Source organism: Diuraphis noxia, unplaced genomic scaffold (assembly GCF_037042655.1).
Source record: "Diuraphis noxia isolate RWA-SAM2 unplaced genomic scaffold, SU_Dnox_SAM2 contig0001, whole genome shotgun sequence".
Classification (NCBI taxonomy): Eukaryota; Metazoa; Arthropoda; class Insecta; order Hemiptera; family Aphididae; genus Diuraphis; species Diuraphis noxia.
In genome coordinates, this window is record NW_028301711.1 from 13,710,416 (window position 1) to 13,782,504 (window position 72,089).

At 27.7% G+C, this 72,089-nt stretch overlaps 2 protein-coding genes and 1 pseudogene across 2 annotated transcripts; all 3 read left to right on the forward strand.

Annotated features, from left to right (window-relative positions):
* The first annotated feature begins 9,829 nt into the window (after positions 1-9,829).
* Positions 9,830-23,891, forward strand: LOC149059812 (uncharacterized). Its single transcript, XM_089216061.1, has 14 exons — positions 9,830-10,050; positions 11,356-11,457; positions 11,781-11,889; positions 11,975-12,097; positions 12,850-13,035; positions 13,141-13,236; positions 13,326-13,419; positions 13,678-13,732; positions 14,566-14,759; positions 14,823-14,932; positions 16,679-16,828; positions 23,031-23,215; positions 23,390-23,625; positions 23,704-23,891. The coding sequence occupies exons 2-14, from the start codon at positions 11,442-11,444 to the stop codon at positions 23,719-23,721; spliced, it is 1,572 nt and encodes a 523-aa protein (XP_089072187.1). The 5' UTR covers positions 9,830-10,050; positions 11,356-11,441; the 3' UTR covers positions 23,722-23,891.
* A 3,884-nt stretch (positions 23,892-27,775) lies between these two features.
* Positions 27,776-37,555, forward strand: LOC149059813 (uncharacterized). Its single transcript, XM_089216137.1, has 15 exons — positions 27,776-27,905; positions 27,974-28,107; positions 29,713-29,814; positions 30,140-30,248; positions 30,334-30,456; positions 31,209-31,394; positions 31,468-31,563; positions 31,653-31,746; positions 32,005-32,059; positions 32,886-33,079; positions 33,143-33,252; positions 33,645-33,794; positions 36,695-36,879; positions 37,054-37,289; positions 37,368-37,555. Exons 3-15 carry the CDS (start codon positions 29,799-29,801, stop codon positions 37,383-37,385), a joined length of 1,572 nt encoding a protein of 523 aa, XP_089072263.1. The 5' UTR covers positions 27,776-27,905; positions 27,974-28,107; positions 29,713-29,798; the 3' UTR covers positions 37,386-37,555.
* A 19,448-nt stretch (positions 37,556-57,003) lies between these two features.
* Positions 57,004-62,488, forward strand: LOC149059814 (E3 ubiquitin-protein ligase SHPRH-like; annotated as a pseudogene).
* Positions 62,489-72,089: the final 9,601 nt, after the last annotated feature.

The window sequence follows — 72,089 nt, forward strand, 5'->3', positions numbered from 1 at the left end:
CCTTGACTAAAAAAAGAACTAAGTAATAATATAACAAAAAATAATAAAATAAAATTCGAAAAAAATGCAAAAGATCTCAGGTGGCTATGTTATTTAAATGAGCCACCGCAATAACTTTGCTAGTCCTACAACTAACAATTTTATTATTAATAATAATTAATTAATAATATGATGTACACGTAGATATAATAGATGCGGAGTGATTAACGGTACTAAGCGATATCCAGAGACCACAGTTTTTCAAAAACACTTTAATCAATATCAATAAATAAAATAAATGCCTAACGCCTAACCTACTGGGACATACTACCAAGGTACTGGCTAATGGAAAAACTTCAGCATTTAAACCGTTTTTATGTAGCTGTGATTAAAATACTAATACTAAAAACGTTTAAACGTGTGAATTATGTGTCATTTAACCTTATAATATAGTTGGTATGTTTGTTTTTAATCGATATGTTTATACTATTTGTCCATCTATGATTCTATTCATATTGTACTAAGTTATGTTTCTATTCACTGCTTAGTCATAACATTTAGTAAACCTACCATTATTTTATTGCATATTGTAATTAACAAAATTAATCAAGAAGTCATGTGAATACACAGCAATTTCTTTTTTGTTAGGTATAAAATAAAATAAAAACATATATTGCAATCTTTACAAAATCATTGTGTATATTTTAAAAATATATATACACAGCTAAATAATTAAGTTCTAGGTAAATGTTAAATAATTTACAATTAGTCGTTACTTCTAAATGTAGTGTAGTGTATCAGTATATTATTTTTTATTTATTTTGATAGTCTATGTTTGAATAATTTTATTATCAAACTATTGAAGTTGGCTTAACTAAATTTGCTTATTAATTTATTCTAATTCTAATGATTTTTACACGATTTGTCAAAATAAGGAAGTTTAACATATGCATGTATGTATACTATTTAATAAAAATACCATTTCATGTTGTCAACACTATGTTTTGTGACTATACTATTATATTACATTGATGTACATTTGTGGGCTTGGTTAAATAATTAACCTAACCAATATAGATAACCTACTTACAGAATCTACCTTACCCATCAAAAGCATAATTTAATACTGTATCCGTTTCAATACATATAGACTTTCATAACTAACACCGTCAATGAACTAAAGTGTTATTTAAATCTATCAAATATTTAAAAACAATAGGTTTTTCACAGTAGCTAACTTACCTATAAACAGTAATATTTAATAACACACTGACAATAATAGAACCTAACCAAAGCGTTAATATAATTACCAAAATATGCTTTTTCTGGTAAATTTGGGTAGGTAGTTGATTATCACAAATGTGCAAAAATATAGACTACTCATAGAACCTACATTATTTATCAACAATAATATTTAATATTTTATCCGTACCATGAATGACATACATACAGCCGTTAATAAATAAAACTGTCCATATTATTACCAAAAAATATTCTACTACTGGTGTAATTTAGTAACTATTTAATTACCACAAATGAATAAAAACTACATTACCTATAAGTAATGATATTTAATAATGCATCCGTAGCAGTACATACTCACTTTTATAACACAGTCAATGAACTACATTATTAACATTACCACCAAAATATTCTTTTCATGGTATAACCAAGTAGTTATTTAATCAATTTAAACATAAAAACCCTAAAGAGATTACATATACACAGATACTACCGTTGTCGATTAACCACCGTCGTAGACTACTCATTACACTTATCTCACCTATCGACAGCAATTAATATTAAACACCTTATCCGTAGCATCATATGATTACGTTCTTTGAGCCGTCGACGAACAAAAGTGTAAATAATCACACAATCAATAATACATATTACATATTATTATATCACATGTAGTCGCACCTTTTATGTGCTGTGTTAAATATTTGGCTACTAACCGAGTAGCCGTTTTTGTAATTTTTAAAAGTAGGAACACTCGAACACCGTCGACATGAGCTTAAAATAAGGATTTCGAACAGACAAAAGACAGAATTAAACGTATTTAGAACAATATTTATTGAATCAAACAAAAACAGTATAATATTTATTATTATCAGTACAATACATCAAATCCGAGTCGTTTGTAAACGCGATTTCGAAGCGTACGGACCGAATCGGTGCGAGAACCGCACGTCTACGGGTTCGAAAATAAGTATACTACGCGAAAAAAAGAGCAGTTGGCGCTATTAAAGACGAAAAAGATCGGAAAAAAAACGAAAAAACCGATAAAAACGAACGTCGGCCGCGTCGGAAACGGAACGGAAAGGCGAAGCGTTCGGAGCGATTTCAAGTGAAAACCGATTTTAAAAGAAACGCACTACACTTTTAACAGTTTAAACGTAAAAAAAGGCGACAGAAAAGGGCGTAAAAGTAGAAAAATCGAGTAAAAACGAGGTAAAAACGTTGATTTTTTTTCGAAAAACGGTACGAACGAACGAACGTACGGATTCGATGTTTATTGATAGGTAACGATGAATAGTATATAGAAAAATAAATGATAAACGGCCGCCCGGCGAGGAAGTAACTCAAGTAACGCGATTGGCCGGTCTTAGGGAATCCGTAGAAGAAAAACGGAATTCTTCCATGGGTGGCTTAGAGCGATATATATAGGGATTCACGTTTTATTATATAAGAGAATAAGAGAATAGCCCTCCGTGCGGTCCGTGCTAGCTGGGGGAGACCCCCAGACCCCCTTGGTCGGTGAAAAGTGGGTACCGATGGTGGACGTAGAGTCGTTGGAATTATTAAAATCATTGCTGTACTCGCCAGTCGATAATCAAAAGTCGTAGCAGGTGATAACGATTTATGATGAGGCGTGGAGGTATCGTTTCGAAAGCGGTAAATTTGAAATCCCAGTTTAATAGTCGATACGGTCCAGTCTTGTGCTGTTATGAATGTCGAAACGAAAAGCGTAAAGCCGAAAGCCGTATTTAAATGTCTAGCAAGTCAGTCACGTCAAGTGAATACCGATTTCGGAGAGTATATCGTTAGAATTATGTACATAGCGCCTGTAACGTCGCACTACGTCCTACCATACTGGTAGACGATATGAGTAGGTAATACGATTGACGTCGCGATATGTGGATTAATGATAATGGGTTTTTGATGAGGCCCACCGGTGAGGTGGTAATCCATCGAAAGCGACAATATTTGAAAACCGTGTTCGAGCATCTATCGATTCGTTAGGGAGTTGGTAATCAAAAGTAGACCTTTTAGTGGGCCTCGCATGAAACGTTCAAAACTGTAAGGTTTAATGCTGTATCATATATACAATATCTCAATACCATAATTAGTCAATTAATCAGCCACACCGTCACAATACAAATTAAAGGATAAATGTTAAAAAGTACCAATAAAAACAAAATGACAGACGAATACGAATACATTGCAATGTCTGATGTGTTTTGGCAGAGAATAAATTAAGAATAATTGTTATTGTCATTGCCCACCAAATGAGTACACTATAAAATCCTGTACACATGCCATAGTAACATACCCCCAGACCCCCTTGGTCGGTGAAAAGTGGGTATCGATGGTGGAGACAGAGTCGTTGGAATTATTAAAATCTTTACTGTACTCGCTGGTCAATACTCAAAAGTCGTAGCAGGTGATAACGATTTCTGATAAGGCGTGGAGGTATCGTTTCGAAAGCGGAAAATTTGAAATTCCAGTTTAACAGTCGATACGGTCCAGTCTTGTGCTGTTATGAATGTCGAAACGAAAAGCGTAAAGCCGAATGCCGTATTTAAATGTCTAGCAAGTCAGTCACGTCAAGTGAATACCGATTTCGGAGACTATATGGTTAGAATTATGTACATAGCGCCTGTAATGTTGCACTACCATAATGGTAGACGATATGAGTATAGGTAATACGATTGACGTCGCGATATGTGGATTTATAATAAAGGGTTTTTGTGGTGGTAATCCATCGAAGGCGGCAATATTTGAAAACCGTTCGAGCGTCTATCAATTTGTATTAGAGAGTCGGTAATCAAAAGTCGACCTTTAGTGTGCCCCACATTAAACGTAAAATATAATATCATATACAATATCTCAATATCATAATTAATCAATTAATCGTCCACACTGTCGTTTTTGTCGAGTGCACTAAAACAATACAAATTAAAGGATAAATGTTAAAAATGACCAATAACAATGAAATGAAACCGACGGACTACTTGTGTTGGTAAGGATAAACGTAAAAATGTCCGACGTGTCAATGACATAAAGTGAATTACACACATACCTAAGCAATACCTACATCATCAAGAGTGTATAGTGTAGGTACATGATAAATACCCACGCATGGAAACGCCATCGACACCGTCAACGTTTATACAGATCACACAAAGTCGAACCAAAATTGACATTTTAACATTTTAAAAGCAAACAGAAACAGTTGTTTTTAAATATTATTTGTACATGGTACATTATTATTATTATTGCATTACTATTATTTTAACGTCAAAAGTAACATGACATCTTAATATTATGGTGGTATAAAGAGTGGAAAATAACTTTTAAAAGGCAGTGATTGAAAAATATATGTGAGGGGCTGAAGGCCTCCCAATTTTTTTACTCTAATTGCGCCTATGGGGTGTGTTTGTATGTGCAATACAATTGAAGTACGGTTAGGTTAAAATACAGATATAAGAAGATCAGTTGATGAGTTTGTACATTCATATTTATAAAATATAAGCACTCTATAAAAGTAAGTGTAGATACTATAATTATATGGTAAGTCTGAGCCATCGGAGGTGAATATTTGTATCAGATACTTGTGGTATAATGTGAGTACTATGTAATTGTGTTGTTGTGAAAATGTATAAGTGTACCTTTTATTGAGTGCGTGTGTGAACTATGCAATAGAAACATAGTTCAACACAGTTTTACCAAAACAATATTAATACGGTCAAATTATTCAATTGTATTTTGTTTTGAGCAGTACAACAAAACAGAAGAACTACTTTTTTGACCACTGATAACTTACTTTATCTTACATATAAAATCAGCAATTTTCACGGTGTATATAGTAATAAACATTATATAACAACATTAAAAGATATTCGATTGCAAGTTATAAGTACATTATGTACATTTTTTCAATTCTATATCTTATAAATGGCGTGTTTAAGACAACAAAAAATACATTTATATGTTAATAGCAATTCATGGTGATACATAATAATAAGTTAACTTAAGCATATACGATATACAGTTAGTTCTAAAGTATAGGGAGCATTGATAAGAGTACAGCATGTGGAATGATGAAATCCGTAGTACACATTTTACAATTAATAAAGAATTCAGTAGAATAAGCCATTTAGCAGAACTCAACTGTTTGTAGTTAAAATACCTAGGTACTGATGTGTTATGTATGTAGGTACAGACAAACAACTGTTTAAGAAAACATATAAGTATAAGTTGATAATATGGTTGTGAGTTGTAACACATTTAGTGTAGGTGTAAGTGTGTGTGTCTGTCATAGGCGCTGTAATGGGGGAGAGGCTGTAGGGCTAAGCCCCCTTAAAAAACATTCAAAGTCCCCCTAAAAACCACGCAGCTTTATATTATAATATTGATAAATTAAAAAAACAATAAGTGATTACTATTGAAAAAACGAATAATAGACAACTTGTTAAAATTAAACTTTGAAGGATCATCATTACTTATAAATCAATATTTGATTGAAGTTATACCTTATGAATTGAAATGTGAGATGATTGTTTTGAAAAATATGATGAAATGAGTTACTAACTAATATATCTAAAGATACAGTTCCAAATCTTTTTGAAATGATTCAATTAGCTTTCACTCTTCAGGTCAATTCTGTCTACTTGCAAACGGCCATTTTCTGCAATTTGAAGAAATAACAATTACCTCAAATCTACTATTATGTCAAAAGAACGGTTTTCGAAATAAGCAATACTTCATATTGATAGAGATATTATATTGTTGACAACGAAATTATTTTAAATAGAAAAATAAGAATATAAAATGTAAAAACTGTATTAAATCTGTTACTTATACTTATAAAAGTTCATTATTGTTTTATTTCTTATTTTTAAGTTTTACTTGCCTTACAATTAGCACATTTTTATAGAGGATAAAGGATAACTTCTGATAGTCAATGATTGTAAAATATATGTGAGGGGCTGTGATGTGTGTGTGTTCGTATGTACACAGTTTTACCTAATTAACACTAATAAAATCATAATGTTGGTTAATCTACTTGTGACAGAAAATTTGAGACAAAAATTGTTGAATGTTCTCATGTGTTGTTAACTGTACAGTATAGTCTATACTATATGCATTAAGTGGGTAAGATTTATGTTTTGCAGAATATTTATATCAGATACTTGTAGTATCATGTGAGTACCTACAGTGCACTTATATGAAAGAAAGTCCACTATAATATACTGTGAAATGTATAAGTGTTTTGTTCATTTGTTAAAGGTACATTTAAAATAAAAGTGAGCTATAACTTATAAATAACTGTAACTCTACTTATGGTGTGTGTGTGTAAACTATGCAAAAGAAACATAGTTCCATACAGTTATACCTCAACAACATATTATTAGGTACTTTAACAACATAAAATTTTCAATTGTATTTTATACTGAGCAGTAGAACAAAACAGAAGAATGTTTAATTGGTGTGTTCATATAATCTTTATAATAATTTATTTATAAGTGTTTAATATGCCTATGAGTTTTGCAGAAACAAAATTTGTTGTTGACTCTACAACATTAAGTGTAGGCACCCATATGTAGTGTTATGTAATTTACTTTCAACAGTATGATTGGAGTGAGAAATGTTTATGTCTTGAGTACAGAAGTTGGAATGATGAAATCCCTAGTACACGTCTCACAAATAAAAATTTCAGTAGAAAGCCATTTAGCAGAACACAACAGGTGGTTTTAACTGTTTGTAGTTAAAGTACCTATAGATACCAATGTGTTATGAGTAACATTAAAATTGTAACACTATTTAATGTAGATGTGTATGTGTGTGTTAGTATATACAATACAATTAAGACATAGTTTTACCTAATTAACATTAATACAATCCATAGGCAAAATCAATAACAACAGTAGTCAGTAGAACAAAACTGCTATAAGATGAGTTATGAAATTTTAACATTTGTTAATCTACTTGAATGAGCTTATGTATTAGTAACTGCAGTAAGTGTAGGTACTATACTATATGTATTAACTATTATGTGAATTTATAAATTACATAGGTATATGATTGTATGAATACAGTCCAAGAAAGTCCATAATGTGTTTTGTTCATCTGTTATAACTTATAAATAAATGTAACTCTACTTATTGTCTGTCACACACAGTGTGTGGGTGTGTGTGTGTGTTTGTGTATGACCTATGCAATAGAAATATTCAATTATATTTTGTTTTGAGCAGTAGAATTTTCGCAGTGTATAATAGTAATAAACGTTATATTGTTGTATAACAACATTAAACATTATTTTTTAAATCTATATAACATAGTGAAATTAATTATACTACAATACATTATTAATATGTTAACAGCAATTCATGGTGATATATAATGCTAAGGTTACATAAACAAATTTCAAATATTAAGTTAACTTAAGCATTTACAACGTACAATTAGTTCTATCAACACGGCAAATAAAGTATTGAAATAATCTAACGACATAGGGATCATTGAATTGAGTACAGCATGTGGAATGATGAAGCCATTTAGCAGAACTCAACATGTAATTTAAATACCTAGGTACCAATGGATCACGTAAAGGGCCGTATTTAAGAATTTGACACCAAGAGGCAAAAAAAAATAGTAAAATATGCCTCATTAATCATTATACAAAATACAATTAGCTGCTCTCTCAGCCGCCTGGGGCAACAGTACCCTGTATCTCCCCCCCCAAATACGGCTTTAGTTATGTATAAACAGACAATCAACTGTGTAAGAAAACGTATAAGTATAAATTGATATGGTACCTAATGAGTTATGAGTAGCAAGGTAACTTTAAAATTGTAACACTGCAGCTTATTGTAGGTGTGTGTGTGTGTGTGTGTGTGTGGGTAATATGCAAAAGAAACATACAGTTCCATACAGTTATACCTTAACAACATATTATTCAATTGTAATTTATATTGAGCAGTAGAACAAAACAGAAGAATGTTTAATTGGCGTGTTCATACACACATATTCATAACCTTTATAATAATTTTTATTTATAAGTGTTTAATATGCCTATGAGTTTTGCAGAAACAAAATTTGTTGTTGACTCTACAACATTAAGTGTAGGCACCCATTACAGAATTTGGAACGATGGAATCCCTAGTACATGTCTCACCAATAAAGAATTCAGTAGAAATCCATTTAGCAGAACTCAACAGGTGGTTTTAACTGTTTGTAGTCAAAGTACCTAGATACCAATGTGTTATGAGTAACAGTTAAAGTAAAAGTTGTGTGTGTGTGTGTGAACTATTTACCTAAACAACATTCAAATACCGAATATTCAATTGTATATTGTTTTGAGCAGTAGAACAAAACGGAAGAACATATACATTTTTATAATCTTTATATTAATTCATCTATGTGTTCATTGGTCATATAATAAACGGTCAATTTGGAATTGTAAAGCAGTAAAACAACACAAATAAGAGGATAAATGTTAAAAAGTCCCAGTAAAAATGAAATGAAACTGACAGGTATTGTTGCTGTATACTGAACAATAATTATTGCAAAACGGACAAATCATTACAGTTATTATTAAAACTTGAATAAAATGCAAGAACTTTATGCTGCCGTGGTAATACGTCATATATAATTCTATAGACATATAATAATAATATGTCACCGTTACCGAATGAGGCAAAGTATAAAATTAAAACAAAATTACGTAAAAAAAAATGCAAAATATGAACCGGCCGCACGATCATCGTTGCCGCCGTCAAAACCGGCGCTCACGGATTCGATCTACACATCTACAGCTAACTATGCCTAACGCCTGAGGGGACCTACCTACTATTCGAGTTGCCGATTGATACGAAAACAACTACTGTTAAGCCGTTTTTCGCGGAACGAAAAGCAAATCAAACGTCGCTTAACCGATAGACTCCGTACGAATCGCGTACGCAAAAAAACCTATTCGGCGCGTACGTACAACGCGGCTTTCGTCGATATATATAATTTAATTAATATATATATATATATATATATATATATATATATATATATTATATATAATATGTTAAAATATAGGCTACGGGGACGTCGATCTGTAAACGCAACCGCGCGGGCCGCGGACCGAATCGGGGTACGAATCGGATACCGGCGGCTTCGAAAAGACGTCCGCCGAGCGATCAGCACACGGACGGCGTTTAAAAAGACGAAACCGATCAAAAACGACGGTAAAAAGGGAGAAATAACGGGCGACCAAACGACTCGAGGCGGCACCGTTTGCCGTCGAACCGATCGAGACGCGGACCTCGGACGACGGGACGCGAACGAAAACCGAACGGGGTCGAAGAGGCGCGATAAAAGGGCAAAAGAAGTCGAAAGAGTGAAAAAAAACGCGACGTTTTTGAAAAAACGCGGACGACGCGATAAGGACTGCGGGCCGAGATAACGATGGTAGGCCGAGGACGACGTATAAACGGTACGGTTCCCCAAGGACGTCGTAAGAGCCGGCAAGGGGAGCGCCACCGTCTTAGCCGTGCCAGTGCGTTGCGCATTACAAGTAACCACATTACGCCATTACGACAATCGGTTTGTCTTTCTCAACTGTTCAGTGTTCACTTATGCAATCTCATTTGGTATGTCGTGTTTCGTGTAGACGTGTAGTCTGTACTTTTCTTTCTAACTGACAACAGTTTTGACATAGATTTATAGCTAAGAAGATTTTAGTAAACAGTATTCTCTCATAACGATTGTAAAATCAAATTATAAGTTTTTAAACTGAATAAAATAAAATATATGTAGTGTTCCTATTCCATTCAAATTTCATCTTCGGTTTCGGTGAGTGACAAAAAATATAATCAAATAATATTTAACTTTAATACATATTTTCTTACGATGAGTATCTAGTCATATTTAACTGGAAATTAACAATTCTATATAACTAATGTTTGGTTGTTGTTACACATTGTATACGTAGACTAATATATACTATTTTAGGTAGGTAAATAAATAACGATAAATCCAACTAAACATAGTTTTATAAATTTGGTAGTTAGGTATAATAATTTAGAACAAATTGGTTATTGATAGAAGATGAATAAATTAAAATAATTTTAGATTTTTCTTATTTAATTAATAAACATGGTTTTTGCTATCTATTTTGTTTTGAATCAAGTCTCATATATTATAACATTGTATACTGGTTACACAACTGATACGTAAAATACTATGAATTTGTGTCCCCTTTCATAATGTACCGTTTAATGCAAGCAGATAGCTATCAGTTGTCACTAATTTTTTTCCACGGTTGTTTACCCTCAACCATGGTTATTCCTATTAAATATTAAAACAATTAAAGATAAATTAATGATACGTATATAGATATAACTACCTGAAATGTTTAAAATTTTTCCACCTGGAGCGATTAGTTAAGTTTTAAATGCCTTTTCATGACCAATCGAGGAGGGCCATTTTTTTCGACTAGTTGTTTTATCACATATCAGTATATCTTTATTAATACTTATAACTCATAAACTACTTATGAACAATTTAATTTTAATATATCTAAGTAGGTACTTAGTACAAAGTATATCGAATAAGGAGTGTCATTAAAAATTATTAATATGTATAATCTATTTAGAAAAAATCTTTTTTGTTTTAACTTAAAATTATGTAAAAACAGGGTTTGGAATGAATGCATTTTCAATGAATGCAATTCATGAGTACATTCAATTTTTACATTATGAATTATGATTGTGAATCAGGTTGTGAATGCATTTATTTCTCAAACAAATATGAATGGAAATTGAATGTAATTATGCATTCTTTTTCTAAACACATAGAAAATATATTAATATTATATTTTTAATACCAAAACATAGTTTTTACTAGAGTCTATCTACTATCTACATAATCTGCGGCAAGATTAGAATATTATCGTCTCAGTTTCAACCACAATAACAAATAATTATTATTTTTAATATTTTATTTATTTATATATATATATATATACAATATTATATAATATTGTTAATGCAGTTAATGCTTAAAATGTGTGTTATTTCAATTTGCTATACCTACCTCGTTTATTAATATGGTTCATGCAATATATAAAATATTTATCTCTGTATATATTCTTTTCAGACTGGCCATTAGAATCGTTGTTGGGTTAAGTTACGTAATTTACACTAATCTGCAGTTACTGATCATTGTCAATTGGTTGTACCAGCATGGCGACATTATCAGGTCGGAGGAGTTTATTATTATCATTGTTGTATATTTCAATATATTTTGTATTTTTAGTCAATTGCATTGAGCGTACTATATGTCATTACTGGTTTCGTTATTATTACGTATTTGTATATATAAGTATTGAGCACTATCCCACCAACATATTAAATTGTAATGTTAAAATTTGCAATTTATGAAGATTTCTTGTTTCTAATGCTTTTATGTATGTGTTGGTGTGATATAAGCTACTTTTATATTTTAAACAATATTAGTTAATTTTAACTATGCACTTAATTTTTAAAATATAATACTGGATTCAAATAATTTTTTTTTTTCAGTAAAAGTCTTCAGTTGCTCAATTTGCAATGAACCTTTAGGAGATACTCCATTCTCTACACTATGTGGACACATGTTCCACTATAATTGTATTTCTCAATGGCTGTTTCGGTAAAACATATATTTTAATACTGTTTAATATAAAATTATTGTTAGATTAAATAATTAAATTTTTTATGTTATTTTATTTCCAAAGGTCAGGATCAGAAACATGTCCAAATTGTAGAACCCATGTACCAAGATTCAGTTTACTCCAACTTTTTCCATCTGAAGATGATAAGTTTTGGGTAAAAACCAAAGAAGAACTGGAATTGTTACAGTAAATATTTGTTTACGTACAAAGAATATCATACAAAAAATGAATTTAATTAATTTAAAAATGATTAAAAAATAAGTTATTTAATACTTGTTTGTGGTTCCAAAACCTTCTCATATAATTACTGATTTTGGTTGCCAAGCATATATCTGTTAACAAACATATTTATATAGAACTATTGGATTTTTAGTGGTCTAAGTCAATATATGTTTTCGTTAGCCAATTTGAACAAAACATACATTTCTTTCATTATTTCAACTTGGATATTAATGAACAATACTTATCTAGATCACAATAATTTTGATTAAAAACAAAACTTTTATAAAATAGATGTGTTTCAATTTTTAATAAAAACACTGTCAATATATCTAATTTAAAAGCTTTTAATTAAATTAATAACAAATTTGTTCATCTATGTATATTAACTGAAGTCTGACATCTTGATAGACTTACAACATTTAAATTAAATGTATATATGAAGTATATTACTTTGTAAGAAATTAAACTTTATAGAAAAGTGATTAAAATGTCATTCTTAATTTTATCTAATAAACGCAATAATTAAGGATTATTAAAAATGAAAAGTATTAAATACATAATTAAACAAAAATGTATTACAGGCATTGCAGCAATAAATTATAAGGAATTAATAACATGTGTTTAATGATTTTGATTCATAGAACAGAAATTCTAAAATAATACTTTTCAAATGTCAATAATTAATTTGTATAATTCTATAATAAATTTTCTTTTAGGAAGAAATTAAAAAGTGTCGGGATGTGTAATGCAGATTATAAAAACAAAATGAATAATCTCACATTAAAACTAAATGCTGCTGAAGAGAACTTAGATAAAAGCAATAAAGAATTTAATGATATTAATACCAAATATTCAAATCACTGTAATAATTGTGTTAATCTCATTGCAAAAGTAGATAAAGAGTAAGTAATCTTGTTAGTTATCAAACAATGACATTTTTAAATATCCATAATTTATTACTCACTGTTATTTATTATTATTATTATTATTATTTGTATACATAACAGGACATTAGATTGCAAATATAATCAAGAGAAATCAACAAGAATATTATTACAGAAAGAATGTTATGAATACCATTCTATCGTTTCAGCAGAGCTTAAGTAATTATATATGTTTTTGTTGATTCTGTGTATTTTAGTGTAAATTGAGTATTGAAATATTTATTAATTTCTTATTTTTTACTAATTAGGGAGTTACAATCTGAAATAGAAAATTTAAAATCGGAAAAGAATTATTTTCAAAAAAAATGTCATGATCTTGAACTATCAAGTACATCATCAAAGGTATATATTTTTATATTTCTTGTTTGTATTATGTTCTCATATGATGAACAATTATTATAGTGTTATGTGATATATAATATATTAATATATATGTTTTGACTTAAATTTGAATTTTGAGAGTTTTTATAAGGCAAACAAAAACACAATTTATTTATATTTAAGTACTTCGACATACGTACTTAAGTAGTTCAAATTAAAGGTCATTCAGTAAAATGATTTAATATTATTTGCTCATCTTGTTCATTTGAATTATTTTAGATACTTACTAGAAGCATAAGCACACTTCCACGTCAAATACAGTCTTCGGCTCAATGTAAGATAATATTATTAAAAAAATATTCTACAGTAAAAACAATAACATTATAAGCTTAATAAGTAAACTTAAATAATATTACATTTATTATTAAAATATTAAGCAAATAGATAGTAGCTTTGTTCTATTCTATATTTTTTTAGCATATGTTATGAACTAGAATCTAAATGACGGAATGATAATCCAAATAAAATGATTCCCAGCATCTCATGTGCAATATGTTTTATCACCTGGATATAACAATTTGATTCTTTGGGTCCTTTGGAAATCGTTTTAAGCTGATTCTACTTTAATTAAAATCAATAAAACTTAAATTATTTTTATTTTTATATTAAAATATATAATTGATGTAAAGTAAACAAATTTTGTATAAAATACGTTTTTTCTGTGCGTTAAATTTATAATGGCTTATAATATATTCAATTTCTAGACATTGACAGAATTCACAATTTACGAATTATTTCAAGTAATCGTAAAACTTTGAAATTCAAGTGATATATAAAATTAATATATTATAGTATATTATACCAGCAAATTAATTTTTTCTGATTAAGTAGGAAAATTTGTGGGGAATCTTTATTAAAATGTCTAATGTTTGATATCAGAAGAAATACTTTTATGAACTTCCAAATGAAGAATAGTTTGCATATTTTTACGATTTATAGTTTACCTTTATGCTGGCTTTTCACATTCACTACCTTTAATTTTTAAGTTCTATTACTGCTTGTAAAATATATGTCCCCTTAATAGTTAACAAAATACAATATTATTAATAATATGTATTATTGTAATATTACTATGAAGTATAAAGTATTAATTTTTTCAATTTTCAGCATCTCCTGATGGCTTTCTATCGAACTGTCATTTTTGGATTGTCAATGAACTTGAAAAAGTATCAGGAGCGACCAATCACATACACTTCAATGAACAACGTGTTTTAGAGCACGGTGGAACTGTTGCATATCATTATACAAATATGGTTACACATGTCATTGGCGTTTCTCGGAAAAATTCAGATGTTCTTAGAGTAAAAATAATATTTTTATATCTTATTTAAATGTAATAACTGATTGACATATTAATTTTTCAGGGTTTAAAAGAACGTAAAAAATGTGCAACTGATTACTGGCTCAGTGATGTTATAAGTGAAAGAAAAATGATAAAACCATGGTTACCTCATCATTTTCCAATGCCATACTGGTAAAATATTTTTTGTTTATTTACTCGTATATATTTATAAATGTGTAATCAAACCTTTATTTAACAAAACTTTCCAAGAAAAAAAAGATTTTATGGAACTATGAAATTTTCATTCAAAAACGTTTTTATTTAAACAATTCATTTTGTTTTACATTTTTCAAACAAATGTAAAAACTTTTATTATTTATAGGATTCACCCTCATCAAGAGTATGAATTGTATGCTATCATGCCTTGTCAAATTTTATTACCTTAGATTATTATTATTTATGATAATATATAAGATACGATGTACTTTAAAACAGTTTTCTTCTATTTGTCACTAGTTGTTCATTAATTTGTGTTGCATGTTGTACATGTATAAGTAAGATCTAGAATTTCAAAAAAATAATTTTAAGTATCACAGATAAAACAAGATGATCAAAATTTAGTGTAAAAAAAGTTATTTGGAATTATGTCCAGTACAATAAAAAAACTAGTATTGAAGTAAAAAACATTATAATTTCTATTTTAACAAAATAGAATTTCACAAGTTTTTTTCAATGAACCATTAAATTTGATCAGTAGAGGTTTTACTATGTATTATGTATGTAGTATATAACAGTTAATAGTTGAGCCCAGTTCATCTGTATTATCCTTTAAGACACTGTACTTGTATGTATTGTCTCCTTCTTACAGTGCATAACATGGCAAATTTACACTCAGCAGATCATGTTAAGCTCCATTAGTTTAAAAATTAAAGTGACTTGTCCTCTCATAAAATTTAAAGAACATTATCTGTGTATTTTATGATAGTTCAATTTTTAAGTTGTTATGAGGATTTTTAATTAACACTATAGTATGTAGGAAAAACTTGCTCTAAAATTGTACTATTTTAAATTATCCACATAAAAAAACAAATAATGTGCTTTATACATTTTATGAGAGGTCCCATAAATTTTTAAACTTACCGAGCTAAATATTCGAGATAAATTATCTGTTACGCACTTGTAAGATGGAGACAACACATGCGGGTATAGTGTTCTCTTAATAATTAATCTTAAGTTCACATTAAAATCAATTTTGTTTATTTTTACTACAAATTTTGCTAAAACTACAAATTTAATTTATTATTTCATTGTCATAACTGATTAATTTTTATTAAAAAAAAAAATACAACTTTAAATTGTTATCGTAAACACCATAATAATATATTAACGAATATGGCCGGTCAGTCTAAGATAACTTATCTTAGTTATATCTTATTGATGTTATTATTATTTTTTTTTACTCAGTATTATGGTAGGTTGATTTAATTTTTGCCAAAAGCATTGCATTTCTAAACATTGTTAATATTTGATTTCTGACTATTTTAATACTCAAGTATATTATACAATACTTTGTTCAAGCTATGAAACATAATCGGTGGTTAATTTATGAAAAGGATCTATGTAATATTACACGCAAGTATTTAAAAAGTTTTTATTTCGGGGCGATTAATGGATGTGGCCCAACTGTTAACTAATGAAAACTGGTTACTGCCAACTGCATTTCTTAACTTGAACAGTGTATATGGTAGTTGAAGCAATTAAGAGAATAAAAATGACCTCTTCAAAGTACTATTTAAATTAAATTTTAACAATTGCTCATAATAAAAATTATTGCCAATGATAATAAGAAATATTAAGATTATAAGAACTTAAACATTTTCTTGCATAAGCTGAATTAAAAAAAAAAAATAATAAATATTTTTTATTATTATGTTTCAGTGAAGATAATTTGCCTTTTGCAAATAAAGAAATAGCTATTGTGAATTTTGACAAAAACGAATATATTAAAATTAAAGTGATGGCTGAATGCTTAGGTGCTATGGTTATCAATAAAATTTCCCGTAGTACAGACATGGTAATTACTCTGAAGTAAGGATTTATTATTATTATTATTATTATATTTATATACTTTAAAGGTCATAATATTATATTGTAATATAGGTATAGGTATTAAAAATAGTATCAAATGTATTTCAAAACAAAAATTAATGTCGAGATGTTATATTTATGAGATAAATAAACATTATATGTAGTGATGGGTCAAACTGAATTCATAAAGCATTGCAAATCAGAACTATAATGACTTATAAATTATTTAAACTAACCCAAACCAAACTATAAACAATTTTAATTGAATTCAAATTTAAACTTCATTTCATTTTAATTTATCATACCTAATTGCAATAATATAAAATAAATGTCAATAGTTTAATATTATCATGATATTTACATTTTAATTAGGTACTATAAATAGAGAAAATTAATTTCATGTATTGTTTTACTCAGAATAATTTCAAATTTGATTACTTAACAGTAAAAGATACTTAATAGTTCAGTTCGTAATTTTTTTACACACAGTTTGAATTTCAATACAAACCAAACGTGAAGGGATTGGTTTGGTTTGAGATTTAATCAGTTTGACTGGTAATCATTGATTATAAATACTATAGATTGCTCACTGGCCGGTTTTTCGGTGGCGTACAATAAAATCCTCGGTAGATGGCGATAAGAACCAATAATACTAATAAATTTGTATTTTATAACAGCCGCCGCAACTATGGTGGAGCGCGATGCGGGTATAACTGGTTTTTATCGTCGCCCGTCATAACGTCCGACGTACCTATTTTATATTAATTACTACCACAGAACAATATAGAAGCGACACTCTGCAATCCCCACCTGCTTGGTGGTCGATCTCTGGTGGTTTAGTGTTGAAGTTGTAAATGATTACCTGGTGGTTTAGAAGTGTTGTTATGAACGATTTTTTTTTTGAGATAAACGGTTTGTTGTTTGTTTACGTTTTTGACTAAACGACTTACGGGCTATGGCTTTACTACAACATTTAACTTATAATTTTTCGCTAAACACGTTCAGTAATTTTTTTTGTTTTAATTATTGTTAGTAATTATAATTATAAATAATAATTAAAACAATCATGGTTATGACGTGTGCTGCATCGTTTTGTTCCATTACTATAATATTATATTATTATAAAACATTGCACACAGGCACAAAAATGAAAAAAAACATGTTTGACGATATAATATAATTTATTAAAGCATAATAATAAATAATAAATTATGGAATTAATAAAATTTCTGTGTTATCATAATGGTATCAAGTATCAACTATCAATTATTGAAATATCTGATATGAGCCGTCAGCTGATTCTCATAACTAACAAAATGGCAGTACCCATGAGCTCAAGGCCATGTCCCCACTTTTTTCAATTAACATTGGGATTTGGGAGAGTGTCGTAGGCCTGTTACTACTTTTATTTAGAATGATTTGGTTGAGTGTGGCACTGGGAAAAACGGACACGATAGGTTAGTCGATACGGATTATGGGCTAATTAATCATATTATAATATGATTTTGACCAATTCATATTTTATTGTATATTTTTTTTATTAAAAGCAATTAAACAATATTTTCTCACAGTTAAAACACGAAAATGTAGGGAATATTGGAATGTATATACATATTTTAAATACGTGTAATTTAACTTTTAAAATTTGAAATAATAGGAAGTTGGTACTTGATAGGTACTTGCCAAGGTTAGGTTAACAAATGATTTAATAATTATTTAGTTAAATATAATAATACTCAACAAAACTATTAGGTATGGAAATAAGGGTATTTTTTCTTCGCTAATAACAGTAATAACTACTTTACTAAAATATATAAAGCAGAAGAATGTGATGAATGATATGTAATAAATAGGGAGCGGATGTTTATGCTCCAAAAAATTTAAAAATATGCATGCAATTATGCTCTAAAAAATATAAAAATAAATAAAGGTTTGAACTTTAATTGATCATAAAAAAAATTGTGACTATATATTTTTAATACTTTTCAATCACCTTTGTAACAATATATTAGAAACCTTCTAATATATTTTCAAGTTTTTTGACCCAACAAATAAAATGTTATAAATATTTATAGGAAAAGATTGGACATTAAAAATGTCCGTGAACAGCTCAAAACAAGTCAAAATATTTTCAAAATATTATATAACCATAATACCATATGGTGTATAGAAAATGCTAGTATAAAAAGGGTGGGTAAGTGGATGTCGCTCTGCTGTACAGTAGATTACAAGTAGGTCACCGTTTAATGGTTGATATTAAATTAGAATCCAATGATTTATATCATATTATCATTGTATAGCAAATTTTATTGGTGTAGCATTCGGAATTAGTTTTCGTATTTTTTGATTACCATTCATAAACATATTTTGATCAAAGTGATCACTACAGATATACCTCTTGCGTAGTATTTTCGGGCTTAAATTGTCTAAAGCCATATTTCCTAAATTAAAAATTATGTTTTAAAATTTAGTTTTAGGTACTAACCTAACCTACTTAAAAGTTAAAATGTATAGTTGGTATTTTTAACTAACAAATGTTAATGTAAATGCCAATTGTTATTATGTAGAATATAAAGATAATAAATTAATAACTTACCCGAATGAATAATCCAAGTTTTCATTGAGTGTTCATCACTTGGAAACGTATGAAAACTTAATTCGGGGTTATTTCTTTTTGATTTACCACAGTTAAAATAATTACATTTTTGACCAGACATAATGAATTTAATAGTAAAACAAAAATAAAAATGTACTAACAATATTTCAATGACGAATACGGCAACTAAAGTTCACGTCTTCACGATAAAGGCTCATTGACAAGTGACAACTAGTTACTACTCCAATATTTATATTACTGTTTTGCTTTAATGACAAACAATAATAATAACTAATAATAAAATATGAATGAATGTGAATATAAAAATAAAATTAATACTACCGAACTGTCATTGATTATAAACACTATAAAGTATAAATAATTATAGTATTATAATGACTATTCTTAAAATAATGTGGAAGAGAAATAAAATAATTTTTAATAAATTATACAAATTATGGCATACATTATGAAGAAGTGCACAATGCACATATATAATTAAATTTCTTAAAATAAATATTTCCAATTTAAGATATTTAAATACGTACAATTTGTTAACTACGTATGATAAAAACAACGTTGGTTTTTACTATTTGCGTTATTTGATCTAAAATTGAGTCTTTAGACTCGAAAAAAAGTCCCACTGAAGGTACGATTTTAGCGTTTTACATTTTTACGTGTAATCAAATGTAAATTGTTTAAAACAATTCAAAAACAATATAGGGTACTAGTTTAATGGCGTATGTGGTTAATATCGAAATGCGTTCCGTATAGTAAACTGTAAATAGTATAAAATATACTAGACACTAGTATGTAGTAGTAACAATTTCGTTTACCATTTATTTGCTTGTACGATTTTATTTTTCATTAAAATTATCCTTACAAGTACCTATGTAAAACATCTTAAAAATAAGATGAATGATTATCGAATGATTCAATAATGCGAAGATACAATATATTAATCGGTATTCACCGGACAGTCCTAAACTCCCAATGTCCCAATTGGCTCGTAGACAAAAATCCCAATCCCAATCCCAAAATCCCAATGTCCCGGCATTCGGCATGTTCACAATCATCAAGTCTCGGCGGCGCGGCCGATGTACGACCGCGACAAACTCGACGGTAAACACTAGCGATTACAACGTCGACATCCACTAACTAATATTCGACGAGAGCGCTTCATAACGGCAACATCCATTTTTCGCGCAACGTGTTTACCCGGCCAGTGAGCAATCTATAGTATTTATAATCAATGCTGGTAATATAAATATGATTGTTTTGAAGATTTTCTATGACCTAATTGTATTTTATTTAAACATCAAGTAATATAATATTTGATGGAAAAAAACTTTGTCAATGTTAATAAAAAAAATTAAAGTAATTTAAATTTAAAGCTTAAAGTAGGAGCACAATTTAAATGTGTTTATGTTAAAAATTGTTTTTAAAAATGATGTTTTTCATAAAATGTTTAATATTAAGTCCTTAATACAGTGAAAAACTAAAAAACTCCAAATGAAATTCAGCATCATGTGCTCTCATCATACTTGAACATACTGTTTACCACGAACTAAGATACACAGGACTGGAAACGAATGTTGATACAAGTAGGTACACCTTAATATTTAGATTGTGAGAGGAACGAGGGAATTTCGGTTCTAATCAACACTAGCACTCAACTCTAGGCTGTCGGCCGCTATCCGAGTGAATAATTATTATTTAATATTTATTAATTATTATTGATTTTAATATTTCTCATTTATGCATTTAAACCAAAAAGTTTTGAAAAATAGATTCGTTAAGGTCAAAAAATTATCATAGCAACTGGCAAGTAGCAACCCAAACATAATATAATAAAAAAAATACACAATATAATACGTGTAACGTGTAAAAAAAAATTAAATATTTGAGCTGTTCTTTTTTATATTTTTGAATGTAGGGCTAGGTATCATGATTTCAAAATATTATTATATAATATAGATATTTACTATAATTTGTAATAATGTATTGTATAATTGTATTTAGTTGATAACATAATATCACAGATTATATAAAAATATAATATAATCTGTGATATTATTATGGAAATAAGACATAACATAAAGATCTTAGTCCGCGGTGTCTAATATCTATTATATAGGAAGCATTTAAAAAATAAAAAATTAGTAGAACCTATTACCTATAATTTATAAAGTACCTAGTATCTATGTAGTAACAAGTTTAGATAACTTTTTTTGTAATTTTCTTTTTTAATTGTTTGTTTTGTGACAAAGTAAACTGTTTCGTTCTCATAGTGATGTAGTATTGGAAAATATTAGTCATTATTTCTGTTTCAAACAGACACAATTATTATGAATTATAATTATAATATGTTAAGTAGGTATTAAATGTATGATAATATATTATAGGTAATATTGTATAATTATATATTTTCAAAGTATGAAAAAGGCGGGAAATTAAGCTCCTATTAATATTGATTAGCATGCTGATTTATTAATTTCTTGTTTTGGATACCTAGATGACGCTAGTAATGACAAGAACTCAAATCCCCCGTACTCCGCTCATTGTATACATTTTATTTATTTATTATTTTTATTATTTTTTTGTTTTTGGCCTTTAAGACCATCTTGCCAAAGAACATATCATCCCCCCATTGTATACATAAAGGAGGATTTACCTCTCACAACCCCCCCAACCTGTTTGTTTCCAGTCCTGTATATCTTAGTTCATACTGTTTACACAGGGATTCATATTTTACCAGCAGACAATTTAGATAATAATAAATAATTTACTTCTAATGTATATTTTATCTTAAAATCTTACAAGTTGCATACCTTTTGTATATTTTTTATTTCCAATATTTTTATGATATAAATATAATTTAATTTTTAATTTTTATTAAGTAGTTGTTGGGTGGGACCTTAATGTCAATTATGCAGAAATAAAAACCATCCCGAGAGAATGTACTTCATAATATTATTAAGCTCTTGAGTACTTGTATTAGAAAAATATAATTATATAAACTAACGTGGATGTCAAATGCGTTTGATAGAAAATTAGGTGTTCTTTTAATGTGTAATCTACCAGATTTTTTCTGTCTATAACTAACATTAAAAATGTTAATAGAAGATTCTCCCTCTCCGCGTTTTATAAATTTAACAATAAATTAGTTTATCTAAAAGTTACATTATTTACAGCCTTGAGATATTTTAAATTTTAGATTATTTATTTGATTTATTGTAGATTTATAGAGGAACACAACTCAGGATTGTTTTACCTATGCAATTAATAACTTTCATTTAGTATCATAGAATTTAATTATAACACGTCCAATACAAACTATCGCCTATAAACTTATTTATTTTCATTTCTTCAATAATCATTGATTTTTTTTCAATGCAGCTATTTACCACAAACTTGTTTCATAAAAGAGGGCGATATAAAATATTTTGATTTTCAGGGTAGTGACAGTCTTTAAAAGATTGAGAGACATTGTTGTAAATGGTTTCCACCGTGTCCTATAAATATAAATTGTCTTACAGTATTATTAAATTAAAATTGTATAATTTTCTTCCAAATAATTAAAGTTACTTGCATTTATTATTATAGATTAGAAGGTGGAATGATAAAAAAAGCTTTAGCATTAAAGTTACCAGTGGTTAATGCTCAATGGATAACTGATGTATTTCTTAGTGAAAAAATTGGTTTACAAGATTTTAAACATAAAAAATACCAACAGTTTGATTTGTGCAAGTCATATTTAATGGATTACAATATGGTATCAAGTATAATGGGTATGCTAATCAGTTTTTATGAATTGACAAATTATACATTGAAATTTTAGTTTTACAAATATTGTTCTTCTTAATTGTTCAAAATCAATAATTCATAACTATTTTTATTAAGTGGCTTGATAAAAATGAAAAATTGTGATAAATCGTGATTATGAAATTCCATTTTTTTTTCAGAGGCTTGGGAAAAGCATTTAAATGTTTCTAGGTTACAATTTTCAACTAAAAAAGTTTATAGTAAATCTACTCTTGCAAATAATAAAAGGAAAGCATGTGTTGTACAAGAAGTTTTAGAATCTGTTGATAATGATGATAATGACGGTATCACTTCTGTTGCAACCACATCCACTGAAACTAAACCACATATTAAATTTTCTAAAAAATCAATTAGGCAACCTAAAGACATGAAAAAGGTATTTTGTCATATTATTTTTTATTTTATAATTAAATTTTTTACTATACGTATTAAAAGGTTAAAATCAATTTTGCAGGGGAACAAAAACAAATAACAATTTATAATAAAGAACTCAAATGAATTTTCTATGTAACTTTACAACAGATTACTTGAAAGTAAATATCGAAATACTTTCATCCATTCTTAATATTTTTATGATAAATATATGATTTTAAATAGTTAATGTAGTGAACAAATTGAAAATTCAGTTTTAAAAAACCATCTGTTGCGTCATTATCTTAAATTTGTGTAATTTTTATGACATTTTTGTACTTTTATATATATAATTATAATATTGTATAAGTTTATATTAATTTTAAATCTTGTAATTTAATTTTTTTTTAATTCTTCAATATGATAATGTACTCTTATGAGTTGTTTGTTTGGAGCCCACCCAAAATACTTGAAATTATATAAATGCATTAAAGTCATGAAAATGTGTAAATTATTTTCTAATGGTAATTTTATAAATACCTATCTTATTTTAACTTCTATTAGATTTGAAATATTAATACATGATACATTATGAGTTTTATTTATTAAAAATAAATTAAGACACATAAAGGCAGGTCATATCTCAACTCATAGTTTTAGGCAGCAATATTCTGGCCCTAACACCACTCACCATCTCAATTACTTTATAAACTTACTTATGTAAAAGTTCAGTTTATTTTAGTAAAAATCTATTTAAAACTAAAACCGTCAAGTGTTCACTCTCAAGTTGATATATGATGTATGAATTGACAAATAGAGACGTAACAATATTAGTTTCATTAATAGGTAAAATAAAACAATTAATGATTTATTGTTTAAGATGCAAAATGTTAAGTAATTGTAATAAATATACAAAAAGTAAAACATGATGTTCCTTCATTGAAATAAACATAATAATATAAAATACTTTTATCTTTTAATCATTATACTATACAGTGGCACAAATCCCTGGTTTAAAAGGGTTAGCACTTGAGCTGTCCTACTACGGTAGTATACGAATGAGACCGTTTTACCTTTTTAGCAACACGATTGAGAACGATTGTCGGCAGATCAAAGAAACAGTATTTCGTACTGTACGGGCGGAGGCTTTCAAGCAATATGAAAGGTTCCCCAACACCTAACGCTCTAAAAGGAGTGGACTGTATAACGAGGAACTCTGCTTACACACAACCATACATGTAAACGGAGGGTTCGCCTGCGATAAACAAGGGGTTGAGTGAAGCAATTAACAGTCTTGGGGCACCGAAATTATAAAATAATAAATCACAATATATAGTAACAAAATATATAATATAGTATATTAATATGATTATTAACGGGGTAATTATAAATATGACATAGACTACTCGTGCTATCCAATAATAATTAACTAACAATGGTTAGCATATGATGATGATACCAATAACAATTTAACTCAATATGAGTATGGTTAATTAACTAATTTAACATAATATAATACAATAAGACTCACGGTACTGTGGAGTGCGGAAACTGGATAGCTGCACACTATAATTGCTACTATTTGCCTATATAGCTTACAGTAGTAAGTGCGGCACTTGAGGACACTTATTTTTTTATCAACATTAAAAATCATAAAAAAAAACCATAAAAAACATAAACATTAAAAAAACCGACCTTATATTTTTATGTTAAAAATTACAAAAAATCTAGACTTATCTGTTAAAATTACAAAAAATATAAACTATTTTTAAATGAATCTAAATTTATATTTTACCTATTAAACAATACAAAAAACATCATACATACAGGTATAATAATGATAACAGTAATTCTTCTTCATAAAATGTACCCTCTATATATCATAAATTTTATAATAAGCAACATTTGATATAAAAACTTTTTCAATTGTAAATATTTCCTTAGACCAATTTTTTTTAAATTTATTTCTGTATACATCAATTATTGATGATAATCTAACTCTATCATTTATCTCAAATTTAGGTATAGAATTACTAATATCATAGCTATAAACGCTATTAAGTAAATCATACTCATTATTCTTATTAACTTCAACAGGTTTCATTTTTATTGTTCTATTATATGTCTTAATAATCTTCGGCAATCCATACATTATTTAAATAAAGTAGTTTCTTTAATTTATCACCTAATGTACGGTTAAAACGTTCGATCATAGAAAACTTTTTATCAGTACCAGTACTATACATTGTTATGTTATATTTGTTTAGTAATTGTTTTAAATCTTTATTATAAAATTATTTTCCTTTATCAACATGTAATTCTTTTGGTACAATATATTGTACTCTCGTGTGAGTAGAGTGTACTCGTAAAAAAGAAAGTCCATAATGTGTTTTGTTCGTTTGTTATTGGTATATTTTAAATAAAAGTGAGTTATAACTAGAGCAAGGACTTTCATGCATTTGCATATTTTTTCTGGTTAACTTTATTGTATGCTTGTTAAATAAAAAATACATTTCATAACGTTTATGATGAAATACTCAAAGTTTTTAGTGCATATTTTTGCATATTTGGACATTTTTTGGATTAAGGGGCATATTTTTGATTATAAGAGCATATTTTAAGCTTTTAGTGCATATTTTGATGGTTTGTCAAAAATCAAGCTCTTTGGTGAATATTTTTCATGAACTAAGGTTAACAAATATGCACCGATCACGTCAGTGGACGTCGAACGAAGTTTTTCGCTATATAAGAACCTGCTGACAGATAAAAGACGTTCTCTGCTATTTGAAAATATCAAAGAAATGTTAATAATTCAGTGCAATTCTAATTTAGGTAAGGTAAATATTTGAGAATAATTCATCAATTATTTTAAAATACCTTTTTTGTTTTATTAGGTGCAGAATAATAATTAAAAAGAACATTCATCAATCATTCAAAACAGATTCCAAATCAATTTAATAAATAATAATATAAATCTAGTTAAAACTTATATAGAATAATAATAAAATTAATTTTTTAAGGGCATATTTAACCGCATATTTTTAATTTTTTGATGCATAAGTGCATATTTTTAAATGCATATTTGATGATTTTTTAGTGCATGAAAGTCCTTGCTCTAGTTATAACTTATAAATAAATGTAACTCTACTTATTGAGTGTGTGTGTGTGTGTGTGTGTGTGTGAACTATTTACCTAAACAACATTCAAATACGGAATATTCAATTGTATATTGTTTTGAGCAGTAGAACAAAACGGAAGAACGTTTAATTGGTGTATTCATAAATATACATATTTATAATCTTTATATTAATTCATCTATGTGTTCATTGGTCATATAATAAACGGTCAATTTGGAATTGTAAAGCAGTAAAACAACACAAATAAGAGGATAAATGTTAAAAAGTCCCAGTAAAAATGAAATGAAACTGACAGGTATTGTTGCTGTATACTGAACAATAATTATTGCAAAACGGACAAATCATTACAGTTATTATTAAAGCTTGAATAAAATGCAAGAACTTTATGCTGCCGTGGTAATACGTCATATATAATTCTATAAACATATAATAATATGTCACCGTTACCGAGTGAGGCAAAGTATAAAATTAAAACAAAATTACGTAAAAAAAAATGCAAAATATGAACCGGCCGCACGATTATCGTTGCCGCCGTCAAAACCGGCGCTCACGGATTCGATCTACACACCTACAGCTAACTATGCCTAACGCCTGAGGGGACCGGCGGCTTCAAAAAGACGTCCGCCGAGCGATCAGCACACGGACGGCGTTTAAAAAGTCGAAACCAATCGAAAACGACGGTAAAAAGGGAGAAATAACGGGCGACCAAACGACTCGAGGCGGCACCGTTTGCCGTCGAACCGATCGAGACGCGGACCTCGGACGACGGGACACGAACGAAAACCGAACGGGGTCTAGGAGGCGCGATAAAAGGGCAAAAGAAGTCGAAGGAGTGAAAAAAAACGCGACGTTTTTGAAAAAACGCGGACGACGCGATAAGGACTGCGGGCCGAGATAACGATGGTAGGCCGAGGACGACGTATAAACGGTACGGTTCCCCAAGGACGTCGTAAGAGCCGGCACGGGGAGCGCCACCGTCTTAGCCGTGCCAGTGCGTTGCGCATTAGCCCTCTGATAGGTTACAAACGAAATGATGCACAATAACCACGTTTTTGCTGGCTGGTAACAAGACTACAAAAGCAACTAGAACAAGTAACCACATTACGCCATTACGACAATCGGTTTGTCTTTCTCGACTGTTCAGTGTTCACTTATGCAATCTCATTTGGTATGTCGTGTTTCGTGTAGACGTGTAGTCTGTACTTTTCTTTCTAACTGACAACAGTTTTGACATAGATTTATAGCTAAGAAGATTTTAGTAAACAGTATTCTCTCATAACGATTGTAAAATCAAATTATAAGTTTTTAAACTGAATAAAATAAAATATATGTAGTGTTCCTATTCCATTCAAATTTCATCTTCGGTTTCGGTGAGTGACAAAAAATATAATCAAATAATATTTAACTTTAATACATATTTTCTTACGATGAGTATCTAGTCATATTTAACTGGAAATTAACAATTCTATATAACTAATGTTTGGTTGTTGTTACACATTGTATACGTAGACTAATATATACTATTTTAGGTAGGTAAATAAATAACGATAAATCCAACTAAACATAGTTTTATAAATTAGGTAGTTAGGTATAATAATTTAGAACAAATTTGTTATTGATAGAAGATGAATAAATTAAAATAATTTTAGATTTTTCTTATTTAATTAATAAACATGGTTTTTGCTATCTATTTTGTTTTGAATCAAGTCTCATATATTATAACATTGTATACTGGTTACACAACTGATACATAAAATACTATGAATTTGTGTCCCCTTTCATAATGTACCGTTTAATGCAAGCAGATAGCTATCAGTTGTCACTAATTTTTTTCCACGGTTGTTTACCCTCAACCATGGTTATTCCTATTAAATATTAAAACAATTAAAGATAAATTAATGATACGTATATAGATATAACTACCTGAAATGTTTAAAATTTTTCCACCTGGAGCGATTAGTTGAGTTTTAAATGCCTTATCATGACCAATCGAGGAGGGCCATTTTTTTCGACTAGTTGTATTATCACATATCAGTATATCTTTATTAATACTTATAACTCATAAACTACTTATGAACAATTTAATTTTAATATATCTAAGTAGGTACATAGTACAAAGTATATCGAATAAGGAGTGTCATTAAAAATTATTAATATGTATAATCTATTTAGAAAAAATCTTTTTTGTTTTAACTTAAAATTATGTAAAAACAGGGTTTGGAATGAATGCATTTTCAATGAATGCAATTCATGAGTACATTCAATTTTTACATTATGAATTATGATTGTGAATCGGGTTGTGAATGCATTTATTTCTCAAACAAATATGAATGGAAATTGAATGTAATTATGCATTCTTTTTCTAATCACATAGAAAATATATTAATATTATATTTTTAATACCAAAAAATAGTTTTTACTAGAGTCTATCTACTATCTACATAATCTGCGGCAAGATTAGAATATTATCGTCTCAGTTTCAACCACAATAACAAATAATTATTATTTTTAATATTTTATTTATTTATATATATATATATATATATATATACAATATTATATAATATTGTTAATGCAGTTAATGCAGTTAATGTTTAAAATGTGTGTTATTTCAATTTGATATACCTACCTCGTTTATTGATATGGTTCATGCAATATATAAAATGCCTCGTTAAACACAAAAAATAAATTAATATATTAGGTTTTATTCAAATAAAATAAAACATTTTTTTACACGAAAGTGGTTAAGAATGCATTCTTTTAATGAAATGCAAGTATGAATGCATTCTTTTTGCAAAATTGAATGTTGAGTGCTAATACATTCAATTTTAAGCTCTATGAATGTGAATGTGAATGCATTTATTTTTTGAATGAATGTTCCAAACCCTGTGTAAAAACAAACTATATCAAACTAAACTTTGATATTTGTCTGATGTTATATATGTTATATTTATCTCTGTATATATTCTTTTCAGACTGGCCATTAAAATCGTTGTTGGGTTAAGTTACGTAATTTACACTAATCTGTAGTTACTGATCATTGTCAATCGGTTGTACCGGCATGGCGGCATTATCAGGTCGGAGGAGTTTATTATTATCATTGTTGTATATTTCAATATATTTTGTATTTTTAGTCAATTGCATTGAGCGTACTATATGTCATTACTGGTTTCGTTATTATTACGTATTTGTATATATAAGTATTGAGCACTATCCCACCAACATATTAAATTGTAATGTTAAAATTTGCAATTTATGAAGATTTCTTGTTTCTAATGCTTTTATGTATGTGTTGGTGTGATATAAGCTACTTTTATATTTTAAACAATATTAATTAATTTTAACTATGCACTTAATTTTTAAAATATAATACTGGATTCAATTAAATTTTTTTTTTTTCAGTAAAAGTCTTCAGTTGCTCAATTTGCAATGAACCTTTAGGAGATACTCCATTCTCTACACTATGTGGACACATGTTCCACTATAATTGTATTTCTCAATGGCTGTTTCGGTAAAACATATATTTTAATACTGTTTAATATAAAATTATTGTTAGATTAAATAATTAAATTTTTTATGTTATTTTATTTCCAAAGGTCAGGATCAGAAATATGTCCAAATTGTAGAACCCATGTACCAAGATTCAGTTTACTCCAACTTTTTCCATCTGAAGATGATAAGTTTTGGGTAAAAACCAAAGAAGAACTGGAATTGTTACAGTAAATATTTGTATACGTACAAAGAATATCATACAAAAAATGAATTTAATTAATTTAAAAATGATTAAAAAATAAGTTATTTAATACTTGTTTGTGGTTCCAAAACCTTCTTATATAATTACTGATTTTGGTTGCCAAGCATATATCTGTTAACAAACATATTTATATAGAACTATTGGATTTTTAGTGATCTAAGTCAATATATGTTTTCGTTAGCCAATTTGAACAAAACATACATTTCTTTCATTGTTTCAACTTGGATATTAATGAACAATACTTATCTAGATCACAATAATTTTGATTTAAAACAAAACTTATATAAAATAGATGTGTTTCAATTTTTAATAAAAACACTGTCAATATATCTAATTTAAAAGCTTTTAATTAAATTAATAACAAATTTGTTCATCTATGTATATTAACTGAAGTCTGACATCTTGATAGACTTACAACATTTAAATTAAATATATATATGAAGTATATTACTTTGTAAGAAATTAAACTTTATAGAAAAGTGATTAAAATGTCATTCTTAATTTTATCTAATAAACTCAATAATTAAGGATTATTAAAAACGAAAAGTATTAAATACATAATTAAACAAAAATGTATTACAGGCATTGCAGCAATAAATTATTAGGAATTAATAACATGTGTTTAATGATTTTGATTCATAGAACAGAAATTCTAAAATACTACTTTTCAAATGTCAATAATTAATTTGTATAATTCTATAATAAATTTTCTTTTAGGAAGAAATTAAAAAGTGTCAGGATGTGTAATGCAGATTATAAAAACAAAATGAATAATCTCACATTAAAACTAAATGCTGCTGAAGAGAACTTAGATAAAAGCAATAAAGAATTTAATGATATTAATACCAAATATTCAAATCACTGTAATAATTGTGTTAATCTCATTGCAAAAGTAGATAAAGAGTAAGTAATCTTGTTAGTTATCAAACAATGACATTTTTAAATATCCATAATTTATTATTTGTATACATAACAGGACATTAGATTGCAAATATAATCAAGAGAAATCAACAAGAATATTATTACAGAAAGAATGTTATGAATACCATTCTATCGTTTCAGCAGAGCTTAAGTAATTATATATGTTTTTGTTGATTCTGTGTATTTTAGTGTAAATTGAGTATTGAAATATTTATTAATTTCTTATTTTTTACTAATTAGGGAGTTACAATCTGAAATAGAAAATTTAAAATCGGAAAAGAATTATTTTCAAAAAAAATGTAATGATCTTGAACTATCAAGTACATCATCAAAGGTATATATTTTTATATTTCTTGTTTGTATTATGTTCTCATATGATGAACAATTATTATAGTGTTATGTGATATATAATATATTAATATATATGTTTTGACTTAAATTTGAATTTTGAGAGTTTTTATAAGGCAAACAAAAACACAATTTATTTATATTCAAGTACTTCGACATACGTACTTAAGTAGTTCAAATTAAAGGTCATTCAGTAAAATGATTTAATATTATTTGCTCATCTTGTTCATTTGAATAATTTTAGATACTTACTAGAAGCATAAGCACACTTTCACGTCAAATACAGTCTTCGGCTCAACGTAAGATAATATTATTAAAAAAATATTCTACAGTAAAAACAATAACATTATAAGCTTAATAAGTAAACTTAAATAATATTACATTTATTATTAAAATATTAAGCAAATAGATAGTAGCTTTGTTCTATTCTATATTTTTTTAGCATATGTTATGAACTAGAATCTAAATGATGGAATGATAATCCAAATAAAATGATTCCCAGCATCTCATGTGCAATATGTTTTATCACCTGGATATAACAATTTGATTCTTTGGGTCCTTTGGAAATCGTTTTAAGCTGATTATACTTTAATTAAAATCAATAAAACTTAAATTATTTTATTTTTGTATAAAAATATATAATTGATGTAAAGTAAACAAATTTTGTATAAAATACGTTTTTTCGGTGCGTTAAATTTATAATGGCTTATAATATATTCAATTTCTAGACATTGACAAAATTCACAATTTACGAATTATTTCAAGTAATCGTAAAACTTTGAAATTCAAGTGATATATAAAATTAAATAGTATATTATACCAGCAAATTATTTTTTTCTGATTAAGTAGGAAAATTTGTGGGGAATCTTTATTAAAATGTCTAATGTTTGATATCAGAAGAAATACTTTTATGAACTTCCAAATGAAGAATAGTTTGCATATTTTTACGATTTATAGTTTACCTTTATGCTGGCTTTTCGCATTCACTACCTTTAATTTTTAAGTTCTATTACTGCTTGTAAAATATATGTCCCCTTAATAGTTAACAAAATACAATATTATTAATAATATATATTATTGTAATATTACTATGAAGTATAAAGTATTATTTTTTTCAATTTTCAGCATCTCCTGATGGCTTTCTATCGAACTGTCATTTTTGGATTGTCAATGAACTTGAAAAAGTATCAGGAGCGACCAATCACATACACTTCAATGAACAACGTGTTTTAGAGCACGGTGGAACTGTTGCATATCATTATACAAATATGGTTACACATGTCATTGGCGTTTCTCGGAAAAATTCAGATGTTCTTAGAGTAAAAATAATATTTTTATATCTTATTTAAATGTAATAACTGATTGACATATTAATTTTTCAGGGTTTAAAAGAACGTAAAAAATGTGCAACTGATTACTGGCTCAGTGATGTTATAAGTGAAAGAAAAATGATAAAACCATGGTTACCTCATCATTTTCCAATTCCATACTGGTAAAATATTTTTTGTTAATTTCCTCGTATATATTTATAAATGTGTAATCAAACCTGTGTTTAACAAAACTTTGCAAGAAAAAAAAGATTTTATGGAACTATGAAATTTTCATTCAAAAACGTTTTTATTTAAACAATTAATTTTGTTTTACTTTTTTCAAACAAATGTAAAAACTTTTATTATTTATAGGATTTACCCTCATCAAGAGTATGAATTGTATGCTATCATGCCTTGTCAAATTTTATTTAAATTGAATTTTAACAATTGCTCATAATAAAAATTATTGCCAATGATAATAAGAAATATTAAGATTATAAGAACTTAAACATTTTCTTGCATAAGCTAAATTAAAAAAAAAAAATAATAAATATTTTTTATTATTATGTTTCAGTGAAGATAATTTGCCTTTTGCAAATAAAGAAATAGCTATTTTGAATTTTGACAAAAACGAGTATATTAAAATTAAAGTGATGGCTGAATGCTTAGGTGCTATGGTTATCAATAAAATTTCCCGTAGTACAGACATGGTAATTACTCTGAAGTAAGGATTTATTATTATTATTATTATATTTATATACTTTAAAGGTCATGATATTATATTGTAATATAGGTATAGGTATTAAAAATAGTATCAAATGTATTTCAAAACAAAAATAAATGTCGAGATGTTATATTTATGAGATAAATAAACATTATATGTAGTGATGGGTCAAACTGAATTCTTAAAGCATTGCAAATCAGAACTATAATTACTTATAAATTATTTAAACTAACCCAAACCAAACTATAAACAATTTTAATTGAATTCAAATTTAAACTTCATTTCATTTTAATTTATCATACCTAATTGCAATAATATAAAATAAATGTCAATAGTTTAATATTATCATGATATTTAGATTTTAATTAGGTACTATAAATAGAGAAAATTAATTTCATGTATTGTTTTACTCAGAATAATTTCAAATTTGATTACTTAACAGTAAAAGATACTTAATAGTTCAGTTCGTAATTTTTTTACACACAGTTTGAATTTCAAAACAAACCAAACGTGAAGGGATTGGTTTGGTTTGAGATTTAATCAGTTTGACTGGTAATATAAATATGATTGTTTTGAAGATTGTCTATGACCTAATTGTATTTTATTTAAACATCAAGTAATATAATATTTGATGGAAAAAACTTTGTCAATGTTAATAAAAAAAAATAAAGTAATTTAAATTTAAAGCTTAAAGTAGGAGCACAATTTAAATGTGTTTATGTTAAAAATGATGTTTTTCATAAAATGTTTAATATTAAGTCCTTAATACAGTGAAAAACTAAAAAACTCCAAATGAAATTCAGCATCATGTGCTCTCATCATACTTGAACATACTGTTTACCACGAACTAAGATACACAGGACTGGAAACGAATGTTGATACAATTACACCTTAATATTTAGATTGTGAGGGGAACGAGGGAATTTCGGTTCTAATCAACACTAGCACTCAACTCTAGGCTGTCGGCCGCTATCCGAGTGAATAATTATTATTTAATATTTATTAATTATTATTGATTTTGATATTTCTCATTTATGCATTTAAACCAAAAAGTTTTGAAAAATAGATTCGTTAAGGTCAAAAAATTATCAAAGCAACTGGTAAGTAGCAACCCAAACATAATATAATAAAAAAAATACACAATATAATACGTGTAACGTGTAAAAAAAAATTAAATATTTGAGATGTTCTTTTTTATATTTTTGAATGTAGGACGTAGGTATCATGATTTCAAAATATTATTATATAATATAGATATTTACTATAATTTGTAATAATGTATTGTATAATTGTATTTAGTTGATAACATAATATCACAGATTATATAAAAATATAATATAATCTGTGATATTATTATGGAAATAAGACATAACATAAAAATCTAACACGGACTAAGATCTTAGTCTGCGGTGTCTAATATCTATTATATAGGAAGCATTTAAAAAATAAAAAATTAGTAGAACCTATTACCTATAATTTATAAAGTACCTAATATCTATGTAGTAACAAGTTTAGATAACTTTTTTTGTAATTTTCTTTTTTAATTGTTTGTTTTGTGACAAAGTAAACTGTTTCGTTCTCATAGTGATGTAGTATTGGTAAATATTAGTCATTATTTCTGTTTCAAACAGACACAATTATTATGAATTATAATTATAATATGTTAAGTAGGTATTAAATGTATGATAATATATTATAGGTAATATTGTATAATTATATATTTTCAAAGTATGAAAAAGGCGGGAAATTAAGCTCCTATTAATATTGATTAGCATGCTGATTTATTAATTTCTTGTTTTGGATACCTAGATGACGCTAGTAATGACAAGAACTCAAATCCCCCGTACCCCGCTCATTGTATACATTTTATTTATTTATTATTTTTATTATTTTTTTGTTTTTGGCCTTTAAGACCATCTTGCCAAAGAACATATCATCCCCCCATTGTATACATAAAGGAGGATTTACCTCTCACAACCCCCCCAACCTGTTTGTTTCCAGTCCTGTATATCTTAGTTCATACTGTTTACACAGGGATTCATATTTTACCAGCAGACAATTTAGATAATAATAAATAATTTACTTCTAATGTATATTTTATCTTAAAATCTTACAAGTTGCATACCTTTTGTATATTTTTTATTTCCAATATTTTTATGATATAAATATAATTTAATTTTTAATTTTTATTAAGTAGTTGTTGGGTGGGACCTTAATGTCAATTATGCAGAAATAAAAACCATCCCGAGAGAATGTACTTCATAATATTATTAAGCTCTTGAGTACTTGTATTAGAAAAATATAATTATATAAACTAACGTGGATGTCAAATGCGTTTGATAGAAAATTAGGTGTTCTTTTAATGTGTAATCTACCAGATTTTTTCTGTCTATAACTAACATTAAAAATGTTAATAGAAGATTCTCCCTCTCCGCGTTTTATAAATTTAACAATAAATTAGTTTATCTAAAAGTTACATTATTTACAGCCTTGAGATATTTTAAATTTTAGATTATTTATTTGATTTATTGTAGATTTATAGAGGAACACAACTCAGGATTGTTTTACCTATGCAATTAATAACTTTCATTTAGTATCATAGAATTTAATTATAACACGTCCAATACAAACTATCGCCTATAAACTTATTTATTTTCATTTCTTCAATAATCATTGATTTTTTTTCAATGCAGCTATTTACCACAAACTTGTTTCATAAAAGAGGGCGATATAAAATATTTTGATTTTCAGGGTAGTGACAGTCTTTAAAAGATTGAGAGACATTGTTGTAAATGGTTTCCACCGTGTCCTATAAATATAAATTGTCTTACAGTATTATTAAATTAAAATTGTATAATTTTCTTCCAAATAATTAAAGTTACTTGCATTTATTATTATAGATTAGAAGGTGGAATGATAAAAAAAGCTTTAGCATTAAAGTTACCAGTGGTTAATGCTCAATGGATAACTGATGTATTTCTTAGTGAAAAAATTGGTTTACAAGATTTTAAACATAAAAAATACCAACAGTTTGATTTGTGCAAGTCATATTTAATGGATTACAATATGGTATCAAGTATAATGGGTATGCTAATCAGTTTTTATGAATTGACAAATTATACATTGAAATTTTAGTTTTACAAATATTGTTCTTCTTAATTGTTCAAAATCAATAATTCATAACTATTTTTATTAAGTGGCTTGATAAAAATGAAAAATTGTGATAAATCGTGATTATGAAATTCCATTTTTTTTTCAGAGGCTTGGGAAAAGCATTTAAATGTTTCTAGGTTACAATTTTCAACTAAAAAAGTTTATAGTAAATCTACTCTTGCAAATAATAAAAGGAAAGCATGTGTTGTACAAGAAGTTTTAGAATCTGTTGATAATGATGATAATGACGGTATCACTTCTGTTGCAACCACATCCACTGAAACTAAACCACATATTAAATTTTCTAAAAAATCAATTAGGCAACCTAAAGACATGAAAAAGGTATTTTGTCATATTATTTTTTATTTTATAATTAAATTTTTTACTATACGTATTAAAAGGTTAAAATCAATTTTGCAGGGGAACAAAAACAAATAACAATTTATAATAAAGAACTCAAATGAATTTTCTATGTAACTTTACAACAGATTACTTGAAAGTAAATATCGAAATACTTTCATCCATTCTTAATATTTTTATGATAAATATATGATTTTAAATAGTTAATGTAGTGAACAAATTGAAAATTCAGTTTTAAAAAACCATCTGTTGCGTCATTATCTTAAATTTGTGTAATTTTTATGACATTTTTGTACTTTTATATATATATAATTATAATATTGTATAAGTTTATATTAATTTTAAATCTTGTAATTTAATTTTTTTTTAATTCTTCAATATGATAATGTACTCTTATGAGTTGTTTGTTTGGAGCCCACCCAAAATACTTGAAATTATATAAATGCATTAAAGTCATGAAAATGTGTAAATTATTTTCTAATGGTAATTTTATAAATACCTATCTTATTTTAACTTCTATTAGGTTTGAAATATTAATACATGATACATTATGAGTTTTATTTATTAAAAATAAATTAAGACACATAAAGGCAGGTCATATCTCAACTCATAGTTTTAGGCAGCAATATTCTGGCCCTAACACCACTCACCATCTCAATTACTTTATAAACTTACTTATGTAAAAGTTCAGTTTATTTTAGTAAAAATCTATTTAAAACTAAAACCGTCAAGTGTTCACTCTCAAGTTGATATATTATGATGTATGAATTGACAAATAGAGACGTAACAATATTAGTTTCATTAATAGGTAAAATAAAACAATTAATGATTTATTGTTTAAGATGCAAAATGTTAAGTAATTGTAATAAATATACAAAAAGTAAAACATGATGTTCCTTCTTTGAAATAAACATAATAATATAAAATACTTTTATCTTTTAATCATTATACTATAAAGTTGCACAAATCCCTGGTTTAAAAGGGTTAGCACTTGAGCTGTCCTACTACGGTAGTATACGAATGAGACCGTTTTACCTTTTTAACAACATGATTGAGAACGATTGTCGGCAGATCAAAGAAACAGTATTTCGTACTGTACGGGCGGAGGCTTTCAAGCAATATGAAAGGTTCCCCAACACCTAACGCTCTAAAAGGAGTGGACTGTATAACGAGGAACTCTGCTAACACACAACCATACATGTAACGGAGGGTTCGCCTGCGATGAACAAGGGGTTGAGTGAAGCAATTAACAGTCTTGGGGCACCGAAATTATAAAATAATAAATCACAATATATAGTAACAAAATATATAATATAGTATATTAATATGATTATTAACGGGGTAATTATAAATATGACATAGACTACTCGTGCTATCCAATAATAATTAACTAACAATGGTTAGCATATGATGATACCAATAACAATTTAACTCAATATGAGTATGGTTAATTAACTAATTTAATATAATATAATACAATAAGACTCACGGTACTGTGGAGTGCGGAAACTGGCCAGCTGCACACTATAATTGCTACTATTTGCCTATATAGCTTACAGTAGTAAGTGCGGCACTTGAGGACACTTATTTTTTTATCAACATTAAAAACCATAAAAAACATAAACATTAAAAAAACCGACCTTATATTTTTATGTTAAAAATTACAAAAAATCTAGACATCTGTTAAAATTACAAAAAATATAAACTATTTTTAAATGAATCTAAATTTATATTTTACCTATTAAACAATACAAAAAACATCATACATACAGGTATAATAATGATAACAGTAATTCTTCTTCATAAAATGTACCCTCTATATCATAAATTTTATAATAAGCAACATTTGATATAAAAACTTTTTCAATCGTAAATATTTCCTTAGACCAATTTGTTTTTAATTTATTTCTATATACATCAATTATTGATGATAATCTAACTCTATCATTTATCTCAAATTTAGGTATAGAATTACTAATATCATAGCTATAAACGCTATTAAGTAAATCATACTCTTTATTCTTATTAACTTTAACAGGTTTCATTTTTATTGTTCTATTATATGTCTTAATAATCTTCGGCAATCCATACATTATTTAAATAAAGTAGTTTCTTTAATTTATCACCTAATGTACGGTTAAAACGTTCGATCATAGAAAACTTTTTATCAGTACCAGTACTATACATTGTTATGTTATATTTGTTTAGTAATTGTTTTAAATCTTTATTATAAAATTATTTTCCTTTATCAACATGTAATTCTTTTGGTACAATATATTGTACTCTCATGTGAGTAGAGTGTACTCGTAAGAAAGAAAGTCCATAATGTGTTTTGTTCGTTTGTTATTGGTATATTTTAAATAAAAGTGAGTTATAACTTATAAATAAATGTAACTATACTTATTGAGTGTGGGTGTGTGTGTGTGTGAACTATTTACCTAAACAACATTCAAATACGGAATATTCAATTGTATTGTTTTGAGCAGTAGAACAAAACGGAAGAACGTTTAATTGGTGTATTCATAAATATACATATCTATAATCTTTATATTAATTCATCTATGTGTTCATTGGTCATATAATAAACGGTCAATTTGGAATTGTAAAGCAGTAAAACAACACAAATAAGAGGATAAATGTTAAAAAGTCCCAGTAAAAATGAAATGAAACTGACAGGTATTGTTGCTGTATACTGAACAATAATTATTGCAAAACGGACAAATCATTACAGTTATTATTAAAGCTTGAATAAAATGCAAGAACTTTATGCTGCCGTGGTAATACGTCATATATGATTTTTACGTATGTTGTCAAAATTAAAATTTAAATGCTTGTAAAATTTAATTTATTGTAAACTCTTTTTATTATTAATATTAATTGTTTTGATACCTTATATATATTCTGTTTCACATTTACTCATTGTGCCTAAGGTATAGATTGTAAATTTCTTTTAAAAATACAAAAAAAAAAAAAAAATGCTTGTAAAAAAAAATATGTGAATATTCATTTCTTTTATTTTTCAACTGCTATTGTAAAAATATATTAGGAACCTTGTATTAAATTTTCAAATCTTAGAAATAAAAGGAAAATTTTTTATGAATTTCTATCTAAGATAATTTGAACATTGCCGTAATTTTTATGGATTTAGTCAAAATTTGAACTGTAAATGATTATAAAAAAAATTTGTGACTATATATTTCTTTTATTTTTCAACTGCTATTGTGAAAATATATTAGGAGCCTTGTATAAAATTTTCAAATCTTAGATATAAAAGAAAAATACTTTTTGAATTTCTAATTTAAAATAATTTGAGAATTTTCGTGATTTTTATGTATTTTGTCAAAATTCAAACTTTGAATGCATTTAAAAAATATTATTCATTTATATTTATTTTATTTTTCAACTGCTATTGTAAAAATATGATAGGAGACTTGTATTAAATTTTCAAATCTTAGATTTAAAAAGAAAAACTTTTATGAATTTCTATCTAAGATAATTTGAACATTGCCGTAATTTTTACGTATTTAGTCAAAATTTGAATTTTAAATGCTTATAAAAAAAATTTGTGACTACGCATTTCTTTTATTATTCAACTGCTATTGTAAAAATATGATAGGAGCCTTGTATTAAATTTTCAAATCTTAGATCAAAAAAGAAAAATTTTTATGAATTTTTCTATCTAAGATAATTTGAACATTGCCGTAATTTTTACGTATTAAGTCAATATTTGAACTTCAAATGCTAATAAAAAAAATTGTGCCTATGTATTTTTATAATTTTTTGATTACTATAAGAATAACTTATGAGGAACTTTGTATTCAATTTTCAAGTATTTTGATAGGGCCAAAAAAAATTTATCGACCCTTCCAAAAATATTTTCAGAAATATTGAAAATTTCAGTTGTCTATAAATATCTCAAAAAAAGTCAAAATATTTTGAAAATTAAATCATGTAAAGAAAATGCCAATCTTAATAACTGGTAAAATTTTCAAGTATCTAGGACTCATACTTTTTGAATAATAACAAATATTTAAAATCGTTTCAGGATAAATCGTTATCGTTACGCTATTTCGTAAAAATTTAAAATTCAAACGCACTTAAAATTTTTTCTATAATGATACTTCGAGTTTTCTCTATAGCTACTTGAAGGAAAACTTATGGAGAACTTAGTGTTGTATTTTTAATCCTTAGTTATAAACGCAAAAATTTTTATGATTTTTCAACTTCAAAATTACTTGCAAATTTTCACATTTTCGACAGATTTCGTAAAAATTTAAACTATAAATGCTTATAAAAAAAAATTGTGACTTACGATTTTTAATTTTTTTTAGCTACAATAAGAAAAACTCATAAGGAACCTTGTATTAAATTTTCAAGTTTTTTTGGTCGTCCAACATTTTTTTACCGACACTTCAAAAAAAAATTCTCAAAAAAAGTGTAAATTTCAGTGGTCTATAAATAACTCAAAAAATTTTGAAAATTAAACTGCATATAGAGAACACTAACATAAACATTTGGTGAAAATTTCAAGTATTTCAAGTGATTATTTTTTGAATTACAGCCATATAAAAAAATCGATTTGGTCGAAAACTGATTTTGCGTAAAAATTCCCGTTTTTCTGTCATTTTTTTTTTGTTTTTCTCGATTTTTTTGAAAACTGTTGGAAAATGTTTACTTTTGACCTCTATAATGCACCAAGGATCTTCAATTTTACATCGGAAACCACCCCCAAAGTTTGAAATCGAAGCATTATTTCAACTAGTTATGCTGTACACAGACACAAAAAAAAAAAACAAAAAAAAAAAAAAAACACACATCATTGTAAAATCAATACATTCATCACTTCGTTCAGAATCTAAAATAATGGCCAATAAGTATAGACCCCGAAAAATAGTCTAGTAATATAATATTTTTATTATTTTTTATTATTTTTATTATTATTAATTTTTATACATACATTTTATAATGACACACTTTAGTAAAATATTGTTTGTTTTTTTAATTTTTTAATTGAATTTTTAATTTTTATAATATACATAAATTTTATAATGACACACTTTAGTATAATATTGTCTGTTTATTTTTAATTTTTTAATTGAATTTTGAATTTTTATAATATACATAAATTTTATAATGACACACTTTAGTATAATATTATCTGTTTATTTTTAATTTTTAATTGAATTTTGAATTTTTATAATATACATAAATTTTATAATGACGCAATTAAGTAAAATATCGTCTGTTTTTTTTTTTAATCTAATTTTTTGTAACGATGTAAAATGTACAAATCATGAATTACGTACTTTAAATTATTAACATTTTGGTAACCAATACATTTTTGAAAAAAAACGATAAGGAGCCAATTCAAAGGTACTTATTTAGGGTAAAATATTGACTACCTGTATTGGGGAGCCAATTCAATTGCACCGCACACTTGACTATGAATTCGTGTAAATATAATTCATCATAATATTCATTAATAATTATATCATCACTATTTACAACACAATTTAAGACTTCGGTTTTAACATGTTCTTTGATAGACTGAAATCTACAGTACATCATGGAATTACTCGTGTTGGACTCGCATAGAAATTTATTTATCTCTTCTGAATAATCTTTGCCCTCGTCGTTTGATTCATTCGACAGTTGGTGGTTAATATTACACTTGTCTCTCATCATACTAATGGCATTTTTGGTTTCTCCTGTACCACACGGAGACAACAATATTAATGAAAATATTTTGAACCAATTTTCAATATCATCCAAACTCTTTGCGTTAAACAGTAAACATATCCAATCAATAACATTATTTTTTTTCGTTTTTTTAACACTCTTACTGTTGTTTGTCTCAGATTGAAAATATGTATAGACATGGTTAACTATGATTTTTGTATAATGATTCGCACATATGTTTATGATCGTGACATTAGACCCGTTATTGTTTTCAACCAATGCTCTGTAACACCAGTTAAGATAATCGAATATGGAGGTAAAACCATTCCAACCTATACACAAGGCATTCATTTGTGCATAACTGAAATCCGTCACTATGTTTGTGAATACGGGCCAAGTCAGTTTGTGTTTCAAAACAAATGCTTTAAAAGCATTCAACCATTGTGAAATTGCAACTATGTCGTGTGCTGAACTAATCATCTCAACAACGGGACACGTGACACTAGAGTTCCTGGGTAAAGGGACATTCACAACTAGAACATAGTAATTAACTCTTTTGCTGTTCTTGTCAATTTTCTTTACCAATGTACCAGTTGCATCTAAATAACCAGTTACTGAATTTTGACTTTTAATCAGTTTTCTTAGTATGTCTAACTGTTCTTTACTATAGCAATGCACTGAAGGTATACCGACATACTGTACAAAATTGTTTTCTTTATCGTTACACATCAATAAAATATCATGAAAATCATCTTTATCATAATCATCAGCAGTCAAGGCCTCTGATCTGATTTTTCTGACAACATCATCTGATTTAATGCCTTGCAAATTGCCACAATTCAACTGAGTGGGTGATGCCGAGTCAATAGTGTCTGACCTGAAGGAAAACGCTTTAGTTTTTTTTTAGTGCTTCTTTGCTCAAGTCACGCTGAAACCCTTTTACGTGATTTGTGAGACCAGTGTCATCTGGATTGTGATGATAATTCAAACCAGAACTATACACATTCGCCACTAACACTCCGTTTGCGGGCTGAACTTTAATCCTAAAAGTTTTACACCCCTCATGGCTACAATACATGTACACGTTGCAGTGATTTTTAAAATATCTGACCATTTTAGCATTAACAACGCATGTATTGTTCACAGTTCTTATGCGCTTCCTAAACATAATAGGATACTTAGTCTTGTCCAAACAGGTTTCACCTCTGAAATTTGTATAATTCATAAGAGACCATTCTTCAAATGAAAATTTAAAAGATCCTTCAAAACACTTAAAATCATGGTTGTCATATTGTTTTGGAAATTGATTTTTTGTTTCCAAAGGTAGAACAACACCAGACTTTACAGGCGTATTTTTATAGAAGGCATTCCTGAGGGGGCTTGGAACATGTTTTTTGTTAGTTATTTTACTCGGGGTAACAAAAACAGATTCATCGGTTATGTCTTCTGGTAGAATTGGAGTACTAATAGGTATTAGTGGATCTCTTTTAGTCTGAATGAAATCAATTTCTGACAATCCATTTGTATATTGCAATGAAACATTGTTAATTTGTAGAAGTTCAGACTCTGTGTGCACAGAGTAAGAAATACAATTTTCAAAAGTATCGTTATCATTACCAGAATTTTCATAAAAACAAAAACTATTGGAATCAATTTTTTCTGTGTTTTCCATCGGTAGACACGAAGGCAGATTGAGGTACTTTATACATTGTTTGTACACTTTATAACAATTGACTCTATTTGCCGTGACTTTAATGTGTTTACATATGTCAGATAGAATTTTATTATTGTAATTTACGAAATCGTCAGACTTGTAATTACAATGATCAATATAGTTTATTATTGCACTATTATTCATTTTTGATGTATTAACTACATTATCACATTTCATAGTTTCAATACACTTACGAAGAGATGAAGTTTTTCTGTTAATATAGCATTTACTATTGATTTTTTCAACTTGTGATCAATATTTTTCTTAAATACAATATTGCAAATATTACTTACACAACTGTCAGAAACTGAGACATTCCCAAAATTCAATTTTGAATATTCAGTTATTATATAAAGAGCTACCTCATTTAATTCATCTTTTAAACTCATTTTTAAACTTAATTGTTTACCTTCTGTGTCTGAAATAGTAATTCGTCGACACTTTTGTCGGAAACTTGTGTATGTCTGAAATAATTCAACGACACTATTGTATATCTTAGCCGTCTAAAATTAACTTTCTTAACCTTAGACAGCTACACCTAACCTAACTACACCTAACACTAAAAAAAAAAGAAAAGAAAAACAATGTTTAAAAAATGATCTAATAATAAAACAACACTATAAAAAATGAAAACTAAAAATAATAAAAACACAATTAAAACCAATAAAAAATGTAAATTTCTAACAATTTAATGTTTAGAATTAGCACTTTGCAGAATAACCGCAGAAAACAAAAGTAAATGCGCTTGGAATAAATCGAATAATTAATATTTCTAACAATTAAATGTTTAGAATTAGCACTTGGTAGAAACACTGAAGTAAGTGTGCAAGGAAAATGCAGCGGAAAACCGAATTGAAAATGTGAAGAAAAACCCGGATCACTTGCGCCTGAAAAATACACAGTTTAATTTTAAAATAAACTATAAATATTAAAGTATTCAATAATATTTTACACTTTTATAAATCATCATTAAACGTGTGACAATGCCACACTGGCACACATGGATAATAATAATAAATTAAGATATTATTTTAAGAGAACAAAATTATTAAAGACATGATAATTTTAAATTAAAAAAAAAAAGTATTACTTGTTATAAAATTATGTTATTATAAAAACGAACTTTAATTTTAAAATTAATCTTTAGTTTCTTCATAATTATTTTTTGTAGAACAATTATTAATTCTATGATGCCTGTAGCCTGTGCTGACGATTTGGCACTTACCAAATATTGAATATTCAAACAATAAATATTACACATGTATCATTTTAATAATTAAATTAAATTAAGTCTAAAAAGGATACAACAATACTGAGTTCAATAATAAATACAATAATCCAATCTTGTGTACAACAGTAAATGTAAACTGCATGCCACCTGAAAATGGTTGGGAAAATAAATACAATGGGAAGTACCAGAGAAAGTTGTATTTACTTATCGTGTCATGAAATCTAGTCATCCAACAGCTTGCGAGCTGAAATACTAAAAACATGAACACTCCTTCAATGATAGAACTGTGAGTAGTAAATTACAGTGAGTAAAAAAAATTGAACCATCGTTAAATCCCGACACACGAACACAGATAACGCTCTTATCTTTAAATGTTGTAATATATATTATAGAATATAAATATTCATAGCACACATAAAAACTGAACTATCCTAAAAAACCAACGAACAAACACAGATAATGTTCTTACCTATAAATTTTAAGAGAAGTCAATTCACTTTAATTTTTAAACTAAAACGTAATTTTCTAAGCGTAAATTTGCTATGTTACGCGCTTGTAAGACTGCAAGAGACAACGAATGCCAATGCTGGAACGTCCTCTTAATTGAAGGGCCTGCTCGTGTGTCTTGTAGTAAGGCGGACAATATGAGATTTCGTCACCGTCTATAAATATGACATTTGTAACCAAAAATGAAAAACGTGATTTTTCATTCAAAATATTTTATATTCAGAATATTTTTCATTAAAACATTTATAATCTTTTTTTAAGGTTTAATTAGTACATATAACATAATTTTTTCATTAATATATATTAATGAAAAAATTGCATTAAAAATGAAAAAAATACAATTACCTATGGAACTTTTTTACATTTTTAGATTCTGAGCGGATCGATGAATGTATTGATTTTACCATGATGTGTGTGTTTTTTTTGTGTCTGTCATCACGTTCAAATCAAGTTCAAATTTTGACTAAATACGTAAAAATTACGGCAATGTTCAAATTATCTAACAGATTTTAATAATAGCAGTTGAAAAATAAAATAAATTCACAGTCACAATTTATTTTACAAGCATTTAAATTTTGAATTTTGACAACATACATAAAAATCATGAAAATTATTTTATGCTAGAAATTCATTAAAAAATTTCCTTTTATATCTAAGAATTTAAAATTTTATTTAAGGCTCCTAACATATTTTTACAATAGCAGGTGAAAAATAAAAGAAATATATTGGCACAATTTTTTTTTACAAGCCATTCAAAGTTTGAATTTTGACAACATATGTAAAAATCACGAAAATCACGAAAATTATTTTAAACAAGAAATTCATAAAAATGTTTCTATTTAAATCTAAGATTTGAAAATTATTAATAATCTATAATATATCCTAGACAGATAAACCATCTTTGCCCAGAATCGTTTTTCGTATACAATGATATAATATCATTGGATTCAAATTTAATTCCATCCATTACAGTAACCCACTTGTAACCTACTGTACAGCAGAGCGACATCCACGACTTACCCGCCTTCTAGATTCTGAACGAAGTGATGAATGTATTGATTTTACAATGATGTGTGTTTTTTTTTTTATGTTTGTTTTTGTGTCTGTGTACAGCATAACTAGTCGAAATAATGCTTCAATTTCAAACTTTGGGGGTGGATTCCGATGTAAAAGTGAATATCCTTGGTGCATATAGAGGTCAAAAGTAAACATTTTCCAACAGTTTTCAAAAAATCGAGAAAAACAAAAAAAAAAATGACAGAAAAACGGGAATTTTTACGCAAATCCAGTTTTCGACCAAATCGATATTTTTACATGAAAATTTTACCAGTTATTTAGATTGGTATTTTCTTTAAATGATTTAATTTTCAAAATATTTTGACTTTTTTTGAGATATTTATAGACAACTAAAATTTTCAATTTTACTAAAAAATTTTTTTTAAGTGTCGATAAATTGTTTTTGGCCATATAAAAATACTTGAAATTTTAATACAAAGTTTCTCATAAGTTATTCTTATAGTGATTAAAAAATTATAAGAATACATATAGGCACAATTTTCTTTTATTAGCATTTGTAGTTCAAATATTGACAAAAATTCGTCAAAACCATGAATTATATATTTTTTTTTGTGTCTGTCATCTCGTTTTGGAGCAGTAAAAAAGCTTCGATTTTTGACTTCAGTACCTTATTCGATCAGAAAGTGAATCTAGTTGGTACTTTGGTGGTCAAAAATATATTTTTCTAAATAATCGGGATAAACAAACTAAAAATTAAGGGAAAAACGGGAAATAAGTTTTCGACAAAATCGATTTTGATTATTGATGTAACTTTAAAACAAATGACCATTGATACATGAAATTTTCACCGAATGTTTTTATAAGTATATTCTATCCGCCATGAAATTTTCAAAAATGTTTGACTTATGTTGTACTATTCACAGGTATATGCAATTTTCGATAATTATTAGTTTTTTTTAAAATTAATATCGATAAAAATTTATTTTTTGGGTAGAAAATATTGAAGATTTAATACAAGGCTCTTAATATATTGTTACAATAGCAGTAACATAACCTAACTTAATTTTTTTGTATCTATAATAGTGCAGCCTGTCTAACTGTGGTGCATAATTAAGGGTGATAAATACTCCCCCCCCCCCAATCATTTACTTTACTATTAACATTTTATATTTGGTGTGGTAGGTAGGTTACTTTATGAGGCTAACAGATTTTGCTGAAACCATATAATACTACCCCTGCCCAAACCTAACATAATTAAGCCACTGCTGTGGTGAGTACCCAGACTCCACTCGCCCTGCCCTAGGGACGAGGCATTGCGCAACCATAACAAATTGCAGCATTTAGTGCTGAAGCAAGACCCATTCTAAAGTCATTGTGTTGACAAAAATATAGTATGTCTGACAATGATCAGCAGAAATTATTTACACGAAAAACACTGAATTATTAACTATCCAATTTTAAATAAATATGTATAGCAGTAAAATATTGAACTTTTGTTTACCTTTCTACTTTATAAATGAAACATTGTATGGGTACGTCGTCCATGTACCAAATTATTATTTTTTTTTTTGTCTTTTAAATAGTTTAATAGTTGTGGTAGTACCTACCCGCACCACAATGTGAAATAAAGGTATTAATTTTTAGCTACTTTAAGACAATAGATATATATTATAATGACAGTACATCATATACTTTTTGAAAAGTACTTGAACAAAGTTAATTTGAAGGCTTTCTCAAATTTTCGAATACTTGTTATTCGTTTTAGTTTTATATAATATAATCGCATAAAAAAAATTCTTTATTTAGTTTTAATATTTTTTCTATGAATTAAAATTCTAATTCTGATAATTCGACAACAAAAAAAACCAAATGCGTAACTTTGATAATTACACCAAATTATACGGCGTAAAGGCTCTATAAATGTAACGTACAATAACACGAAAATTGATTCTGTTGATATATAACGTGAAAAAATGTAGTGTAAAAAAAATGAAAGTAGCTGAAGATTAAAAGTATATATAAATACTTTTTTTTTAAGTATTTGTATTCATATTAGGCACTCAATTACAACTTTTATTGCAGAGTATTCAAACATATATTATATTGTAAATACTTTTCAAAATAAGTATGTCCCCATTGTGCATTTGACCAACAACACATCTCAGATATGGTTGTTTTAAAGTCTCAAACTTTTCATTCAAAGTCTATTTCACATCAATGAGATGGTCTACGATTACTGATCTAAAACTACATGTCTACATCCCTTTAACTGGGCATAGGTGTTGTAAAAAACTAAAATGGTTACATTCTAAATAGTAAATATCATGCAGTACAATGTGTGAAGTTTTAAGTACAGGTCGTATAATAGTAACATATACTAACATTGTTATGTTTCAGAGAAGTTGTGTAGTCTTATATTTGTGTTGTTTAATATCAACTTATTCACCTACCTACGCACACACATGACACATGTATAGGTAAGTAGGTGAATATCAACGTATCGATAAACAAAATTATATCACTCACCTTACACGTCTTCTGTAATAATTTTGTGAAGTTATACCTATATTATATTATATTTAAATGTATTATTAATACGCACGTGATTACATTATAAAAAATGCATATTACCTAAAGATATAATATTAATCTAATATAAAGCATCTATGGTGTTTAATGATATACTTAATTGTTTGACTGATTTATTTTTGTACTTGTAATATTATTGAATACTTAAAAAAAAATCACCTCTGGGGAGACGTGCGACGTATGCCGGACGGGCAATGATCGCCGGTGGTGTAGATCGCCACAAACCGCCGCGATCGTTCATATGGGGCCCTGGTATTTGTAGGCCTAAAAGTAACCATCTAAAATAAAATTGAGAAAGTGAAGGAATTATAAAAATTACGTCTATCACAAAATCGTAGGATTGTTATGGGCTCCTGGTCAGTGTTGGGAATTATCTAGATAAATTATCTTTTAAAGTTTACCTAGATAATTTGAATATTATCAATGTCCCAACAAAATATTATATTTTTTTTTAAAATCACTATATTATAATAATATTACAAATATGAACAATCAGGCCAAATATGAACACCTCAACCGTGTTGTAGCTTATGATATTGAATAAAACCAATTTCCTAATTTAGCCAAAAACCTAATTTCAATTATTTATAAAATTAGAAGTATTAATAAAATAATAAGAGGACATCGTGTTAAAAATAACAATAACGTAGAGCCTTGCAATAACAATTTTACCTTAAAGTTTTATAATAGATTAAACTATTGAAACTAGTGAACGAAAATACAAAGGCATTTGACATGGCTTATTTAAAACCAACAAAATTATCAAGTATAGTGGCTCCCTTCGCCTGCCGGCTCCGGTCGCCAATCTCGTTAGATGGGGGCTCGGCCCCCAAACCCCCCGGGGCTAAAATAGCTAACCTAACTTCACCGCCCTTATCCCTTAACTTAACCTAACCGGCCGTCTGTTAAAGTAACATATTAAGTATTATTATATAGTGGCTACCTCGTGATCGATCCTAGTAATCATCAAACAGTAATATTTAATACGAAAATAAAACATTATCAGTTCTATTACCTTTTGAAAGTCGTTAATTATAATTAACTATAACTTTTAAAATAATGATTTGCGAGAATTTTGGAATATGACTTTTGTGTTCAGTGCTTTAAAACACACATTTGGGGGGGGGGGGGAATCGAAAATAATCGCGTGGGTACTAAACTGCATTTAAACAGACTGAAAATTTTGTTACGTTTGTCTGCTGCTTTTGGTTGTTAAATGTAGGTGTCTGGTTGCGAACGACGTGTTCGTAGTAAGTGAAATTAAAATGTTCCATAAACTTGATAATAAATGCTATACATTATTTATATAGACACCTGGTGGGTGTATCACAACATTATTATTGTTTATACATAATTAAGTACATAGTTGTTAGATGCATATAATATGTGTAGCCTATAAAACATCAATTAAATGTAATGTATCCTATTGCTATTATATATTACATAATATTATGTGTGTGTTGTACACATGCTTATAGTTTTTGGTTTTAAAATATTATCAATCACAATCTTTTACAATTTTAGTTTTAATAAGTAGTACCTACTACCTAATAGAATAATAATAATAAAAATAATAATAATGATAAATATGATCATTGATGATTTGATAGACATTTTGAACAATATTAAAATACATACATTAAACGCTGTACTTAACGTTGCAATTCTTATACTCATTAGTTATATTTAAAAAAATAAATAATGATTCTAATTAATTAACCAATTTGTGCATTGACAGCAATACATAGAAATTAATCATAACATTAGACATATATACAATGAAATTGAAAATCAGTTACAAACATTGACCATATTAGGTATGTGCTTTTGAAATTATAATAATTTGTGTATGAAACATACTATTATAATTGTTGTACAGTACAATATTATGAGAACGCGCGCGCGCCGTGTGTGTGTGTGTAGTATTCGATAACACGCAGACTTCCGTCGGCGCCGCTAGATAACAATATTCTCAATGTATGGGAAAATATTGATTTTGTGATGTAGTTTATATTGACGTCGTTGTATAATGTCTGATAGCATCGTTTTAGGCGCGCAACACGGCGTGCACCCCTCCACCTCTCCGCTACCTAAAAAAACCGCCCGATCGTACCGCGGTACCACTCCACTAGTTCTTGCCAGGGGCTGGTAACTCTATAGGCGCGGATGCGACATCGTAAAATAGTAACCACATCAAAACCTAGGTTCGCTAGTATCGTTATCAAGGAGTTTGATTGTTTGACCTCCTTGAAATATTTAATGATGATGCTAGATAAGATTTCATGACGTTACATTTCGAATATTTCGATGGACGTCTAATCTTGTCTATGCAACGCAGCTGAGCAAGTGACTTGTGACTATTGAGTATTGACTAATATTTTATATTACTTAATATCGTTTAACGTTTACTGTCCTGTGTTTAATATTTATTATTGTGTCGTATTATAATACGAATTTACGATGGGTCGTGCCGCGTACAAATGCTGCGTGAAAAACTGCAATTTTGAAGGTTTGTGTATTTGTTAATTAACAAAATTACTAACTACTAACTAGGAACTTACTATGATTGATTATATTTGTTAAAATGTTTTTATAGGGGGTATCTCGCATAGATTTCCAAATCCAAAATTGTATTTGACTGTACTTAGTAATTGGGTACAAGTGATCGGTACAGAACAGTTTGATGGTTTAGATCCACAACAAATCTATTATGCTAAACGCATATGTTCTTACCACTTTTTACCTAGCAATTACAGTGAGGGTACAAAAATGTTGAAAAGAAATAGCGTTCCTACACAACATATGAATTCTAATTGTGACCGTAAGTTGTACCTGTTATTATAGTTGTAATTTAAAATGTTTTTATTTTAGCTAGCTAATTTATTTTAATATTTTATTAGTGCCTCTAAGTACATGTTCTTCCATGCCACTAGTTCCTACCGAATCATTGAATAATCAACAATTGCCAGCTACTTGTTTGGAAGTGACCAATAATTGTTCAACTGCACGCAGTGTTTCTCCTGTTTCTGATTTATCAGGTTTTGATCTGCTTAATGATGATGATGATGAAAATAACTTGAGTAAGTCCTTTTTGTTTATATAATCTTTTCTGCTTTATTCTCTTTGATTTGCTTCTTAATTAAATAATATTTATGCATGAATATTATTGCTATGCAGTAAATTGTGACGCTGATACCATTGACAAATGTACTAGTGATGCTTTTATTGTTGACAATGCTGATGTAGTGCATGCGTATGCTTCCACAGTAAAACGTGGAAAAAAGACAAAATTGAAAAACATTAGTTCTGGTTAGTATATTCATTTCAAACAATTTATTATAATGGTGTTCAGTCTGTACAAATGTGTAACATAGTTGCATAAAGGTTGACTGAATGTATTTAAACTATTAACGCATAAATTATTTTTTTATTTAAAAATTAAAATGAAAAATAATAATGTATATATTAGAATCAAACTATTTATGTTAAATGTTAAATGTTTTAAATTTGTTTTTGTAGGGCCGTTATTTAAAATTGGTGTTAAGCGAGCAAATCTATTAACACCCAAATGCAAGTCATTGTATGCAGATAGTGTTTTATTGAATAAACAATTCCGTTCCATGAAACAAAGATGTCTGAAGTTTAAAGATCGGCTTACTGCTGCTGAAAAAATGTCTGATAGTTTAATCAATTCTAAACTGTCTAGTCGTATGACTACAGCTGCAGCTATATTCACTAGACTACAACTTCGTGAAACAAATACTTCAGCAAAAGGAAGACGATTTACACTCGAAGAAAAGCTGTTGAGTTTGTCATTGTATAAAAGAGGGGCCAAATCTTATAACATTTTATCCAAATTATTTACACTTCCTTGTCGAAAAACCTTATCAAATTTGCTATCCAAAATACCTACAGAAACTGGAATTGATAATACTTTAATTAAAATATTAAAGAAAAATCTAAAAAATCTTTCGGATCGTCAAAAATATTGCGTAATAGTTTTTGATGAAGTGAGTCTTGAACCTAGCTTACAATATAACGACTCTACTGGTTCCATAACTGGATTTGAAGATAATGGAATGTCAAGGACTCAGAATTTTGCTGACCATGCGCTAGTTTTTTTAATAAGAGGAGTTGTGAAAAAATTTAAACAACCAATATCTTACACTTTTTGTAAAAGTACAACAAGTAGCCATGATTTAGCTAGTCAAATAAAAAATGTCATAAGAGCAGTCCATTCCACTGGCCTGAAAATTATCGCAACTGTTTGTGACCAGGGTGCAACTAATACCGCTGCAATAAATATTCTGAAGAACGATACCAAAGCAGAATATTTAAAAAAAAATTTAAATTACAAAGATGAATTCTATGAAGTGATAGTAGGGACTGAATGTTTGAGAGTGGTTCATTTATATGATCCTCCCCATCTTTTAAAAGGCATAAGGAATAACATGCTAAACAAAAATGTTGTATTCACCATTGATGGTCAGCAAAAAGAAGCCAGTTGGGATGATATTGTCGATTTATATAATATTGATAGTAACATTGAAGATGTGAGAATGTTACCTAGACTAACATCTGAACATGTAGAGCGTAAAAAAATAAAGAAAATGAAGGTCAAAAACGCTGCTCAAGTTCTCAGTCAACGTGTGTCTTCAATCATGTCATACTTATCGAGTGAGTCATTCATCTTTGATAAACTATTAATTTACATTATAAATGTATTAACTATTATTATTTTTATGCAGGTGTAAAAATTCTCAATGAAAACGCTGCAGACACCGCAAAATTGTGTATTTTTTTCGATCAACTTTTTGATTCGGTGAATGGAAATTTCGATAAAGTTATTGATGGTAAAATTTACAGAACAGCCGTGAAAAAAAATTCTCCTCACCATAAGCTTTGGGAAGAGTCTTTAAAAATCTTGAACTCAATGTATTTCATCAACCCATTGACAAAAAAGCGTACACACCCGCAGCCTCCAACACTTAAAAATTGGTCAAAGACCATTAAAGGTACTTTAAATAATAATAATAATAATAATAATTATAATACTAACTTTTATTTTACTTTGTTTCAACAGGTTTTCAAGAAATTTCAAAAATAATGCAAGAAAATGGTATAAGATCAATACTGTTGAGACTCTTCAACCAAGATTCTTTGGAAAATTTTTTTGGTGCAATGCGTGCCCATGGTTACCGAAATAATAATCCGACTTGTGATTCCTTTGCGTCATCATACAGAACATTATTACTAAACAACTTGATGTCTGCTCATTCACCTGGTAGTAACTGTGAGGAAGATTTTGGAGAAGGTACATTAACAACATACCAGGCGTTGATTGATATGTATGCCGAATCCCAAGAAACTGATGAGGAAGATGTAGAAGTTAGAGTAGCTGATGGTTTGCCAAAGATGATTAGTTGTGAGTCTAAAGTTTTAAACAATTTAGGTTCACAAACTAAGAACTACATTGCTGGGTATGTGATTAAAAAACTAAACACTGTTCTTTTCCATGATTGCTCTACATGTTTATCACAAGTATGCTCTTCAACTATTACAAAGGACCATGAATCAACTGTTGCTAGAGATTATAAACCTTATAACAAATATTTATTAAAATATCCTAATTCAGTCTTCAGCTCATTAGTTCAAAATTCAATTGACATTATTGGTCACAATTTACCGGCAATATGCCACCATAAAAATGTAAAAGCTGAATTGACCAACATTATTAATACCACTTTAAATATAAATATTATCATATGTAAGGACCACGGTACATTGTTTCCTAAAAAATATTTAAATTTTATTATAAAAATGATTGTACATAATTGGTGCACTCAAATAAATCAAATTATGAAAGGCAAAAAAAAGTTGGCACCAACTGAAACCGATCAAATTAAATTAAAAGCATTTAATCGGTATGTAACTTTTTCAAAGAGGATTAGGTATACCTAATTCTATTTAATTATTTAATTTATAACCAGTATTCAACATTTTATTTTAATATTTTTTAATATTTATATTATTAATGTTATTATTATTATTACTATTATTACTATTGTATTATTATTACTATTATTACTATGTGTCTGTTTTAATATTTGTTATTGTGTATGTCTTATAATCATGAACTATACTAAATGTATTATTTGAATTTTATTGTTCAATAAACTATTTAATAGTAACTTTTGTGTTCTTTTATTAATTGATATCTAATTTTTATTTTTATAATTTGATATGTTATGCTTAAAAAATGTTGGTTTTAGTACAAAAACTGTTGTATTTGAGTACTAATATAAAATGTTATAAATCATAAATTGGTAAAAAAAAATGTCAATGATTTAATCATGGCTAAATAACAAATTTAGCCATGGATTTAATAATCAGGACGGGCCGCCAGCGCCCGGCGCCGCCTCGGCACGACGCGCGACGCGCCCCTGCGCCGCTGCTGCATAGTTCTTACATCAAACACCGGGAGCGCTGTTTGCAATGTTCTAGACGTTAACATTGGAGTTGCCTATCTATTAGTATTCTTGTCTATGGTTCTTGCCGTACAGCCTACGACCCTCCGCACCGCAAACACCTCTCCACCAAACAGTAACCGAACTACCGAACGACGCCTGGCGGTACCGCGCAACCACCGCGCCGCCAGTCCATCGGCGGCGACTGACGAGAAACCGCGCCTGCGAGTACGAAAACCACTGTCCGAATTTTTGAGTGGGTCGAAATAGGCAGCCTAATTTTATTTAACATGTTTTTTGATGTTTAATTAAATTTGATTAAAGTTGATCTGTGATAACGATGGTCAAAAATATTACTCGTCCTATTTCATACCCGACATTTATTTTATTATTATTATTATTCGTATCATACCTATAAAATTCACGCTCAGCTGATTGCCTGTAACAGCGTTAGTTTAAAATTTAGAGTGAATCGACCTCTTATGAAAATTGATGAACATTACCTACGTGGTTTTAGGTGTGTTTTAGGTTTTTTTACGATGGTCCAGTTTTGAAGTGAATTATGAGCATCGTACCTACCTAGTCACGTCAAACGTATGTCATACTAAAATTGTACAGTTTACGCAAACACGCGCGTAACGTGTTATAACATTTTTAACACTTTACCTATATATGGTTTATTCATCAGTCCGTTATTCATAAATGAACTTCTTTCGGCAGTTTTATCAAAAATGTTATTGTTTTCTCAGCTCATCCATATCCATGGTTCAATTTTTTTATTTAAACGTAGTGTGCCTATCTTACTATCTTAGATGCATCCTGTTTGAAGTACCTACTAAAGATCTTTTGATTGAATTTGACTAAAACCCATCTTTGTTCTTTCTGTTAGGCAGTTTTTAACATTATAACATGGTTCCTAAAATCTTTTTTAGTTACATAATATTATAATTAAATAATATATACCGTTATAATAATAATTTATAATTAAGGATATAAAAGCAATGTTCATTTTATTTGTTGTTATTAAATTATTGTTTAATTGTGTACAATTTAGAATATTTTGATGAGTATACTTTTTACAGACATTACCTAAATGGCTATTTTTTATTTTTTATTTCAGATTTGTGTCATCGATCGCCAGAAAGATAACTAGAAAAAATATTTCCACTCTTGATGTGCTCAGAAAATGATATTTACGACCCACTACTTATAGAAACCATTCAATCTTATAATTTTGATTTTGAAGAGAAATTTGTGATGCCACCACATTTTACTTTGAATGAAAACTATGCTTTATATCACTGTAAAACCGTGTCATGGATGGTGAATGTTGAACGCAGGAATTGTAAGTTGATGATAAATTGATAAATATTATATTATGTTATAATTACCAATTAAATACCATGGTACAACATTTTATATTTCCAAAAATTCAAACCTTAACTGAATAGTGAATTGAACTGGTTGCTATTGTTTTTGAAATTTTGTTTCTGTATTAACTTAATTTATAAAAAAGAAAAATTTTAATGAAAATACCAAATTGCAATCAAAAGAAACATTATTTTTCCAAAAGTAGTTATCTCAACATTTTTAGATATTAAATACTAATATTATCAACATACATAGAGTGTAATATTCATAAAACTTTTCAATTGATGGTCCAAGAATAAATCACGAAACCATGATTTTTACAAATATATAACTCAATTATAATTATTTATTTATTGATTTGCATAGTTAATATGAAAATTTTATTTTTTTTCAGCTATAAATGATCAATCTCAGTTTACAGGGGGTATTTTAGCAGATGTATTGAATGAAGATAAACGATTGGAAATGATATCTTGCATTGTGGCAAATTTTCCACCACAAATAGTATTTAATATTAAATTTTCCGTTTATTTTATTTCAGTGAATCAATTGTTATAACTTTTTTAGGTTTTTCGGCAAAAAGTCCAAATTCTTGATAACCTCGACAAAAATTTAAAATCAGACTATATGATACCGTTGCATGCCAATGTATAATATCAAAAATAAATAGTCGTTATGTTAATATACCAAAAGCATTCAATGGATTTACAAGTTAGTACATGCCATCAATTTGTAATTAAATGCTTGCTATATTTCAATTATAATTTATATTACATTTACAGCAGATACATCACAAAGTATAATTCAGCGTTTATCTTACAAATTGTCAAAAAGAAATGTCAAGAGTGAGGAAATTCTTGCTTGTTATTGTAACAATAGACAATCAAATAGCATTTTACTGATTTGTGGAATGTGTGGTGAAGCACAACATGAAAGTTGTGTGGTGTATAATCCAAAAATATATGGAGGGCTGCCATATTTGTGTTCCAGTTGCTGGACATTCAATGATCCCATTCAATGTAGAGCTACGCTAATTATTGTTCCAGACTATTGTTTGGAACACTGGATTCATGACGTAACATTTTCATTTAATTATACATTATTTATGAAAATTAATATTGTAATTTTAATTTCAGATACAGAAAATAGTTAGCCCACCCTTAAAGTGTTTTGTCTATAATGGAATTCATTCATGTAAATTTATGCAACCGACTATTTTCAATACCTTTGACGTAGTACTTATTACATATAGTAAACTAGCAAAAGAATTAAGCTATGGACAACGTTATGTAAGTATTATATTTAATAGTTGATACATTTTACATATTTTACAAAGAAGTGTATAGAGAATAGAATCGTATATCTGAACCACTTGGAGCGATGAAAATATCAATTTTACAAAGATGGTTATGTGTGTCGAGAGGTCATAGTAAATCATACAAATTTCAAAATATTTTGACTCTTTTTGATCTAATTATATGTCGAAGAAATTTTTATAATTTTTTTATAAATTATTGTGGATAAAATAAATTTGGTTTGGTTAAAAAACTTTTAAAAAATTAGGTTCCTCTTATGTTGTTATAATAGTAAGTTAAAAATATTAAAAATACTTATCTTGTTTATAACCATTTAAGTTCTTTAGACTTAGATTTGGATATAGATGTTTAAGAGGAGAATAATGATTTTAGGTATTTTTTTTATTTTTTTATAATTTAATAATATTTTAATATAGTAGACAATTGTCTAAATGCGTTTGAATGGGTCATGTTAATGAGTACATACAAATATTAATTTTTATGAGTTTTCTAAAAATACATTTGATTACATTACAAAATTTTATCGGAGATTATTTCCTTTTGCACATTATTTGTGTTTTTATTCAAAAACATGCTTCACAGAAAAAACTCATGACGTATCATTAAGTGATACAATTTCGATATATATTTTTTTTAAGAAAAATGCTTCTTACTGGGCACATTGGATTGAACTTTCAAAATTATATTACTATATACTAGTACAATTTTGAATAGTACCTATAGAAATTTGGGTGCTAATTTGATGGAACTTATTAAACAATTTATGATCATTATATTGAATAATTGTATAATATTTGTATTATAATAAATAAATAATGTTAACTCAGTGAAAATTCAGACAAATAAATGTATTTCATTGGCTCATTGCTCATGAAATCATGAACCATAACATATATTTGAATTAAGAATTATTAAAAATTATATACCTATAATTATTTAAAGGTTGATGAAAATCAAACTGTCACTGGCTTGCAGCATTTGAAGAAGTATCCCCAATCACCACTACTTTGCTTAAAATGGTGGAGAATTTGTCTCGATCAACCGCAAACATACAATAGTAACATTGATAAAGTATTCGAAATTCTATCGCCTTTAAAATCAGGCCATAAATGGATATTGCCCGGAACGCTAGTACAAGAATCTTCAAAAAGTAAACATCTACTACACTATGTTATCTACAACACCTTTTAACGTTTTGAAAATTATGTTTTTAGATTTTTTTAGTATTATGAAGTACTTGAATTTATTGGGAGTCAAATTTGATTATGCTAATTTTACTAAGGCGATTAAAGAAAAACCGGAAGATTCTATCCTATTATTTTCAGATATTTTATGGTGTAATTTAATCAAAGATATTAATTATGAGTTAAATTTACCAGTTCCAAAATTTAAAGTTCATTGGTTGCAATTTTCGAATATTGAAAATTTTTTTATCAGGAGATAGAAAAATTGTTTACTATTAAGACTTCTCATTTAAAAGACAAGTAATGTTTTTACTCAATAATAAATATTAGTTATATTAAACTTGATACATATAATTTGTTTAACATAAGATAGATAGATGCATAATTAAAGTATTGATTAAAATATGACATGTTTTATCATTTATTTGTGCCATACACATTAAAATCATCGAGAAAGAAACCATCTCACATCATGTTTTTTATACACTTTTAGATATATAACTAGTACTTTAAAAATATACATAGTTTATTATTCATATATTATTTACTATATTTTATTATGTATCTACTTACAATTTGGCTCTGTTGCAATATAACTTAGCAGATAATTTAAATAATAACTGGTGATTATTACCTAGTTGACAGTGTGTTGTACACGTTTTATGAAGTTCAACATACTTTTTTTTTAAATCAAGTTGATTAGTAACATCATTTTGATTTCACTTAATATTTTCTAGTTTTGTCATAACTGATGAGGTAGTTGAATACGTCTTGTTTTTGGATTTTGAAAATGAAAATAAAATTTCCATTAATTACTTACACATTTGTATTTCTATAAACTTTTTTTAATTATTTGTATATCCTGAATGAACTTATATATAAATAATATGACACGCACACAAATTTCAATCTTTGCTATTGTATTTGAATTTTGACGTTAGTTTTATTTACAATATTAATATCAGTGTATAAACTTTTTTCCATATTATAGTGACTTTTCTGAAAATTTGCATGTTTTATGAATTTAACTTCGTATTGTATCATTTTTCATATTTATCCAATTTATTCATGATACATAAACATCCAAATACTATTCATCAGTAATTGTTTTTAATATAATTTCTGTGCTCATATATCAGCTATTAGCTAATGATTAGCTTACCAATAAACTTCTTCTAGTGTATTTTTTAAATAAACTATTAACTCAATTCCTGTATTTATAATGAAAATCATATTCTAGTTTGACCCTTTTAAATTAGTGTTGTTTTATTTTCATATTACTAGGTTAAATGAATTACGCAAAATGTCAGGAACCATTATTTTGTGTTACTGTCACATCAAAAATACCAAACAACTGAAATCTTAGCAGTATTTGATACTATACAATATGATATACTTTTGAATAACATTGTTTTCATCCATATGTGTTTATTGACTATAAATTATCAATAATTATTTCAGGTTAAGTTTCTTAAAATATTGTAGAATAGCTGACTTTGTACGTGTAATTTATATTTAAAAATAATCATTATTGTATTTTACTAAATCATGTGTGAACTGTGACAATAGATTATGGTTTTGAATATATTAAATAGTAGATTGCTCTGCTTCCAATGAAAATGTTATTAGAATTATATTGGCACACCCTTTTGCTTATGTCTGGTTTAATTTGGTAAAGTATATACCCGGCTTTTAGGTATCTTTAGTATTATTTTCTTAATAATTACTATATATAGTTGGTATATTCATGTATTTTTTTTTTTTTTTTTTGATATAATTTGTCAAAATCAATAGCTAGTTTTTAAATATTGCTCCATATATAAGTAATAAAATTTCTATAATATATGGAATAAAAAATATTGTAATGAAAAATATTCTATAAATTCTAAAATATGCTAAAATTAACGAGTTTGTTAATAATTATTGTGTGTAATTACTGTTTATTTTTTAGATGAATTAATTATTGTTATGTTTTTAGATGTTTATTTTGTCGATTTGAACATCAATTACATCGTTATAAAAACTTGATAGTTAATAATATTGAAGATATTGATGAGTATATCATGAACAATCTTGCAGAAATTAATAAAGAAAAAATTATGTCCCAACATGAAATTTTATTAAGAAGTTAGTTAAAATATTAAATGAGCTTTTACATTTTTCATTAATATACATTTTATTTTTTTTAGGCTTAATTTTGTGCGAAAAAGACAATAATAGTTTGACTGATGATTATATGAAAATAGCAACTGAATGTATGGAAATTCTGAACTTACTTAGTTCAGAATTTCTTAATATATGGAGGTTTTGGTTATTGTTATTATTATTATTAGCCTTTCATATAACAACTATTACAGATCGACTATACATCATAGTTAAATTAACAGCAATATATTAAATCATAACAATATTGAATACACAGAAGAAGAGAAAAAACAAAGAATATAATAGTAGTTAGTAATAAGGTTATTATACAAATAAGGTTATGTGGATTTCATAAATACGTTGAATGTAATTGGTTGTGAAAAAATTATGGAGAATGCGTTGCCGTTGTGAGTTTGTTTATCACTGATAAATTATAATTTAGTGAAAAGGGAGAGTAGAGATCTTAATAAAGTTTGTATTTTGGTCAGAAATGTAAATAAATATATTGGCACAAATTAGACCCACTTTGGTATTGTTGCCATGATGACTAGCACGAGCTTCCTGACTTTGAAGTTCTGATATTTTTAGTTTTTGTCTTTTGCTTGGATTAATTTCTTGCTAAGTATACATTCTATATAAGAATCTATGTGATTACTATAGCACAGAGCACACTTAGCCGGGAGTGATTGGTCTTTAATGCAGTCCGCTGTGAGATGGTCACATTTGAGTCATTTGATGCATCTAGATGGGTGACAACAGTAATTATGGGTACGGCCATATGCTTGTCATTTAAAGCACTGAGGTGGGTCAATAAATTACTATAATAGATATTATATTATATTATTATTATGAACATATGAATATTTTTCCATTTTATCATAGTAAACATTGTAGTTTTATTTTAAGTCTAGAAATGACTTCATACCAAATTTATAGATAACATTTAGAATTATATTTTTTTTAAATGTTATTATTATTAAAAAGATAACATATCAGTCTTAGGTAGGTATGTTTTGTAGGTATTTTACAGTTTATACAAATAAAAAGTAACAACTAAAGCAACATATTTAGCTTTATGAACTTTATTTTCTCCATAAACTTAATTTTTTTGTTTCTATAATAGTGCAGCCTGTCTAACTGTGTTGCATAATTAAGGGTGATAAATACTCCCCCCAATCTTTTACTTTACTATTAACATTTTATATTTGATGTGGTAGGTTACTTTATGAGGCTAACAGATTTTGCTAAAACCATATAATACTACTCCTCCCCAACCAAATTCCTAATTAAGCCACTGCTGTGGTGAGTACCCAGACTCCACTCGCCCTGCCCTAGGGACGAGACATTGCGCAACCATAACAAATTGCAGCTTTTAGGGCTGAAGCAAGACCCATTCTAAAGTCATTGTGGTGACAAAAATATAGCATGTCTGACAATGATCAGCAGAAATTATTTACACGAAAAACACTGAATTATTAACTATCCAATTTTAAATAAATATGTATAGCAGTAAAATATTGAACTTTTGTGTACCTTTCTACTTTATAAATGAAACATTGTATGGGTACGTAGTCCGTGTACCAAATTATTATTTTTTTTTTTTGTCTTTTAAATAGTTTAATAGTTGTGGTAGTACCTACCCGCACCACAATGTGAAATAAAGGTATTAATTTTTAGCTACTTTAAGACAATAGATATATATTATAATGACAGTACATCATATACTTTTTGAAAAGTACTTGAACAAAGTTAATTTGAAGGCTTTCTCAAATTTTCGAATACTTGTTATTCGTTTTAGTTTTATATAATATAATCGCATAAAAAAAATTCTTTATTTAATTTTAATATTTTTTCTATGAATTAAAATTCTAATTCTGATAATTCGACAACAAAAAAAACCAAATGCGTAACTTTGATAATTACACCAAATTATACGGCGTAAAGGCTCTATAAATGTAACGTACAATAACACGAAAATTGATTCTGTTGATATATAACGTGAAAAATGTAGTGTAAAAAAAATGAAAGTAGCTGAAGATTAAAAGTATATATAAATACTTTTTTTTTTAAGTATTTGTATTCATATTAGGCACTCAATTACAACTTTTATTGCAGAGTATTCAAACATATATTATATTGTAAATACTTTTCAAAATAAGTATGTCCCCATTGTGCATTTGACCAACAACACATCTCAGATATGGTTGTTTTAAAGTCTCAAACTTTTCATTCAAAGTCTATTACACATCAATGAGATGATCTACGATTACTGCTCTAAAACTACATGTCTACATCCCTTTAACTGGGCATAGGTGTTGTAAAAAAATAAAACGGTTACATTCTAAATAGTAAATATCATGCAGTACAATGTGTAAAGTTTTAAGTACAGGTCGTATAATAGTAACATATACTAACATTGTTATGTTGCAGAGAAGTTGTGTAGTCTTATATTTGTGTTGTTTAATATCAACTTATTCACCTACCTACGCACACACATGACACATGTATAGGTAAGTAGGTGAATATCAACGTATCGATAAACAAAATTATATCACTCACCTTACACGTCTTCTGTAATAATTTTGTGAAGTTATACCTATATTATATTATATTTAAATGTATTATTAATACGCACGTGATTACATTATAAAAAATGCATATTACCTAAAGATATAATATTAATCTAATATAAAGCATCTATGGTGTTTAATGATATACTTAATTGTTTGACTGATTTATTTTTGTACTTGTAATATTATTGAATACTTAAAAAAAAATCACCTTTGGGGAGACGTGCGACGTATGCCGGACGGGCAATGATCGCCGGTGGTGTAGATCGCCACAAACCGCCGCGATCGTTCATATGGGGCCCTGGTATGTGTAGGCCTAAAAGTAACCATCTAAAATAAAATTGAGAAAGTGAAGGAATTATAAAAATTACGTCTATCACAAAATCGTAGGATTGTTATGGGCTCCTGGTCAGTGTTGGGAATTATCTAGATAAATTATCTTTTAAAGTTTACCTAGATAATTTGAATATTATCAATGTCCCAACAAAATATTATATTTTTTTTTAAAATCACTATATTATAATAATATTACAAATATGAACAATCAGGCCAAATATGAACACCTCAACCGTGTTGTAGCTTATGATATTGAATAAAACCAATTTCCTAATTTAGCCAAAAACCTAATTTCAATTATTTATAAAATTAGAAGTATTAATAAAATAATAAGAGGACATCGTGTTAAAAATAACAATAACGTAGAGCCTTGCAATAACAATTTTACCTTAAAGTTTTATAATAGATTAAACTATTGAAACTAGTGAACGAAAATACAAAGGCATTTGACATGGCTTATTTAAAACCAACAAAATTATCAAGTATAGTGGCTCCCTTCGCCTGCCGGCTCCGGTCGCCAATCTCGTTAGATGGGGGCTCGGCCCCCAAACCCCCCGGGGCTAAAATAGCTAACCTAACTTCACCGCCCTTATCCCTTAACTTAACCTAACCGGCCGTCTGTTAAAGTAACATATTAAGTATTATTATATAGTGGGTACCTCGTGATCGATCCTAGTAATCATCAAACAGTAATATTTAATACGAAAATAAAACATTATCAGTTCTATTACCTTTTGAAAGTCGTTAATTATAATTAACTATAACTTTTAAAATAATGATTTGCGAGAATTTTGGAATATGACTTTTGTGTTCAGTGCTTTAAAACACACATTTGGGGGGGGGGGGAATCGAAAAAAATCGCGTGGGAACTAAACTGCATTTAAACAGACTGAAAATTTTGTTACGTTTGTCTGCTGCTTTTGGTTGTTAAATGTAGGTGTCTGGTTGCGAACGACGTGTTCGTAGTAAGTGAAATTAAAATGTTCCATAAACTTGATAATAAATGCTATACATTATTTATATAGACACCTGGTTTGGTGTATCACAACATTATTATTGTTTATACATAATTAAGTACATAGTTGTTAGATGCATATAATATGTGTAGCCTATAAAACATCAATTAAATGTAATGTATCCTATTGCTATTATATATTACATAATATTATGTGTGTGTTGTACACATGCTTATAGTTTTTGGTTTTAAAATATTATCAATCACAATCTTTTACAATTTTAGTTTTAATAAGTAGTACCTACTACCTAATAGAATAATAATAATAAAAATAATAATAATGATAAATATGATCATTGATGATTTGATAGACATTTTGAACAATATTAAAATACATACATTAAACGCTGTACTTAACGTTGCAATTCTTATACTCATTAGTTATATTTAAAAAAATAAATAATGATTCTAATTAATTAACCAATTTGTGCATTGACAGCAATACATAGAAATTAATCATAACATTAGACATATATACAATGAAATTGAAAATCAGTTACAAACATTGACCATATTAGGTATGTGCTTTTGAAATTATAATAATTTGTGTATGAAACATACTATATTTTAAGATAACAAAAATTAGTTATTTAATCAATTTGAATTTATATATATATGCATGTGTGTGACATCAGTTAGAAATTCACGATGAATAATAATAAAGTATTAAGTGAATTAAGAAATTAATGAATATCACAAATAAAATGGTGTGCATGCCGTGAAGAAATTCTTATGATTAACAGAGTATGGTTTAGTCACAAGTTAGTAATAAGTATTAATACCATGATAATTTTTTTTATTGTGTTTCTGTTACATTTGCATTGATGAAATGAGTAATATAAAAGATATTCCTTTTATATATGTGTTTTCTTCAAGGTGTTCCTATATAGTAAATTTTTTTTATATACCTATATAATCGAACCTAACTTATATTACAATTATATATGTCATCATAAGTTCGAACAAATTACTGCTGGTAGTTGTGTAGCCTATAGGTTATTGAATAATACTGAAGACAACATATTGTATGTTTTAAGGAATTGGAATTTATTTAGTGTAACCAATGGCTTATTTTATATTATATACTACTATATACTATTTTGTATACTATACAGTATACACACACATAGCTTAATTAAATGGTTTTTTTTTCTTGAAAACGGTTTATTATGGAAGACGGTAAAAGATTGTAAATGGTTAGGTACCTATCAATTATCATTTATCGTCGTTGTGGGATATCCAAATACATTTAGGCATATAGCTCTAATTGGTGTTCAGTGATGGTGGAGCAACCTTCACTAAAAAAAGAACTAAGTAATAATATAACAAAAAATAATAAAATAAAATTCGAAAAAAATGCAAAAGATCTCAGGTGGCTATGTTATTTAAATGAGCCACCGCAATAACTTTGCTAGTCCTACAACTAACAATTTTATTATTAATAATAATTAATTAATAATATGATGTACACGTAGATATAATAGATGCGGAGTGATTAACGGTACTAAGCGATATCCAGAGACCACAGTTTTTCAAATACACTTTAATCAATATCAATAAATAAAATAAATGCCTAACGCCTAACCTACTGGGACATACTACCAAGGTACTGGCTAATGGAAAAACTTCAGCATTTAAACCGTTTTTATGTAGCTGTGATTAAAATATTAATACTAAAAACGTTTAAACGTGTGAATTATGTGTCATTTAACCTTATAATATAGTTGGTATGTTTGTTTTTAATCGATATGTTTATACTATTTGTCCATCTATGATTCTATTCATATTGTACTAAGTTATGTTTCTATTCACTGCTTAGTCATAACATTTAGTAAACCTACCATTATTTTATTGCATATTGTAATTAACAAAATTAATCAAGAAGTCATGTGAATACACAGCAATTTCTTTTTTGTTAGGTATAAAATAAAATAAAAACATATATTGCAATCTTTACAAAATCATTGTGTATATTTTAAAAATATATATACACAGCTAAATAATTAAGTTCTAGGTAAATGTTAAATAATTTACAATTAGTCGTTACTTCTAAATGTAGTGTAGTGTATCAGTATATTATTTTTTATTTATTTTGATAGTCTATGTTTGAATAATTTTATTATCAAACTATTGAAGTTGGCTTAACTAAATTTGCTTATTAATTTATTCTAATTCTAATGATTTTTACACGATTTGTCAAAATAAGGAAGTTTAACATATGCATGTATGTATACTATTTAATAAAAATACCATTTCATGTTGTCAACACTATGTTTTGTGACTATACTATTATATTACATTGATGTACATTTGTGGGCTTGGTTAAATAATTAACCTAACCAATATAGATAACCTACTTACAGAATCTACCTTACCCATCAAAAGCATAATTTAATACTGTATCCGTTTCAGTACATATAGACTTTCATAACTAACACCGTCAATGAACTAAAGTGTTATTTAAATCTATCAAATATTTAAAAACAATAGGTTTTTCACAGTAGCTAACTTACCTATAAACAGTAATATTTAATAACACACTGACAATAATAGAACCTAACCAAAGCGTTAATATAATTACCAAAATATGCTTTTTCTGGTAAATTTGGGTAGGTAGTTGATTATCACAAATGTGCAAAAATATAGACTACTCATAGAACTAGCTAATTCCATACGGTTTGTTGCAAAGAAAAAATAAAAAGATTTTAATTGTAATATTGAATATATAATATCATAAATTACATTTAAGAAATTAATATTTTTTTTATTGTTATTATTATTATTAGCCTTTCATATAACAACTATTACAGATCGACTATACATCATAGTTAAATTAACAGCAATATATTAAATCATAACAATATTGAATACACAGAAGAAGAGAAAAAACAAAGAATATAATAGTAGTTAGTAATAAGGTTATTATACAAATAAGTTTATGTGGATTTCATAAATACGTTGAATGTAATTGGTTGTGAAAAAATTATGGAGAATGCGTTGCCGTTGTGAGTTTGTTTATCACTGATAAATTATAATTTAGTGAAAAGGGAGAGTAGAGATCTTAATAAAGTTTGTATTTTGGTCAGAAATGTAAATAAATATATTGGCACAAATTAGACCCACTTTGGTATTGTTGCCATGATGACTAGCACGAGCTTCCTGACTCTGAAGTTCTGATATTTTTAGTTTTTGTCTTTTGCTTGGATTAATTTCTTGCTAAGTATACATTCTATATAAGAATCTATGTGATTACTATAGCACAGAGCACACTTAGCCGGGAGTGATTGGTCTTTAATGCAGTCCGCTGTGAGATGGTCACATTTGAGTCATTTGATGCATCTAGATGGGTGACAACAGTAATTATGGGTACGGCCATATGCTTGTCATTTAAAGCACTGAGGTGGGTCAATAAATTACTATAATAGATATTATATTATATTATTATTATGAACATATGAATATTTTTCCATTTTATCATAGTAAACATTGTAGTTTTATTTTAAGTCTAGAAATGACTTCATACCAAATTTATAGATAACATTTAGAATTATATTTTTTTTAAATGTTATTATTATTAAAAAGATAACATATCAGTCTTAGGTAGGTATGTTTTGTAGGTATTTTACAGTTTATACAAATAAAAAGTAACAACTAAAGCAACATATTTAGCTTTATGAACTTTATTTTCTCCATAAACTTAATTTTTTTGTTTCTATAATAGTGCAGCCTGTCTAACTGTGTTGCATAATTAAGGGTGATAAATACTCCCCCCAATCTTTTACTTTACTATTAACATTTTATATTTGATGTGGTAGGTTACTTTATGAGGCTAACAGATTTTGCTAAAACCATATAATACTACTCCTCCCCAACCAAATTCCTAATTAAGCCACTGCTGTGGTGAGTACCCAGACTCCACTCGCCCTGCCCTAGGGACGAGACATTGCGCAACCATAACAAATTGCAGCTTTTAGGGCTGAAGCAAGACCCATTCTAAAGTCATTGTGGTGACAAAAATATAGCATGTCTGACAATGATCAGCAGAAATTATTTACACGAAAAACACTGAATTATTAACTATCCAATTTTAAATAAATATGTATAGCAGTAAAATATTGAACTTTTGTGTACCTTTCTACTTTATAAATGAAACATTGTATGGGTACGTAGTCCGTGTACCAAATTATTATTTTTTTTTTTTGTCTTTTAAATAGTTTAATAGTTGTGGTAGTACCTACCCGCACCACAATGTGAAATAAAGGTATTAATTTTTAGCTACTTTAAGACAATAGATATATATTATAATGACAGTACATCATATACTTTTTGAAAAGTACTTGAACAAAGTTAATTTGAAGGCTTTCTCAAATTTTCGAATACTTGTTATTCGTTTTAGTTTTATATAATATAATCGCATAAAAAAAATTCTTTATTTAATTTTAATATTTTTTCTATGAATTAAAATTCTAATTCTGATAATTCGACAACAAAAAAAACCAAATGCGTAACTTTGATAATTACACCAAATTATACGGCGTAAAGGCTCTATAAATGTAACGTACAATAACACGAAAATTGATTCTGTTGATATATAACGTGAAAAATGTAGTGTAAAAAAAATGAAAGTAGCTGAAGATTAAAAGTATATATAAATACTTTTTTTTTTAAGTATTTGTATTCATATTAGGCACTCAATTACAACTTTTATTGCAGAGTATTCAAACATATATTATATTGTAAATACTTTTCAAAATAAGTATGTCCCCATTGTGCATTTGACCAACAACACATCTCAGATATGGTTGTTTTAAAGTCTCAAACTTTTCATTCAAAGTCTATTACACATCAATGAGATGATCTACGATTACTGCTCTAAAACTACATGTCTACATCCCTTTAACTGGGCATAGGTGTTGTAAAAAAATAAAACGGTTACATTCTAAATAGTAAATATCATGCAGTACAATGTGTGAAGTTTTAAGTACAGGTCGTATAATAGTAACATATAATAACATTGTTATGTTGCAGAGAAGTTGTGTAGTCTTATATTTGTGTTGTTTAATATCAACTTATTCACCTACCTACGCACACACATGACACATGTATAGGTAAGTAGGTGAATATCAACGTATCGATAAACAAAATTATATCACTCACCTTACACGTCTTCTGTAATAATTTTGTGAAGTTATACCTATATTATATTATATTTAAATGTATTATTAATACGCACGTGATTACATTATAAAAAATGCATATTACCTAAAGATATAATATTAATCTAATATAAAGCATCTATGGTGTTTAATGATATACTTAATTGTTTGACTGATTTATTTTTGTACTTGTAATATTATTGAATACTTAAAAAAAAATCACCTCTGGGGAGACGTGCGACGTATGCCGGACGGGCAATGATCGCCGGTGGTGTAGATCGCCACAAACCGCCGCGATCGTTCATATGGGGCCCTGGTATGTGTAGGCCTAAAAGTAACCATCTAAAATAAAATTGAGAAAGTGAAGGAATTATAAAAATTACGTCTATCACAAAATCGTAGGATTGTTATGGGCTCCTGGTCAGTGTTGGGAATTATCTAGATAAATTATCTTTTAAAGTTTACCTAGATAATTTGAATATTAT

What these genes read in the sequence shown, in the direction of transcription:
- LOC149059813 (XM_089216137.1), top strand. An exon ending in ATTTCTCAATGGCTGTTTCG is followed by an intron (nt 30,249 to 30,333) that starts GTAAAACATATA and finishes TTATTTCCAAAG; the next exon opens with GTCAGGATCAGAAATATGTC. An exon ending in ATCGTTTCAGCAGAGCTTAA is followed by an intron (nt 31,564 to 31,652) that starts GTAATTATATAT and finishes TTTACTAATTAG; the next exon opens with GGAGTTACAATCTGAAATAG.
- LOC149059812 (XM_089216061.1), top strand. An exon ending in ATTTCTCAATGGCTGTTTCG is followed by an intron (nt 11,890 to 11,974) that starts GTAAAACATATA and finishes TTATTTCCAAAG; the next exon opens with GTCAGGATCAGAAACATGTC. An exon ending in AATACAGTCTTCGGCTCAAT is followed by an intron (nt 13,733 to 14,565) that starts GTAAGATAATAT and finishes TTCAATTTTCAG; the next exon opens with CATCTCCTGATGGCTTTCTA.